Source organism: Ambystoma mexicanum, chromosome 10 (genome assembly GCF_040938575.1).
Source record: "Ambystoma mexicanum isolate Mex_15411 chromosome 10, UKY_AmexF1_1, whole genome shotgun sequence".
NCBI classification, from domain to species: Eukaryota; Metazoa; Chordata; class Amphibia; order Caudata; family Ambystomatidae; genus Ambystoma; species Ambystoma mexicanum.
The window spans coordinates 585545395-585617483 of NC_090932.1; positions in this window are offsets into that span (position 1 = coordinate 585545395).

Consider the following 72089-nt stretch of genomic DNA (forward strand, 5'->3'; position numbering starts at 1 on the left):
CCTCGCCACCTACGCCAGGAGCTCACGCCTCCTCACAGTCGAGAACCTAGCACCCTACCTCCTTAACCCAGCCCTTCAGGCACCTTCATCTAATAACCCTGACACCTTAGCTGACACCTTCAAGGATGTCATCACGTCAGCCGTGGACGCCATTGCTCCCCTGACTCTCAAAAAAGCTAAGAAAGCCAAACATGCTAACTCATGGTTCTCTAAAGAACTCCTTGACCAACGTGCGCAAAAGAGGATTGCACTATCCTCCTGGAAAGCAAACCCCTCTGAAGCCACTAAACAGAAGTTCAAAGCCATTTCCAAATCCTACAAGACTAACATCACACTGGCAAAGGCTGCCTCCTTCAACGCCAGGATCTCCGACGCCAAGTCAGGATCTAAGGAACTATTCACAATCTTCAGGGAACTTGAAAAACCATCTGCCCCCCCCCTCCTCAGTTATCAAAGATGACAAGTGGTGCAACAGCATTCAATCTGCCATGCTAGAGAAGCTCAACACCCTCCAAACAAAAATTTGTGGCCACCAAAAAGCCCTTTCCCATATCATAGCGAACATCCATGCCAAGCCACCCATCAAGTCCACGTCATCCCCGATGTTCGAATTCAAAGACATCACTGAGCAAGAGGTCATCATCCTCCTCAACTATATTAAACCCTCCAATTGTAAAGGCGATGCCTGCCCAGCCAGCCTCATCAAAGACTCCGCACATACTCTCGCCCCCTTCCTTACAGCCTTTATCAACTCCTCCTTCCAATCAGGCCATGTCCCATCAGGACTCAAGGAAGCGTGGGTACGCCCACTCCTCAAGAAACCCTCACTCGACCCAACCGTCCCGGGGAATTACAGGCCCATCACAACTGTACCATTCCTGCTCAAAATCTTGGACAAAGCAGCCTACCTGCAGGTCCAAAAGTTCTTAGAGGACAACCGTCTCCTCGGCCTGCGGCAATCTGGGTTCCGCCCCCGACATGGCACTGAAACGGCCCTCCTAGATCTAAAGAACCAAATGGATGACCTCAGAGATGCAGGCAAACCTGCCCTCCTACTGCTCCTGGATCTATCCGCAGCGTTCGATCTGGTTGACCACAACACCTTGTGTCACCACCTAGCCACCCAAGCCAACTTCTCCCCGAAAGCCTGCCAGTGGATCACCTCCTTTCTCCAAGAAAGGGCCATGAAAGTCTTTTCTGAAGCTGCCGCCGCCACCCCTAGCCTCCTCACCTGCGGTGTCCCTCAGGGATCCTGTATCGCCCCAACACTCTATAACCTCTTTACAAGGCCCCTGTTTAGCATCTTGGATTCCCTTGGTATTTCATATACCAACTATGCTGACGATACGCAGGTACTGATCCCACTCACGAGCGACTACCTAGCAGATTCCAACACCCTCACCTCTATCTACACTACCATCCAATCCTGGATGGCGGAGAATTGGCTGTGCCTCAACAGCGAAAAGACCAAACTCCTCTTCATTGGGTCACCCTTCACTCTGGGTAACCTCGGAGATCAGTACGCCTCCTTCTCACTTGATAACATTCCAATCAAGGTCTTGAACCATGTTAAGACACTCGGAGTCTACCTTGACTCCGACCTGTCCATGGATAAACAGGTCAATGCTATCGCTGCATCCTCAGCCTACTACTCCAAAGTCCTCAATGCAGCCAGGCCCTTCTTGGCCCGTCAAAATTGCCTCACGATTGCCAGGGCAATTATCGGGTCAAGACTTGACTACTGTAATGCCCTTCTCGTGGGGACATCCAGCAAAAACCTGGCCAAATTGCAGCTAGCCCAGAACAATGCGCTAAGGGCAGCCACTGGTACCTCAAGAAGAAACCATATCTCCGAAATCAGAAGGCAAGCACACTGGCTCCCTGTCAAAGAGAGAATTGTCTTTAAAACTCTTGCTCTCACACACAAATGCCTTCACGAACTTGCCCCTCCTTACCTGAAAAACAGAATTACTAGGCACACCGCCACGAGACCTCTCAGGTCCCCTTATGCCAACACAATTGTCACGCCTACTACTGGGAAAGTGCACGCTGGTGGCTCCAGCTTCCCCACCCTAGCAGCCACGCACTGGAACGCTCTGCCACCTCACCTAAGACTCATTCAATCCCACCTAGCCTTCCGTAAGGCTATCAAAACCAGACTCTTTGTTTAACCTGAACCTGTATCGTCCACTGCATATATGCCTACCAATCTGTAACTAAGAGCCCTCCTGGCACCTGTCTGTAATCCTAAGTTTGCGTATCCTCTGTAACAGCGCCTCAATGCCTTACGGGCTGCAAGCGCGCTTAACAAATGCAAATAAATAAAAAATAATATCTCAATGCTTCTAATACCAAACCTGAGACCCGTCCTAAAACATGAGATGTGAGATCCAAATCCTTCCCCTTCCAAACCTGAGACCCTTCCTATAGCTTGAGATGTGATATCAAACTCCTTCCCATTCCAATCCTGAGACCCTTCCGATAGCATGAGATGTGATATCTCAATGCTTCTAATATCAAAACTGAGACCCTCCCTATAGCATGAGATGTGATATCTAAGTCCTTCCCATTCCTATCCTGAGACCCTTCCGATAGCAGAGATGTGATATCTCAATGCTTATACCAAACCTGAGACCCTTCCTATAGCATGAGATGTGATATCTCAATGCTTCTATCAAATCTGAGACCCTTCCTTTAGCATGAGATGTGATATCCAACTCCTTCCCATTCCAATCCTGAGACCCTTCCTATAGCATGAGCTGTAATATCTCAATGCTTCTATCAAACCTGAGACCCTTCCTTTACCATGAGTTGTGATATCCAACTCCTTCCCCTTCCAAACCTGAGACCCTTCCTTGAGTATGAGATGTGATATCCAAATCCTTCCCATTCCAATCCTGAAACCCTTCCTATAGCATGAGATGTGATATCTCAATGTTTCTAATAAAAAACTGAGACCCTTCCTATAGCAAGAGATGTGATATCCAAATCCTTCCCATTCCAATCCTGAGACCCTACCTATAACATGAGATGTGATATCCAACTCCTTCCCATTCCAACCTGAGACCCTTCCTATAGCATGAGAAGGGATATCCAACTCCTTCCCAATCCAATCCTGAGACCCTTCCGATAGCAGAGATGTGATATCTCAATGCTTATACCAAACCTGAGACCCTTACTATGGCATGAGATGTGATATCCAAATCCTTCCCATTCCAATCCTGAGACCCTTCCTATAGCATGAGATGTGATATCTCAATGCTTCTGCCAAACCCGAGACCCTTCCTTTAGCATGAGATGTGATATCCAAATCCTTCACATTCCAATCCTGAGACCCTTCATATAGCATGAGATATGATATCTCAATGCCTCTAATACCAAACCTGAGATCCTTCCTATAACATGAGATGTGATATCCAACTCCTTCCCATTCCAAACCTGAGACCTTTCCGATAGCATGAGATGTGATATCTCAATGCTTCTAAAACCAAACATGAGAACCATCCTATAACATGAGATGTGCTATCCAAATCCTTCCCTTCCCAAACCTGAGACCCTTCCTATAGCTTGAGATGTGATATCAAACTCCTTCCCATTCCAATCCTGAGACCCTTATTATACCATGAGATGTGATATCTCAATGCTTCTAATACCAAACCTGAGACCCGTCCTAAAACATGAGATGTGAGATCCAAATCCTTCCCCTTCCAAACCTGAGACCCTTCCTATAGCTTGAGATGTGATATCAAACTCCTTCCCATTCCAATCCTGAGATAGCTTGAGATGTGATATCCAACTCCTTCCCATTCCAATCCTGAGACCCTTCCGATAGCATGAGATGTGATATCTCAATGCTTCTAATATCAAAACTGAGACCCTCCCTATAGCATGAGATGTGATATCTAAGTCCTTCCCATTCCTATCCTGAGACCCTTCCGATAGCAGAGATGTGATATCTCAATGCTTCTACCAAAACTGAGACCCTTCCTATAGCATGAGATGTGATATCTCAATGCTTCTACCAAAACTGAGACCCTTCCTTTAGCATGAGATGTGATATCCAACTCCTTCCCATTCCAATCCTGAGACCCTTCCTATAGCATGAGATGTGATATCTCAATGCCTCTAATACCAAACCTGAGATCCTTCCTATAACATGTGATGTGATATTCAAATCCTTCCCCTTCCAAACCTGAGACCCTCCCTTTAGCATGAGATGTGATATCCGACTCCTTCCCATTCCAATCCTGAGACCCTTCTGATAGCATGAGATGTGATATCTCAATGCTTCTAATACCAAACCTGAGATCCTTCCGATAGCATGAGATGTGATATCTCAATGCTTCTAATACCAAACCTGAGATCTTCCTATAACATGAGATGTGATATCCAAATCCTTCCACTTCCAAACCTGAAACCCTCCCTTTAGCATGAGATGTGATATCCGACTCCTTCCCATTCCAATCCTGAGACCCTTCTGGTAGCATGAGATGTGATATCTCAATGCTTCTAATAACAAACCTGAGATCCTTCCGATAGCATGAGATCTGATATCTCAATGCTTCTAATACCAAACCTGAGATCCTTCCTATAGCATGAGATGTGATATCCAACTCCTTCCCATTCCAAACCTGAGACCCTTCCTATAGCATGAGATGTGATATCTCAATGCTTCTAATACCAAACCCGAGATCCTTCCTATAACATGAGATGTGATATCTTAATGCTTCTAAAACCAAACATGAGAACTATCCTGTAACATGTGAAATCCAAATCATTCCCTTTCCAAACCTGAGACCCTTCCTATAGCTTGAGATGTGATATCAAACTCCTTCCCATTCCAATCCTGAGATAGCTTGAGATGTGCTATCCAACTCCTTCCCATTCCAATCCTGAGACCCTTCCTATACCATGAGATGTGATATCTCAATGCTTCTAATACCAAACCTGACACCCGTCCTAAAACATTTGTGAGATCCAAATCCTTCCCCTTCCAAACCTGAGACCTTTCCTTTAGCATGAGATGTGATATCCAACTCCTTCCCATTCCAATCCTGAGACCTTTCCTATAGCATGATATGTGATATCTCAATGCTTCTAATACCAAACCTGAGATCCTTCCTATAACATGAGATGTGTATCCAACTCCTTCCCATTCCAAACGTGAGACCCTTCCTATAGCATGAGATGTGATATCTTAATGCTTCTAAAACCAAATCTGAGAACCATCCTATAACATATGTGAAATCCAAATCCTTCCCTTTCCAAACCTGAGACCCTTCCGATAGCATGAGATGTGATATCTCAATGCTTCTAAAACCAAACATGAGAACCATCCTACAACATGAGATGTGAAATCCAAATCCTTCCCTTTCCAAACCTGAGACCCTTCCTATAGCTTGAGATGTGATATCAAACTCCTTCCCATTCCAATCCTGAGATAGCTTGAGATGTGATATCCAACTCCTTCCCATTCCAATCCTGGGACCCTTCCGATAGCATGAGATGTGATATCTCAATGCCTCTAATATCAAAACTGAGACCCTCCCTATAGCATGAGATGTGATATCTAAGTCCTTCCCATTCCTATCCTGAGACCCTTCGATAGCAGAGATGTTATATCTCAATGCTTATACCAAATCTGAGACCCTTCCTATGGCATGAGATGTGATATCCAACTCCTTCCCATTCCAATCCTGAGACCCTTCCTATAGCATGAGATGTGAAATCTCAATGCTTCTATCAAACCTGAGACCCTTCCTTTAGCATGACATGTGATATCCAAATCCTTCCCATTCCAATCCTGAGACCCTTCCTATAACATGAGATGTGTTATCCAAGTCCTTCCCATTCCAATCCTGAAACCCTTCCTATAGCATGAGTTGTGATATCTCAATGCTTCTAATACCAAACCTGGGACCCGTCCTATAACATGAGATGTGATATCCAAATCCTTCCCCTTCCAAACCTAAGACCCTTCCTTTAGCATGAGATGTGATATCCAAATCCTTCCCATTCCAATCCTGAAACCCTTCCTATAGCATGAGATGTGATAACTCAATGTTTCTAATAAAAAACCTGAGACCCTTCCTATAGCAAGAGATGTGATATCCAAATCCTTCCCATTCCAATCCTGAGACCCTTCCTATAACATGAGATGTGTTATCCAAGTCCTTCCCATTCCAACCTGAGACCCTTCCTATAGCATGAGAAGGGAAATCGAACTCCTTCCCATTCCAATCCTGAGACCCTTCCTATAGCAAGAGATGTGATATCCAAATCCTTCCCATTCCAATCCTGAGATCCTTCCTATAACATGAGATGTGATATCTCAATGCTTCTAATACCAAACCTGGGACCCGTCCTATAACATGAGATATGATATCCAAATCCTTCCCCTTCCAAACCTGATACCCTTCCTTTAGCATGAGATGTGATATCCAAATCCTTCCCATTCCAATCCTGAAACCCTTCCTATAGCATGAGATGTGATATCTCAATGTTTCTAATAAAAACCTGAGACCCTTCCTATAGCAAGAGATGTGATATCCAAATCCTTCCCATTCCAATCCTGAGACCCTACCTATAACATGAGATGTGATATCCAAATCCTTCCCATTCCAACCTGAGACCCTTCCTATAGCATGAGAAGGGATATCCAACTCCTTCCCAATCCAATCCTGAGACCCTTCCGATAGCAGAGATGTGATATCTCAATGCTTATACCAAACCTGAGACCCTTACTACGGCATGAGATGTGATATCCAAATCCTTCCCATTCCAATCCTGAGACCCTTCCTATAGCATGAGATGTGATATCTCAATGCTTCTGCCAAACCTGAGACCCTTCCATTAGCATGAGATGTGATATCCAAATCCTTCACATTCCAATCCTGAGACCCTTCCTATAGCATGAGATATGATATCTCAATGCTTCTAATACCAAACCTGAGATCCTTCCTATAACATGAGATGTGATATCCAACTCCTTCCCATTCCAAACCTGAGACCTTTCCGATAGCATGAGATATGATATCTCAATGCTTCTAAAACCAAACATGAGAACCATCCTATAACATGAGATGTGCTATCCAAATCCTTCCCTTCCCAAACCTGAGACCCTTCCTATAGCTTGAGATGTGATATCAAACTCCTTCCCATTCCAATCCTGAGACCCTTATTATACCTGACAAACGAGGTGCGCCACTGAAGGAAAAGGGGAAAAGAAGGAGAAAATAAAGAAAAAAGAAGAAATTGGAAGAGCACCGGACTTTGAAAAGCTCTGTAGCGGGGAAGTGCAGTTGCACATAAAAATCTCCTTGCGGAAGTTTGGCCCGACCTAACGGTCCCCGCCGCAACTACACAACGCGAGAGCTGCCTCCCAGTTTACAAGAGCAGAGGAGAGACGCGTGAAGCTCTTAAGGAGGGGGCCCCAAGGCGCCGCGGACACCTCGTGCAACAAGTAAGGTGGTCGCGGGCGCTCCGCACAGCGGAGAGCACCTGTAGATTCGGCGGCTGTGGGCCCCCTCCCCCACCCCCCCGCCCCCCCTGCGCAGGGGCTGTCATTGCACAGGAGACTCTTGAGCCTCGGTGTGTCCGCGGCACAGAGTTTTGGGGGTGTCAAGCCAGGCGTCCCGTTCCCCTCCCCCCCCCCCAGGGAAACCCGAATCACTCGACACCAAGGCCCGGCTGTTAACCCATCCACATAAGACTGCTGTATAACGGAGGCACGGGAAGCCCCGTCTCAGAAAACACCCCTATACAAACATACGCAAAGCGGGGGTCCGGCTTCCCAACGGTCCCAGGCACAAGAAGCACGACTCCACACGCTGCATCCAGAGCATATTGCAGCTCTAACCAAATATTAAACACCACGCGCCTCGCCATAAAATTCCCTCATGCTATGAGAGAGCTAAACGCGACACGCTGCACAATATATATTAACAGTTTCCCCTTCAGGGAATGAAGAATCTGCACTCTCTTGGTAGGAGTGGTGTCCCAGAAACTTAAGTTTCACCTCAGCCCAGACACCCAAGAACTGCCAGTTACTCCCCCAAGGCCGCATTTCTCTCTGCAGCTCTCCGCTGCTCGATGGCGCAGTTGGCGCCCCCACGCCTTGTTAAACCAGTACAAGGTAAGGCCATTAGCATTAATTCCCCCATGCTACAACCTTCATGTGCGCCTACCTTGCTAGCAAACACACGCCCTCTGCTGTACCACAGCAGGAATGCGCGACTATGGTCCCGCACTCAGCCCACCAACCCCATCAGTTCTACCCCTACCTTGGGTTACCGAAATGTTAGGTTGGGCATAAGAAGCCAGCGGCCAGCACACACATGCTCTGCCACGGCACGACAGTTCATCATCAAGGGTCTTGTCAACAAACAATACTTCACGATCACCAACCCTACTATGAACTTTAACTTTGCCCCACAACCTTCGCCCTTCAGTCCTACTGCACCCATGCCTGTAGCGCATACTGTTGCCGCCCCCATGACCACACTTGATTTTGTGCAGCGCAATGATGTTTCTGTGCCTATTCATCCTACTGTTGCCACACCCATGACCACACTTGATTTTGTGTAGCTCAATGATGTTTCTGTGCCTATTCATCCTACTGTTGCCACACCCATGACCACACTTGATTTTGTGCAGCTCAATGATGTTTCTGTGCCTATTCATCCTACTGTTGCCACACCCTCGACCACACCACCTAGTACTTCTGACACTCCATCCTCACCCACCAGCCCACCTATCCCCACGCCTCCCCATGCCTACATGCTAAGCTGCGCCCTGCTTAATGCCCGCTCCATACCAGCTCACGCCCTTGACATCAACGACCTGCTCATAAACAACAAGCTCGACCTCCTCATCCTTACTGAAACCTGGCTGAATGAAAGCTCAGGCCCAGTCTTATCATTCGCCATCCCACCTGGATATTCCATTTTTAGGAAAGACCGCACCTCTCAGAGAGGTGGAGGCGTTGCCCTCATCGCGAGGGACACCCTTACCATCAGAGAAGTTGAAGGCATCCTTGATAGCAATAGTGACTACCTCCCGCTAAAAATCAATGTCTCGCCCAACTGCACCATATCCATGCACATTGTATACAGACCCCCTGGCCCATGTACGGACTTCCATGACACCCTTATCCCTGCATTGTCTCACAACATCAAAAAGACCTCTCAGGTTCTACTCCTTGGTGACCTCAACCTAGGGCTGAATGACCCTAAAGACTCCCCAGCGAAACACCTCAAGAAGGCACTCTCCAACATCAGCTTTGTGCACTCCATTTCTGACACCACGCACATCAAAGGGCGCACCCTTGACTGGATCAGTCATCACAACTGCTCCCTTCTCATCACGGCCAATACCCCTATCCCCTGGTCTGACCATCACTACATCCAATTCAACCTCGGAACCAGAAAAGTGGCTCTCTCTCCGCCATCACCATGCCTCGCCACCTACGCCAGGAGCTCACGCCTCCTCACAGTCGAGAACCTAGCACCCTACCTCCTTAACCCAGCCCTTCAGGCACCTTCATCTAATAACCCTGACACCTTAGCTGACACCTTCAAGGATGTCATCACGTCAGCCGTGGACGCCATTGCTCCCCTGACTCTCAAAAAAGCTAAGAAAGCCAAACATGCTAACTCATGGTTCTCTAAAGAACTCCTTGACCAACGTGCGCAAAAGAGGATTGCACTATCCTCCTGGAAAGCAAACCCCTCTGAAGCCACTAAACAGAAGTTCAAAGCCATTTCCAAACCCTACAAGACTAACATCACACTGGCAAAGGCTGCCTCCTTCAACGCCAGGATCTCCGACGCCAAGTCAGGATCTAAGGAACTATTCACAATCTTCAGGGAACTTGAAAAACCATCTGCCCCCCCCTCCTCAGTTATCAAAGATGACAAGTGGTGCAACAGCATTCAATCTGCCATGCTAGAGAAGCTCAACACCCTCCAAACAAATATTTGTGGCCACCAAAAAGCCCTTTCCCATATCATAGCGAACATCCACGCCAAGCCACCCATCAAGTCCACGTCATCCCCGATGTTCGAATTCAAAGACATCACTGAGCAAGAGGTCATCATCTTCCTCAACTATATTAAACCCTCCAATTGTAAAGGCGATGCCTGCCCAGCCAGCCTCATCAAAGACTCCGCACATACTCTCGCCCCCTTCCTTACAGCCTTTATCAACTCCTCCTTCCAATCAGGCCATGTCCCATCAGGACTCAAGGAAGCGTGGGTACGCCCACTCCTCAAGAAACCCTCACTCGACCCAACCGTCCCGGGGAATTACAGGCCCATCACAACTGTACCATTCCTGCTCAAAATCTTGGCCAAAGCAGCCTACCTGCAGGTCCAAAAGTTCTTAGAGGACAACCGTCTCCTCGGCCTGCGGCAATCTGGGTTCCGCCCCCGACATGGCACTGAAACGGCCCTCCTAGATCTAAAGAACCAAATGGATGACCTCAGAGATGCAGGCAAACCTGCCCTCCTACTGCTCCTGGATCTATCCGCAGCGTTCGATCTGGTTGACCACAACACCTTGTGTCACCACCTAGCCACCCAAGCCAACTTCTCCCCGAAAGCCTGCCAGTGGATCACCTCCTTTCTCCAAGAAAGGGCCATGAAAGTCTTTTCTGAAGCTGCCGCCGCCACCCCTAGCCTCCTCACCTGCGGTGTCCCTCAGGGATCCTGTATCGCCCCAACACTCTATAACCTCTTTACAAGGCCCCTGTTTAGCATCTTGGATTCCCTTGGTATTTCATATACCAACTATGCTGACGATACGCAGGTACTGATCCCACTCACGAGCGACTACCTAGCAGATTCCAACACCCTCACCTCTATCTACACTACCATCCAATCCTGGATGGCAGAGAATTGGCTGTGCCTCAACAGCGAAAAGACCGAACTCCTCCTCATTGGGTCACCCTTCACTCTGGGTAACCTCGGAGATCAGTACGCCTCCTTCTCACTTGATAACATTCCAATCAAGGTCTCGAACCATGTTAAGACACTCGGAGTCTACCTTGACTCCGACCTGTCCATGGATAAACAGGTCAATGCTATCGCTGCATCCTCAGCCTACTACTCCAAAGTCCTCAATGCAGCCAGGCCCTTCTTGGCCCGTCAAAATTGCCTCACGATTGCCAGGGCAATTATCGGGTCAAGACTTGACTACTGTAATGCCCTTCTCGTGGGGACATCCAGCAAAAACCTGGCCAAATTGCAGCTAGCCCAGAACAATGCGCTAAGGGCAGCCACCGGTACCTCAAGAAGAAACCATATCTCCGAAATCAGAAGGCAAGCACACTGGCTCCCTGTCAAAGAGAGAATTGTCTTTAAAACTCTTGCTCTCACACACAAATGCCTTCACGAACTTGCCCCTCCTTACCTGACCAACAGAATTACTAGGCACACCGCCACGAGACCTCTCAGGTCCCCTTATGCCAACACAATTGTCACGCCTACTACTGGGAAAGTGCGCGCTGGTGGCTCCAGCTTCCCCACCCTAGCAGCCACGCACTGGAACGCTCTGCCACCTCACCTAAGACTCATTCAATCCCACCTAGCCTTCCGTAAGGCTATCAAAACCAGACTCTTTGTTTAACCTGAACCTGTATCGTCCACTGCATATATGCCTACCAATCTGTAACTAAGAGCCCTCCTGGCACCTGTCTGTAATCCTAAGTTTGCGTATCCTCTGTAACAGCGCCTCGATGCCTTACGGGCTGCAAGCGCGCTTAACAAATGCAAATAAATAAAAAATAAAAGAAAATATCTCAATGCTTCTAATACCAAACCTGAGACCCGTCCTAAAACATGAGATGTGAGATCCAAATCCTTCCCCTTCCAAACCTGAGACCCTTCCTATAGCTTGAGATGTGATATCAAACTCCTTCCCATTCCAATCCTGAGATAGCTTGAGATGTGATATCCAACTCCTTCCCATTCCAATCCTGAGACCCTTCCGATAGCATGAGATGTGATATCTCAATGCTTCTAATATCAAAACTGAGACCCTCCCTATAGCATGAGATGTGATATCTAAGTCCTTCCCATTCCTATCCTGAGACCCTTCCGATAGCAGAGATGTGATATCTCAATGCTTATACCAAACCTGAGACACTTCCTATAGCATGAGATGTGATATCTCAATGCTTCTATCAAACCTGAGACCCTTCCTTTAGCATGAGATGTGATATCCAACTCCTTCCCATTCCAATCCTGAGACCCTTCCTATAGCATGAGCTGTAATATCTCAATGCTTCTATCAAACCTGAGACCCTTCCTTTACCATGAGTTGTGATATCCAACTCCTTCCCCTTCCAAACCTGAGACCCTTCCTTTAGCATGAGATGTGATATCCAAATCCTTCCCATTCCAATCCTGAAACCCTTCCTATAGCATGAGATGTGATATCTCAATGTTTCTAATAAAAAACTGAGACCTTTCCTATAGCAAGAGATGTGATATCCAAATCCTTCCCATTCCAATCCTGAGACCCTACCTATAACATGAGATGTGATATCCAACTCCTTCCCATTCCAACCTGAGACCCTTCCTATAGCATGAGAAGGGATATCCAACTCCTTCCCAATCCAATCCTGAGACCCTTCCGATAGTAGAGATGTGATATCTCAATGCTTATACCAAACCTGAGACCCTTACTATGGCATGAGATGTGATATCCAAATCCTTCCCATTCCAATCCTGAGACCCTTCCTATAGCATGAGATGTGATATCTCAATGCTTCTGCCAAACCCGAGACCCTTCCTTTAGCATGAGATGTGATATCCAAATCCTTCACATTCCAATCCTGAGACCCTTCATATAGCATGAGATATGATATCTCAATGCCTCTAATACCAAACCTGAGATCCTTCCTATAACATGAGATGTGATATCCAACTCCTTCCCATTCCAAACCTGAGACCTTTCCGATAGCATGAGATGTGATATCTCAATGCTTCTAAAACCAAACATGAGAACCATCCTATAACATGAGATGTGCTATCCAAATCCTTCCCTTCCCAAACCTGAGACCCTTCCTATAGCTTGAGATGTGATATCAAACTCCTTCCCATTCCAATCCTGAGACCCTTATTATACCATGAGATGTGATATCTCAATGCTTCTAATACCAAACCTGAGACCCGTCCTAAAACATGAGATGTGAGATCCAAATCCTTCCCCTTCCAAACCTGAGACCCTTCCTATACCATGAGATGTGATATCTCAATGCTTCTCATACCAAACCTGGGACCCGTCCTATAACATGAGATATGATATCCAAATCCTTCCCCTTCCAAACCTGATACCCTTCCTTTAGCATGAGATGTGATATCCAAATCCTTCCCATTCCAATCCTGAAACCCTTCCTATAGCATGAGATGTGATATCTCAATGTTTCTAATAAAAACCTGAGACCCTTCCTATAGCAAGAGATGTGATATCCAAATCCTTCCCATTCCAATCCTGAGACCCTACCTATAACATGAGATGTGATATCCAAATCCTTCCCATTCCAACCTGAGACCCTTCCTATAGCATGAGAAGGGATATCCAACTCCTTCCCAATCCAATCCTGAGACCCTTCCGATAGCAGAGATGTGATATCTCAATGCTTATACCAAACCTGAGACCCTTACTATGGCTTGAGATGTGATATCAAACTCCTTCCCATTCCAATCCTGAGACCCTTATTATACCTGACAAACGAGGTGCGCCACTGAAGGAAAAGGGGAAAAGAAGGAGAAAATAAAGAAAAAAGAAGAAATTGGAAGAGCACCGGACTTTGAAAAGCTCTGTAGCGGGGAAGTGCAGTTGCACATAAAAATCTCCTCGTGGAAGTTTGGCCCGACCTAACGGTCCCCGCCGCAACTACACAACGCGAGAGCTGCCTCCCAGTTTACAAGAGCAGAGGAGAGACGCGTGAAGCTCTTAAGGAGGGGGCCCCAAGGCGCCGCGGACACCTCGTGCAACAAGTAAGGTGGTCGCGGGCGCTCCGCACAGCGGAGAGCACCTGTAGATTCGGCGGCTGTGGGCCCCCTCCCCCACCCCCCCGCCCCCCCTGCGCAGGGGCTGTCATTGCACAGGAGACTCTTGAGCCTCGGTGTGTCCGCGGCACAGAGTTTTGGGGGTGTCAAGCCAGGCGTCCCGTTCCCCTCCCTCCCCCCCCCCCCAGGGAAACCCGAATCACTCGACACCAAGGCCCGGCTGTTAACCCATCCACATAAGACTGCTGTATAACGGAGGCACGGGAAGCCCCGTCTCAGAAAACACCCCTATACAAACATACGCAAAGCGGGGGTCCAGCTTCCCAACGGTCCCAGGCACAAGAAGCACGACTCCACACGCTGCATCCAGAACATATTGCAGCTCTAACCAAATATTAAACACCACGCGCCTCGCCATAAAATTCCCTCATGCTATGAGAGAGCTAAACGCGACACGCTGCACAATATATATTAACAGTTTCCCCTTCAGGGAATGAAGAATCTGCACTCTCTTGGTAGGAGTGGTGTCCCAGAAACTTAAGTTTCACCTCAGCCCAGACACCCAAGAACTGCCAGTTACTCCCCCAAGGCCGCATTTCTCTCTGCAGCTCTCTGCTGCTCGATGGCGCAGTTGGCGCCCCCACGCCTTGTTAAACCAGTACAAGGTAAGGCCATTAGCATTAATGCCCCCATGCTACAACCTTCATGTGCGCCTACCTTGCTAGCAAACACACGCCCTCTGCTGTACCACAGCAGGAATGCGCGACTACGGTCCCGCACTCAGCCCACCAACCCCATCAGTTCTACCCCTACCTTGGGTTACCGAAATGTTAGGTTGGGCATAAGAAGCCAGCGGCCAGCACACACATGCTCTGCCACGGCACGACAGTTCATCATCAAGGGTCTTGTCAACAAACAATACTTCACGATCACCAACCCTACTATGAACTTTAACTTTGCCCCACAACCTTCGCCCTTCAGTCCTACTGCACCCATGCCTGTAGCGCATACTGTTGCCGCCCCCATGACCACACTTGATTTTGTGCAGCGCAATGATGTTTCTGTGCCTATTCATCCTACTGTTGCCACACCCATGACCACACTTGATTTTGTGCAGCTCAATGATGTTTCTGTGCCTATTCATCCTACTGTTGCCACACCCATGACCACACTTGATTTTGTGCAGCTCAATGATGTTTCTGTGCCTATTCATCCTACTGTTGCCACACCCATGACCACACTTGATTTTGTGCAGCTCAATGATGTTTCTGTGCCTATTCATCCTACTGTTGCCACACCCATGACCACACTTGATTTTGTGCAGCTCAATGATGTTTCTGTGCCTATTCATCCTACTGTTGCCACACCCTCGACCACACCACCTAGTACTTCTGACACTCCATCCTCACCCACCAGCCCACCTATCCCCACGCCTCCCCATGCCTACATGCTAAGATGCGCCCTGCTTAATGCCCGCTCCATACCAGCTCACGCCCTTGACATCAACGACCTGCTCATAAACAACAAGCTCGACCTCCTCATCCTTACTGAAACCTGGCTGAATGAAAGCTCAGGCCCAGTCTTATCACTCGCCATCCCATCTGGATATTCCATTTTTAGGAAAGACTGCACCTCTCAGAGAGGTGGAGGCGTTGCCCTCATCGCGAGGGACACCCTTACCATCAGAGAAGTTGAAGGCATCCTTGATAGCAATAGTGACTACCTCCCGCTAAAAATCAATGTCTCGCCCAACTGCACCATATCCATGCACATTGTATACAGACCCCCTGGCCCATGTACGGACTTCCATGACACCCTTATCCCTGCATTGTCTCACAACATCAAAAAGACCTCTCAGGTTCTACTCCTTGGTGACCTCAACCTAGGGCTGAATGACCCTAAAGACTCCCCAGCGAAACACCTCAAGAAGGCACTCTCCAACATCAGCTTTGTGCACTCCATTTCTGACACCACGCACATCAAAGGGCGCACCCTTGACTGGATCAGTCATCACAACTGCTCCCTTCTCATCACGGCCAATACCCCTATCCCCTGGTCTGACCATCACTACATCCAATTCAACCTCGGAACCAGAAAAGTGGCTCTCTCTCCGCCATCACCATGCCTCGCCACCTACGCCAGGAGCTCACGCCTCCTCACTGTCGAGAACCTAGCACCCTACCTCCTTAACCCAGCCCTTCAGGCACCTTCATCTAATAACCCTGACACCTTAGCTGACACCTTCAAGGATGTCATCACGTCAGCCGTGGACGCCATTGCTCCCCTGACTCTCAAAAAAGCTAAGAAAGCCAAACATGCTAACTCATGGTTCTCTAAAGAACTCCTTGACCAACGTGCGCAAAAGAGGATTGCACTATCCTCCTGGAAAGCAAACCCCTCTGAAGCCACTAAACAGAAGTTCAAAGCCATTTCCAAATCCTACAAGACTAACATCACACTGGCAAAGGCTGCCTCCTTCAACGCCAGGATCTCCGACGCCAAGTCAGGATCTAAGGAACTATTCACAATCTTCAGGGAACTTGAAAAACCATCTGCCCCCCCCTCCTCAGTTATCAAAGATGACAAGTGGTGCAACAGCATTCAATCTGCCATGCTAGAGAAGCTCAACACCCTCCAAACAAAAATTTGTGGCCACCAAAAAGCCCTTTCCCATATCATAGCGAACATCCACGCCAAGCCACCCATCAAGTCCACGTCATCGCCGATGTTCGAATTCAAAGACATCACTGAGCAAGAGGTCATCATCCTCCTCAACTATATTAAACCCTCCAATTGTAAAGGCGATGCCTGCCCAGCCAGCCTCATCAAAGACTCCGCACATACTCTCGCCCCCTTCCTTACAGCCTTTATCAACTCCTCCTTCCAATCAGGCCATGTCCCATCAGGACTCAAGGAAGCGTGGGTACGCCCACTCCTCAAGAAACCCTCACTCGACCCAACCGTCCCGGGGAATTACAGGCCCATCACAACTGTACCATTCCTGCTCAAAATCTTGGCCAAAGCAGCCTACCTGCAGGTCCAAAAGTTCTTAGAGGACAACCGTCTCCTCGGCCTGCGGCAATCTGGGTTCCGCCCCCGACATGGCACTGAAACGGCCCTCCTAGATCTAAAGAACCAAATGGATGACCTCAGAGATGCAGGCAAACCTGCCCTCCTACTGCTCCTGGATCTATCCGCAGCGTTCGATCTGGTTGACCACAACACCTTGTGTCACCACCTAGCCACCCAAGCCAACTTCTCCCCGAAAGCCTGCCAGTGGATCACCTCCTTTCTCCAAGAAAGGGCCATGAAAGTCTTTTCTGAAGCTGCCGCCGCCACCCCTAGCCTCCTCACCTGCGGTGTCCCTCAGGGATCCTGTATCGCCCCAACACTCTATAACCTCTTTACAAGGCCCCTGTTTAGCATCTTGGATTCCCTTGGTATTTCATATACCAACTATGCTGACGATACGCAGGTACTGATCCCACTCACGAGCGACTACCTAGCAGATTCCAACACCCTCACCTCTATCTACACTACCATCCAATCCTGGATGGCGGAGAATTGGCTGTGCCTCAACAGCGAAAAGACCGAACTCCTCCTCATTGGGTCACCCTTCACTCTGGGTAACCTCGGAGATCAGTACGCCTCCTTCTCACTTGATAACATTCCAATCAAGGTCTCGAACCATGTTAAGACACTCGGAGTCTACCTTGACTCCGACCTGTCCATGGATAAACAGGTCAATGCTATCGCTGCATCCTCAGCCTACTACTCCAAAGTCCTCAATGCAGCCAGGCCCTTCTTGGCCCGTCAAAATTGCCTCACGATTGCCAGGGCAATTATCGGGTAAAGACTTGACTACTGTAATGCCCTTCTCGTGGGGACATCCAGCAAAAACCTGGCCAAATTGCAGCTAGCCCAGAACAATGCGCTAAGGGCAGCCACCGGTACCTCAAGAAGAAACCATATCTCCGAAATCAGAAGGCAAGCACACTGGCTCCCTGTCAAAGAGAGAATTGTCTTTAAAACTCTTGCTCTCACACACAAATGCCTTCACGAACTTGCCCCTCCTTACCTGACCAACAGAATTACTAGGCACACCGCCACGAGACCTCTCAGGTCCCCTTATGCCAACACAATTGTCACGCCTACTACTGGGAAAGTGCGCGCTGGTGGCTCCAGCTTCCCCACCCTAGCAGCCATGCACTGGAACACTCTGCCACCTCACCTAAGACTCATTCAATCCCACCTAGCCTTCCGTAAGGCTATCAAAATCAGACTCTTTGTTTAACCTGAACCTGTATCGTCCACTGCATATATGCCTACCAATCTGTAACTAAGAGCCCTCCTGGCACCTGTCTGTAATACTAAGTTTGCGTATCCTCTGTAACAGCGCCTCGATGCCTTACGGGCTGCAAGCGCGCTTAACAAATGCAAATAAATAAAAAATAAAAGAAAATATCTCAATGCTTCTAATACCAAACCTGAGACCCGTCCTAAAACATGAGATGTGAGATCCAAATCCTTCCCCTTCCAAACCTGAGACCCTTCCTATAGCTTGAGATGTGATATCAAACTCCTTCCCATTCCAATCCTGAGACCCTTCCGATAGCATGAGATGTGATATCTCAATGCTTCTAATATCAAAACTGAGACCCTCCCTATAGCATGAGATGTGATATCTAAGTCCTTCCCATTCCTATCCTGAGACCCTTCCGATAGCAGAGATGTGATATCTCAATGCTTATACCAAACCTGAGACCCTTCCTATAGCAGGAGATGTGATATCTCAATGCTTCTATCAAACCTGAGACCCTTCCTTTAGCATGAGATGTGATATCCAACTCCTTCCCATTCCAATCCTGAGACCCTTCCTATAGCATGAGCTGTAATATCTCAATGCTTCTATCAAACCTGAGACCCTTCCTTTACCATGAGTTGTGATATCCAACTCCTTCCCCTTCCAAACCTGAGACCCTTCCTTTAGCATGAGATGTGATATCCAAATCCTTCCCATTCCAATCCTGAAACCCTTCCTATAGCATGAGATGTGATATCTCAATGTTTCTAATAAAAAACTGAGACCCTTCCTATAGCAAGAGATGTGATATCCAAATCCTTCCCATTCCAATCCTGAGACCCTACCTATAACATGAGATGTGATATCCAACTCCTTCCCATTCCAACCTGAGACCCTTCCTATAGCATGAGAAGGGATATCCAACTCCTTCCCAATCCAATCCTGAGACCCTTCCGATAGCAGAGATGTGATATCTCAATGCTTATACCAAACCTGAGACCCTTACTATGGCATGAGATGTGATATCCAAATCCTTCCCATTCCAATCCTGAGACCCTTCCTATAGCATGAGATGTGATATCTCAATGCTTCTGCCAAACCCGAGACCCTTCCTTTAGCATGAGATGTGATATCCAAATCCTTCACATTCCAATCCTGAGACCCTTCATATAGCATGAGATATGATATCTCAATGCCTCTAATACCAAACCTGAGATCCTTCCTACAACATGAGATGTGATATCCAACTCCTTCCCATTCCAAACCTGAGACCTTTCCGATAGCATGAGATGTGATATCTCAATGCTTCTAAAACCAAACATGAGAACCATCCTATAACATGAGATGTGCTATCCAAATCCTTCCCTTCCCAAACCTGAGACCCTTCCTATAGCTTGAGATGTGATATCAAACTCCTTCCCATTCCAATCCTGAGACCCTTATTATACCATGAGATGTGATATCTCAATGCTTCTAATACCAAACCTGAGACCCGTCCTAAAACATGAGATGTGAGATCCAAATCCTTCCCCTTCCAAACCTGAGACCCTTCCTATAGCTTGAGATGTGATATCAAACTCCTTCCCATTCCAATCCTGAGATAGCTTGAGATGTGATATCCAACTCCTTCCCATTCCAATCCTGAGACCCTTCCGATAGCATGAGATGTGATATCTCAATGCTTCTAATATCAAAACTGAGACCCTCCCTATAGCATGAGATGTGATATCCAAGTCCTTCCCATTCCTATCCTGAGACCCTTCCGATAGCAGAGATGTGATATCTCAATGCTTATACCAAACCTGAGACCCTTCCTATAGCATGAGATGTGATATCTCAATGTTTCTATCAAACCTGAGACCCTTCCTTTAGCATGAGATGTGATATCCAACTCCTTCCCATTCCAATCCTGAGACCCTTCCTATAGCATGAGCTGTAATATTTCAATGCTTCTATCAAACCTGAGACCCTTCCTTTAGCATGAGATGTGATATCCAACTCCTTCCCCTTCCAAACCTGAGACCCTTCCTTTAGCATGAGATGTGATATCCAAATCCTTCCCATTCCAATCCTGAAACCCTTCCTATACCATGAGATGTGATATTTCTGTTTCTAATAAAAAACATGAGACCCTTCCTATAGCAAGAGATATGATATCCAAATCCTTCCCATTCCAATCCCGAGACCCTTCCTATAACATGAGATGTGATATCCAACTCCTTCCCATTCTAACCTGAGACCCTTCCTATAGCATGAGAAGGGATATCCAACTCCTTCCCATTCCAATCCTGAGACCCTTCCTATACCATGAGATGTGATATCTCAGTGCTTCTAATACCAAACCTGGGACCCGTCCTATAACATGAGATATGATATCCAAATCCTTCCCATTCGAATCCTGAAACCCTTCCTTTAGCATGAGATGTGATATCTCAATGTGTCTAATAAAAAACCTGAGACCCTTCCTATAGCAAGAGATGTGATATCCAAATCCTTCGCATTCCAATCCTGAGACCCTTCCTATAACATGGATGTGATATCCAACTCCTTCCCATTCCAATTTTGAGACCCTTCCTATACCATGAGAATTGATATCTCAATGCTTCTAATACCAAACCTGAGACCCTTCCTATAGCATGAGATGTGATATCCTACTCCTTCCCATTCCAATCCTGAGACCCTTCCTATAGCACGAGATGTGATATCTCAATGCTTCTAATACCAAACCTGACACCCTTCATATAGCATGAGATGGGATATCCAACTCCTTCCCAATCCAATCCTGAGACCCTTCCGATAGCATGAGATGTCATTTCTCAATGCTTCTACCAAAACTGAGACCCTTCCTATGGCATGAGATGTGATATCAAACTCCTTCCCATTCCAATCCTGAGACCCTTCCTATAGCTTGAGATGTGATATCCAACTCCTTCCCATTCCAATCCTGAGACCCTTCCTATACCATGAGATGTGATATCTCAATGCTTGTAGTACCAAACCTGAGACCCGTCCTACAACATGAGATGTGATATCCAAATCCTTCCCCTTCCAAGCCTGAGACCCTTCCTATAACATGGATGTGATATCCAACTCCTTCCCATTCCAATCCTGAGACCCTTCCGATTGCATGAGATGTGATATCTCAATGCTTCTAATATCAAACCTGAGACCCTCCCTATAGCATGAGATGTGATATCCAAGTCCTTCCCATTCCAATCCTGAGATCCTTCCTATAGCATGAGATGTGATATCTCAATGCTTCTAATACCAAACATGATATCCTTCCTATAACATGAGATGTGATATATAAACTCCTTACCATTCCAATCCCGAGACCCTTCCGATAGCAGAGATGTGATATCTCAATGCTTATACCAAACCTGAGACCCTTCCTATGGCATGAGATGTCATATACTACTGCTTCCCATTCCAATCCTGAGACCCTTCCTATAGCATGAGATGTGATATCTCAATGCTTCTACCAAACTTGAGACCCTTCCTATAGCATGAGATGTGATATCCAACTCCTTCCCATTCCAATCCTGAGACCCTTCCTATAGCATGAGATGTGATATCTCAATGCTTCTACCAAACTTGAGACCCTTCCTATAACATGAGATGTGATATCCAACTCCTTTCCATTCCAATACTGAGATCCTTCTTATACCATGAGATGTGATATCTCAATGTTTCTCATACCAAACCTGAGGCCCTTCCTATAGCAAGAGATGTGATATACAAATCCTTCCCATTCCAAACCTGAGACCCTTCCTATAGCATGAGATGTGATATCCGACTCTTTCCCAATCCAATCCTGAGACCCTTCCTATAGCATGAGATGTAATATCACAATGCTTGTAATACCAAACCTGAGACCATTCCTATAGCATGAGATGTGATATCCAACTCCTTCCCATTCCAATCCTGAGACCCTTCCTATAGCATGAGATGTGATATCTCAATGCTTCTAATACCAAAACTGAGACCCTTCTTAAAGCATGAGATGTGATATCCAACTACTTCCCGTTCCAAACCTGAGACCCTTCCTATAGCATATGTGACATCCAACTCCTTCCCATTCCAAACCTGAGACCCTTCATATAGCAAGAATGTAATATCCAACTCCTTCCCATTCCAATCCTGAGACCATTCCTATAGCATGAGAAGTGATATCTCAATGCTTCTAATAGCAAACCTGAGATCTTTCCTATGACATGAGATGTGATATCCAATTCCTTCCCATTCCAAACCTGAGACCCTTCCTACAGCATGCGATGTGATATCTCAATCCTTCTAATACCACACCTGAGACCCGTCCTATAACATGAGATGAGATATCCAAGTCCTTCCCATCCCAATCCTGAGACCTTTCCTATAGCATGAGATGTGATATCTCAATGCTTCTAAAACCAAACATGAGAACCATCCTATAACATGAGATGTGCTATCCAAATCCTTCACTTCCCAAACCTGAGACCCTTCCTATAGCTTGAGATGTGATATCAAACTCCTTCCCATTCCAATCCTGAGACCCTTATTATACCATGAGATGTGATATCTCAATGCTTCTAATACCAAACCTGAGACCCGTCCTAAAACATGAGATGTGAGATCCAAATCCTTCCCCTTCCAAACCTGAGACCCTTCCTATAGCTTGAGATGTGATATCAAACTCCTTCCCATTCCAATCCTGAGATAGCTTGAGATGTGATATCCAACTCCTTCCCATTCCAATCCTGAGACCCTTCCGATAGCATGAGATGTGATATCTCAATGCTTCTAATATCAAAACTGAGACCCTCCCTATAGCATGAGATGTGATATCTAAGTCCTTCCCATTCCTATCCTGAGACCCTTCCGATAGCAGAGATGTGATATCTCAATGCTTATACCAAACCTGAGACCCTTCCTATAGCATGAGATGTGATATCTCAATGCTTCTATCAAACCTGAGACCCTTCCTTTAGCATGAGATGTGATATCCAACTCCTTCCCATTCCAATCCTGAGACCCTTCCTATAGCATGAGCTGTAATATTTCAATGCTTCTATCAAACCTGAGACCCTTCCTTTAGCATGAGATGTGATATCCTACTCCTTCCCCTTCCAAACCTGAGACCCTTCCTTTAGCATGAGATGTGATATCCAAATCCTTCCCATTCCAATCCTGAAACCCTTCCTATACCATGAGATGTGATATTTCTGTTTCTAATAAAAAACATGAGACCCTTCCTATAGCAAGAGATATGATATCCAAATCCTTCCCATTCCAATCCCGAGACCCTTCCTATAACATGAGATGTGATATCCAACTCCTTCCCATTCCAACCTGAGACCCTTCCTATAGCATGAGAAGGGATATCCAACTCCTTCCCATTCCAATCCTGAGACCCTTCCTATACCATGAGATGTGATATCTCAGTGCTTCTAATACCAAACCTGGGACTCGTCCTATAACATGAGATATGATATCCAAATCCTTCCCATTCGAATCCTGAAACCCTTCATTTAGCATGAGATGTGATATCTCAATGTGTCTAATAAAAAACCTGAGACCCTTCCTATAGCAAGAGATGTGATATCCAAATCCTTCGCATTCCAATCCTGAGACCCTTCCTATAACATGGATGTGATATCGAACTCCTTCCCATTCCAATTCTGAGACCCTTCCTATACCATGAGAATTGATATCTCAATGCTTCTAATACCAAACCTGAGACCCTTCCTATAGCATGAGATGTGATATCCTACTCCTTCCCATTCCAATCCTGAGACCCTTCCTATAGCACGAGATGTGATATCTCAATGCTTCTAATACCAAACCTGACACCCTTCATATAGCATGAGATGGGATATCCAACTCCTTCCCAATCCAATCCTGAGACCCTTCCGATAGCATGAGATGTCATTTCTCAATGCTTCTACCAAAACTGAGACCCTTCCTATGGCATGAGATGTGATATCTAACTCCTTCCCATTCCAATCCTGAGACCCTTCCTATAGCTTGAGATGTGATATCCAACTCCTTCCCATTCCAATCCTGAGACCCTTCCTATACCATGAGATGTGACATCTCAATGCTTGTAGTACCAAACCTGAGACCCGTCCTACAACATGAGATGTGATATCCAAATCCTTCCCCTTCCAAGCCTGAGACCCTTCCTTTAGCATGAGATGTGATATCCAACTCCTTCCCATTCCAATCCTGAGACCCTTCTGATAGCATGAGATGTGATATCTCAATGCTTCTACCAAACTTGAGACCCTTCCTATAGCATGAGATGTGATATCCAACTCCTTCCCATTCCAATCCTGAGACCCTTCCTATAGCATGAGATGTGATGTCTCAATGCTTCTAATACCAAACCTGATATCCTTCCTATAACATGAGATGTGATATCCAACTCCTTTCCATTCCAATACTGAGATCCTTCCTATACCATGAGATGTGATATCTCAATGTTTCTCATACCAAACCTGAGGCCCTTCCTATAGCAAGAGATGTGATATCCAAATCCTTCCCATTCCAAACCTGAGACCCTTCCTATAGCATGAGATGTGATATCCGACTCTTTCCCAATCCAATCCTGAGACCCTTCCTATAGCATGAGATGTAATATCACAATGCTTGTAATACCAAACCTGAGACCATTCCTATAGCATGAGATGTGATATCCAACTCCTTCCCATTCCAATCCTGAGACCCTTCCTATAGCATGAGATGTGATATCTCAATGCTTTTAATACCAAAACTGAGACCCTTCTTAAAGCATGAGATGTGATATCCAACTACTTCCCGTTCCAAACCTGAGACCCTTCCTATAGCATATGTGACATCCAACTCCTTCCCATTCCAAACCTGAGACGCTTCATATAGCAAGAATGTAATATCCAACTCCTTCCCATTCCAATCCTGAGACCATTCCTATAGCATGAGAAGTGATATCTCAATGCTTCTAATAGCAAACCTGAGATCCTTCCTATGACATGAGATGTGATATCTAATGCCTTCCCATTCCAAACCTGAGACCCTTCCTACAGCATGCGATGTGATATCTCAATCCTTCTAATACCACACCTGAGACCCGTCCTATAACATGAGATGAGATATCCAAGTCCTTCCCATCCCAATCCTGAGACCTTTCCTATAGCATGAGATGTGATATCTCAATGCTTCTAATACCAAACCTGAGACCCTTCCTATAACATGAGATGGGATATCCAACTCCTTCCCATTCCAATCCTGAGACCCTTCCGATAGCAGAGATGTGATATCTCAATGCTTATACCAAACCTGAGACCCTTCCTATGGCATGAGATGTAATATACAACTACTACCCATTCCAATCCGGAGACCCTTCCTATAGCATGAGATGTGATATCTCAATGCTTCTACCAAACCTGAGACCCTTCCTATAGCATGAGATGTGATATCCAACTCCTTCCCACTCCAAACCTGAGACCCTTCCTATGGCATGAGATGTGATATCACAATGCTTCTAATACCAGACCTGAGATCCTTCCTATAACATGAGATGTGATATCCAATTCCTTCCCATTCCAAACCTGAGACCTTTCCTGTAGCATGAGATGTGATATCCAACTCCTTCCCATTCCAATACTGAGACCCTTCCTATAGCATGAGATGTCATATCTCAATGCTTCTAATACCAAACCTGAGAACCTTCCTATAGCATGAGACGTGATATCCAACTCCTTCCCTTTCCAAACCTGAGACCCTTCCGATAGCAGAGATGTGATATCTCAATGCTTGTACCAAACCTGAGACCCTTCCTATGGCATGAGAGGTCATATACTACTCCTTCCCATTCCAATCCTGAGACCCTTCCTATAGCATGAGATGTGATATCTCAATGCTTCTACCAAACCTGAGACCCTTCCTATAGCATGAGATGTGATATCTCAATGCTTCTAATACCAAACTTGATATCCTTCCTATAACACGAGATGTGATATCCAACTCCTTCACATTCCAATCCTGAGATCCTTCCTATACCATGAGATGTGATATTTCAATGTTTCTCATACCAAACCTGAGGCCCTTCCTATAGCAAGAGATGTGATGTACAAATCCTTCCCATTCCAAACCTGAGACCTTTCCTATAGCATCAGATGTGATATCCAACTCCTTCCCAATCCAATCCTGAGACCCTTCCTATAGCATGAGATGTAATATCACAATGCTTGTAATACCAAACCTGAGACCCTTCCTATAGCATGTGTGATATCCAACTCCTTCCCATTCCAATCCTTAGACCCTTCCTATAGCATGAGATGTGATATCTCAATGCTTCTAATACCAAACCTGAGACCCTTCTTAAAGCATGAGATGGGATATCCAACTCCTTCCTATTCCAATCCTGAGACCCTTACGATAGCATGAGATGTGATATCCAACTCCTTCCCATTTCAATCCTGAGACCCTTCCTATAGCATGAGATGTGTTATCTCAATGTTTCTAATACCAAACCTGAGATCCTTCCTATAACATGAGATGTGATATCCAACTCCTTCCCATTCCAAACCGGAGACCCTTCCTTTAGCATGAGATGTGATATCAAACTCCTTCCCATGCCAATCCTGAGACCCTTACTATAGCATGAGATGTGATATCTCAATGCTTCTAATACCAAACCTGAGAGCCTTCATATACATGATATGTGATATCCAACTCCTTCCCATTCCAAACCTGAGACCCTTCCTATAGCATGAGATGTGATATCTCAATGCTTCTAATACCAAACCTGAGACCCTTGTTATAGCATGAGATGTGATATCCAACTCCTTCCCATCCCAAACCAGAGACCCTTCCTATAGTATGAAATGTGATATCTCAAAGCTTCTAATACCAAACCTGAGACCCTTCATATAGCATGAGATGTTATCTCCAACTCCTTCCCATCCCAAAACAGAGACCCTTCCTATAGCATGAGATGTGATATCTCAATGCTTCTAATACCAAACCTGATATCCTTCCTATAACATGAGATGTGATATCCAACTCCTTCCCATTCCAATCCTGAGATCCTTCCTATACCATGAGATGTGATATCTCAATGTTTCTCATACCAAACCTGAGGCCCTTCCTATAGCAAGAGATGTGATATACAAATCCTCCCCATTCCAAACCTGAGACCATTCCTATAGCATGAGATGTGATATCCAACTCCTTCCCATTCCAATCCTGAGACCCTTCCTAGAGCATGAGATGTGATATCCAACTCCTTCCCATTCCAATCCTGAGACCCTTCCTAGAGCATGAGATGTGATATCTCAATGCTTCTAATACCAAATCTGAGACCCTTCTTAAAGCATGAGATGTGATATCCAACTCCTTCCCGTTCCAAACCTGAGACCCTTCCTATAGCAAGAATGTAATATCCAACTCCTTCCCATTCCAATCCTGAGACCATTCCTATAGCATGAGATGTGATATCTCAGTGCTTCTAATAGCAAACCTGAGATCCTTCCTATGACATGAGATGGGATATCCAACTCCTTCCCGTTCCAAACCTGAGACCCCTCCTATAGCAAGAATGTAATATCCAACTCCTTCCCATTCCAATCCCAAGACCCTTCCGATAGCAGAGATGTGATATCTCAATGCTTATACCAAACCTGAGACCCTTCCTATGGCATGAGATGTCATATACTACTCCTTCCCATTCCAATCCTGAGACCCTTACTATAGCATGAGATGTGATATCTTAATGCTTCTACCAAACCTGAGACCCTTCCTATAGCATGAGATGTGATATCCAACTCCTTCCCATTGCAATCCTGAGACCCTTCCTATAGCATGAGATGTGATATCTCAATGCTTCTAATACCAAACCTGATATCCTTCCTATAACATGAGATGTGATATCCAACCCCTTTCCATTCCAATACTGAGATTCTTCCTATACCATGAGATGTGATATCTCAATGTTTCTGATACCAAACCTGAGGCCCTTCCTATAGCAAGAGATGTGAAATACAAATCATTCCCATTCCAAACCTGAGACCTTTCCTATAGCATGGGATGTGATATCCGACTCCTTCCCAATCCAATCCTGAGACCCTTCCTATAGCATGAGATGTGATATCCAACTCGTTCCCATTCCAATCCTGAGACCCTTCCTATAGCATGAGATGTGATATCTCAATGCTTCTAATACCAAAACTGAGACCCTTCTTAAAGCATGAGATGTGATATCCAACTCCTTCCCGTGTTCCAAACCTGAGACCCTTCCTATAGCATATGTGCTACCCTTCCTATGGCATGAGATGTCATATACAACTACTTCCCATTCCAATCCGGAGACCCTTCCTATAGCATGAGATGTGATATCTCAATGCTTCTACCAAACCTGAGACCCTTCCTATAGCATGAGATGTGATATCCAACTCCTTCCCATTCCAATCCTGAGACCCTTCCTATATCATGAGATGTGATATCTCAATGCTTCTAATACCAAACCTGATATCCTTCCTATAACATGAGATGTGATATCTCAATGTTTCTCATACCAAACCTGAGGCCCTTCCTATAGCAAGAGATGTGATGTACAAACCCTTCCCATTCCAAACCTGAGACCCTTCCTATAGCATGAGATGTGATATCCAACTCCTTCCCAATCCAATCCTGAGACCCTTCCTATAGCATGAGATATAATATCACAATGCTTGTAATTCCAAACCTGAGACCCTTCCTATAGCATAAGATGTGATATCCAACTCCTTCCCATTCCAATCTTTAGACCCTTCCTATAGCATGAGATGTGATATCTCAATGCTTCTAATACCAAACCTGAGACCCTTCTTAAAGCATGAGATGGGATATCCAACTCCTTCCTATTCCAATCCTGAGACCCTTACGATAGCAGAGATGTGATATCTCAATGCTTATACCAAACCTGAGACTCTTCCTATGGCATGAGATGTGATATCCAACTCCTTCCCATTCCAATCCTATGACCCTTCCTATAGCATGAGATGTGATATCTCAATGCTTCTATCAAACCTGAGACCCTTCCTATTGCATGAGATGTGATATCCAACTTCTTCCCATTCCAATCCTGAAACCCTTCCTATACCATGAGATGTGATATCTCAATGTTTCTAATACCAAACCTGAGACCCGTCCTAAAACATGAGATGTGAAATCCAAATCCTTCCCCTTCCAAACTTGAGACCCTTCCTATAGCTTGAGATGTGATATCAAACTCCTTCCCATTCCAATCCTGAGATAGCTTGAGATGTGATATCCAACTCCTTCCCATTCCAATCCTGAGACCCTTCCGATAGCATGAGATGTGATATCTTAATGTTTCTCTTACCAAACCGGAGGCCCTTCCTATAGCAAGAGATGTGATGTACAAATCCTTCCCATTCCAAACCTGAGACCCTTCCTATAGCATTAGATGTGATATCCAACTCCTTCCCAATCCAATCCTGAAACCCTTCCTATAGCATGAGATGTAATATCACAATGTTTGTAATACCAAACCTGAGACCCTTCCTATAGCATGATATGTGATATCCAACTCCTTCCCATTCCAATCCTGAGACCCTTCCTATAGCATGAGATGTGATATCTCAATGCTTCTAATACCAAACCTGAGATCCTTCCGATAGCATGAGATGTGATATCTCAATGCTTCTAATACCAAACCTGAGATCTTCCTATAACATGAGATGTGATATCCAAATCCTTCCACTTCCAAACCTGAAACCCTCCCTTTAGCATGAGATGTGATATCCGACTCCTTCCCATTCCAATCCTGAGACCCTTCTGGTAGCATGAGAAGTGATATCTCAATGCTTCTAATACCAAACCTGAGATCCTTCCGATAGCATGAGATCTGATATCTCAATGCTTCTAACACCAAACCTGAGATCCTTCCTATAGCATGAGATGTGATATCCAACTCCTTCCCATTCCAAACCTGAGACCCTTCCTATAGCATGAGATGTGATATCTCAATGCTTCTAATACCAAACCTGAGATCCTTCCTATAACATGAGATGTGATATCTCAATGCTTCTAAAACCAAACATGAGAACTATCCTGTAACATGTGAAATCCAAATCATTCCCTTTCCAAACCTGAGACCCTTCCTATAGCTTGAGATGTGATATCAAACTCCTTCCCATTCCAATCCTGAGATAGCTTGAGATGTGCTATCCAACTCCTTCCCATTCCAATCCTGAGACCCTTCCTATACCATGAGATGTGATATCTCAATGCTTCTAATACCAAACCTGACACCCGTCCTAAAACATATGTGAGATCCAAATCCTTCCCCTTCCAAACCTGAGACCTTTCCTTTAGCATGTGATGTGATATCCAACTCCTTCCCATTCCAATCCTGAGACCTTTCCTATAGCATGATATGTGATATCTCAATGCTTCTAATACCAAACCTGACATCCTTCCTATAACATGAGATTTGTATCCAACTCCTTCCCATTCCAAACCTGAGACCCTTCCTATAGCATGAGATGTGATATCTTACTGCTTCTAAAACCAAACCTGAGAACCATCCTATAACATATGTGAAATCCAAATCCTTCCCTTTCCAAACCTGAGACCCTTCCGATAGCATGAGATGTGATATCTCAATGCTTCTAAAATCAAACATGAGAACCATCCTACAACATGAGATGTGAAATCCAAATCCTTCCCTTTCCAAACCTGAGACCCTTCCTATAGCTTGAGAAGTAATATCTCAATGCTTCTAATAGCAAACCTGAGATCCTTCCTATGACATGAGATGTGATATCCAATTCCTTCCCATTCCAAACCTGAGACCCTTCCTACAGCATGCAATGTGATATCTCAATCCTTCTAATACCACACCTGAGACCCGTCCTATAACATGAGATGAGATATCCAAGTCCTTCCCATCCCAATCCTGAGACCTTTCCTATAGCATGAGATGTGATATCTCAATGCTTCTAATACCAAACCTGAGACCCTTCCTATAACATGAGATGGGATATCCAACTCCTTCCCATTCCAATCCTGAGACCCTTCCGATAGCAGAGATGTGATATCTCAATGCTTATACCAAACCTGAGACCCTTCCTATGGCATGAGATGTAATATACAACTACTACCCATTCCAATCCGGACACCCTTCCTATAGCATGATATGTGATATCTCAATGCTTCTACCAAACCTGAGACCCTTCCTATAGCATGAGATGTGATATCCAACTCCTTCCCACTCCAAACCTGAGACCCTTCCTATGGCATGAGATGTGATATCACAATGCTTCTAATACCAGACCTGAGATCCTTCCTATAACATGAGATGTGATATCCAATTCCTTCCCATTCCAAACCTGAGACCCTTCCTGTAGCATGAGATGTGATATCCAACTCCTTCCCATTCCAATACTGAGACCCTTCCTATAGCATGAGATGTGATATCTCAATGCTTCTAATACCAAACCTGAGAACCTTCCTATAGCATGAGACGTGATATCCAACTCCTTCCCTTTCCAAACCTGAGACCCTTCCGATAGCAGAGATGTGATATCTCAATGCTTGTACCAAACCTGAGACCATTCCTATGGCATGAGAGGTCATATACTACTCCTTCCCATTCCAATCCTGAGACCCTTCCTATAGCATGAGATGTGATATCTCAATGCTTCTACCAAACCTGAGACCCTTCCTATAGCATGAGATGTGATATCTCAATGCTTCTACCAAACCTGAGACCCTTCCTGTAGCATGAGATGTGATATCCAACTCCTTCCCATCCCAATCCTGAGACCTTTCCTATAGCATGAGATGTGATATCTCAATGCTTCTAATACCAAACCTGAGACCCTTCCTATAACATGAGATGGGATATCCAACTCCTTCCCATTCCAATCCTGAGACCCTTCCGATAGCAGAGATGTGATATCTCAATGCTTATACCAAACCTGAGACCCTTCCTATGGCATGAGATGTAATATACAACTACTACCCATTCCAATCCGGACACCCTTCCTATAGCATGATATGTGATATCTCAATGCTTCTACCAAACCTGAGACCCTTCCTATAGCATGAGATGTGATATCCAACTCCTTCCCACTCCAAACCTGAGACCCTTCCTATGGCATGAGATGTGATATCACAATGCTTCTAATACCAGACCTGAGATCCTTCCTATAACATGAGATGTGATATCCAATTCCTTCCCATTCCAAACCTGAGACCCTTCCTGTAGCATGAGATGTGATATCCAACTCCTTCCCATTCCAATACTGAGACCCTTCCTATAGCATGAGATGTGATATCTCAATGCTTCTAATACCAAACCTGAGAACCTTCCTATAGCATGAGACGTGATATCCAACTCCTTCCCTTTCCAAACCTGAGACCCTTCCGATAGCAGAGATGTGATATCTCAATGCTTGTACCAAACCTGAGACCATTCCTATGGCATGAGAGGTCATATACTACTCCTTCCCATTCCAATCCTGAGACCCTTCCTATAGCATGAGATGTGATATCTCAATGCTTCTACCAAACCTGAGACCCTTCCTATAGCATGAGATGTGATATCCAACTCCTTCACATTCCAATCCTGAGATCCTTCCTATACCATGAGATGTGATATTTCAATGTTTCTCATACCAAACCTGAGGCCCTTCCTATAGCAAGAGATGTGATGTACAAATCCTTCCCATTCCAAACCTGAGACCCTTCCTATAGCATCAGATGTGATATCCAACTCCTTCCCAATCCAATCCTGAGACCCTTCCTATAGCATGAGATGTAATATCACAATGCTTGTAATACCAAACCTGAGACCCTTCCTATAGCATGTGTGATATCCAACTCCTTCCCATTCCAATCCTTAGACCCTTCCTATAGCATGAGATGTGATATCTCAATGCTTCTAATACCAAACCTGAGACCCTTCTTAAAGCATGAGATGGGATATCCAACTCCTTCCTATTCCAATCCTGAGACCCTTACGATAGCATGAGATGTGATATCCAACTCCTTCCCATTTCAATCCTGAGACCCTTCCTATAGCATGAGATGTGTTATCTCAATGTTTCTAATACCAAACCTGAGATCCTTCCTATAACATGAGATGTGATATCCAACTCCTTCCCATTCCAAACCGGAGACCCTTCCTTTAGCATGAGATATGATATCAAACTCCTTCCCATGCCAATCCTGAGACCCTTACTATAGCATGAGATGTGATATCTCAATGCTTCTAATACCAAACCTGAGAGCCTTCATATAACATGAAATGTGATATCCAACTCCTTCTCATTCCAAAACTGAGATCCTTCCTATAGCCTGAGATGTGATATCCAACTCCTTCCCATTCCAAACCTGAGACCCTTCCTATAGCATGAGATGTGATATCTCAATGCTTCTAATACCAAACCTGAGACCCTTGTTATAGCATGAGATGTGATATCCAACTCCTTCCCATCCCAAACCAGAGACCCTTCCTATAGTATGAAATGTGATATCTCAAAGCTTCTAATACCAAACCTGAGACCCTTCATATAGCATGAGATGTTATCTCCAACTCCTTCCCATCCCAAAACAGAGACCCTTCCTATAGCATGAGATGTGATATCTCAATGCTTCTAATACCAAACCTGATATCCTTCCTATACCATGAGATGTGATATCCAACTCCTTCCCATTCCAATCCTGAGATCCTTCCTATACCATGAGATGTGATATCTCAATGTTTCTCATACCAAACCTGAGGCCCTTCCTATAGCAAGAGATGTGATATACAAATCCTCCCCATTCCAAACCTGAGACCCTTCCTATAGCATGAGATGTAATATCGCAATGCTTGTAATACCAAACCTGAGACCCTTCCTATAGCATGAGATGTGATATCCAACTCCTTCCCATTCCAATCCTGAGACCCTTCCTATAGCATGAGATGTGATATCTCAATGCTTCTAATACCAAAACTGAGACCCTTCTTAAAGCATGAGATGTGATATCCAACTCCTTCCCGATCCAAATCTGAGACCCTTCCTGTAGCCAGAATGTAATATCTAACTCCTTCCCATTCCAATCCTGAGACCATTCCTATAGCATGAGATGTGATATCTCAGTGCTTCTAATAGCAAACCTGAGATCCTTCCTATGACATGAGATGGGATATCCAACTCCTTCCCGTTCCAAACCTGAGACCCTTCCTATAGCAAGAATGTAATATCCAACTCCTTCCCATTCCAATCCCGAGACCCTTCCGATAGCAGAGATGTGATATCTCAATGCTTATACCAAACCTGAGACCCTTCCTATGGCATGAGATGTCATATACTACTCCTTCCCATTCCAATCCTGAGACCCTTCCTATAGCATGAGATGTGATATCTCAATGCTTCTACCAAACCTGAGACCCTTCCTATAGCATGAGATGTGATATCCAACTCCTTCCCATTCCAATCCTGAGACCCTTCCTATAGCATGAGATGTGATATCTCAATGCTTCTAATACCAAACCTGATATCCTTCCTATAACATGAGATGTGATATCCAACCCCTTTCCATTCCAATACTGAGATCCTTCCTATACCATGAGATGTGATATCTCAATGTTTCTGATACCAAACCTGAGGGCCTTCCTATAGCAAGAGATGTGATATACAAATCATTCCCAATCCAATCCTGAGACCCTTCCTATAGCATGAGATGTGATTTCCAACTCGTTCCCATTCCAATCCTGAGACCCTTCCTATAGCATGAGATGTGATATCTCAATGCTTCTAATACCAAAACTGAGACCCTTCTTAAAGCATGAGATGTGATATCCAACTCCTTCCCGTGTTCCAAACCTGAGACCCTTCCTATAGCATATGTGCTACCCTTCCTATGGCATGAGATGTCATATACAACTACTTCCCATTCCAATCCGGAGACCCTTCCTATAGCATGAGATGTGATATCTCAATGCTTCTACCAAACATGAGACCCTTCCTTTAGCATGAGATGTGATATCCATCTCCTTCCCATTCCAATCCTGAGACCCTTCCTATAGCATGAGATGTGATATCTCAATGCTTCTAATACCAAACCTGAGATCCTTCCGATAACATGAGATGTGATATCCAAATCCTTCCCCTTCCAAACCTGAGACCCTCCCTTTAGCATGAGATGTGATATCCAACTCCTTCCCATTCCAATCCTGAGACCCTTCTGATAGCATGAGATGTGATATCTCAGTGCTTCTAATACCAAACCTGGGACCCGTCCTATAACATGAGATATGATATCCAAATCCTTCCCATTCGAATCCTGAAACCCTTCCTTTAGCATGAGATGTGATATCTCAATGTGTCTAATAAAAAACCTGAGACCCTTCCTATAGCAAGAGATGTGATATCCAAATCCTTCGCATTCCAATCCTGAGACCCTTCCTATAGCATGCGATGTGATATCCTACTCCTTCCCATTCCAATCCTGAGACCCTTCCTATAGCACGAGATGTGATATCTCAATGCTTCTAATACCAAACCTGACACCCTTCATATAGCATGAGATGGGATATCCAACTCCTTCCCAATCCAATCCTGAGACCCTTCCGATAGCATGAGATGTCATTTCTCAATGCTTCTACCAAAACTGAGACCCTTCCTATGGCATGAGATGTGATATCAAACTCCTTCCCATTGCAATCCTGAGACCCTTCCTATAGCTTGAGATGTGATATCCAACTCCTTCCCATTCCAATCCTGGAACCCTTCCTATACCATGAGATGTGATATCTCAATGCTTGTAGTACCAAACCTGAGACCCGTCCTACAACATGAGATGTGATATCCAAATCCTTCCCCTTCCAAGCCTGAGACCCTTCCTTTAGCATGAGATGTGATATCCAACTCCTTCCCATTCCAATCCTGAGACCCTTCCGATAGCTTGAGAAGTAATATCTCAATGCTTCTAATAGCAAACCTGAGATCCTTCCTATGACATGAGATGTGATATCCAATTTCTTCCCATTCCAAACCTGGGACCCTTCCTACAGCATGCAATGTGATATCTCAATCCTTCTAATACCACACCTGAGACCCGTCCTATAACATGAGATGAGATATCCAAGTCCTTCCCATCCCAATCCTGAGACCTTTCCTATAGCATGAGATGTGATATCTCAATGCTTCTAATACCAAACCTGAGACCCTTCCTATAACATGAGATGGGATATCCAACTCCTTCCCATTCCAATCCTGAGACCCTTCCGATAGCAGAGATGTGATATCTCAATGCTTATACCAAACCTGAGACCCTTCCTATGGCATGAGATGTAATATACAACTACTACCCATTCCAATCCGGACACCCTTCCTATAGCATGATATGTGATATCTCAATGCTTCTACCAAACCTGAGACCCTTCCTATAGCATGAGATGTGATATCCAACTCCTTCCCACTCCAAACCTGAGACCCTTCCTATGGCATGAGATGTGATATCACAATGCTTCTAATACCAGACCTGAGATCCTTCCTATAACATGAGATGTGATATCCAATTCCTTCCCATTCCAAACCTGAGACCCTTCCTGTAGCATGAGATGTGATATCCAACTCCTTCCCATTCCAATACTGAGACCCTTCCTATAGCATGAGATGTGATATCTCAATGCTTCTAATACCAAACCTGAGAACCTTCCTATAGCATGAGACGTGATATCCAACTCCTTCCCTTTCCAAACCTGAGACCCTTCCGATAGCAGAGATGTGATATCTCAATGCTTGTACCAAACCTGAGACCATTCCTATGGCATGAGAGGTCATATACTACTCCTTCCCATTCCAATCCTGAGACCCTTCCTATAGCATAAGATGTGATATCTCAATGCTTCTACCAAACCTGAGACCCTTCCTATAGCATGAGATGTGATATCTCAATGCTTCTACCAAACCGGAGACCCTTCCTGTAGCATGAGATGTGATATCCAACTCCTTCCCATCCCAATCCTGAGACCTTTCCTATAGCATGAGATGTGATATCTCAATGCTTCTAATACCAAACCTGAGACCCTTCCTATAACATGAGATGGGATATCCAACTCCTTCCCATTCCAATCCTGAGACCCTTCCGATAGCAGAGATGTGATATCTCAATGCTTATACCAAACCTGAGACCCTTCCTATGGCATGAGATGTAATATACAACTACTACCCATTCCAATCCGGACACCCTTCCTATAGCGTGATATGTGATATCTCAATGCTTCTACCAAACCTGAGACCCTTCCTATAGCATGAGATGTGATATCCAACTCCTTCCCACTCCAAACCTGAGACCCTTCCTATGGCATGAGATGTGATATCACAATGCTTCTAATACTAGACCTGAGATCCTTCCTATAACATGAGATGTGATATCCAATTCCTTCCCATTCCAAACCTGAGACCCTTCCTGTAGCATGAGATGTGATATCCAACTCCTTCCCATTCCAATACTGAGACCCTTCCTATAGCATGAGATGTGATATCTCAATGCTTCTAATACCAAACCTGAGAACCTTCCTATAGCATGAGACGTGATATCCAACTCCTTCCCTTTCCAAACCTGAGACCCTTCCGATAGCAGAGATGTGATATCTCAATGCTTGTACCAAACCTGAGACCATTCCTATGGCATGAGAGGTCATATACTACTCCTTCCCATTCCAATCCTGAGACCCTTCCTATAGCATGAGATGTGATATCTCAATGCTTCTACCAAACCTGAGACCCTTCCTATAGCATGAGATGTGATATCTCAATGCTTCTAATACCAAACTTGATATCCTTCCTATAACACGAGATGTGATATCCAACTCCTTCACATTCCAATCCTGAGATCCTTCCTATACCATGAGATGTGATATTTCAATGTTTCTCATACCAAACCTGAGGCCCTTCCTATAGCAAGAGATGTGATGTACAAATCCTTCCCATTCCAAACCTGAGACCCTTCCTATAGCATCAGATGTGATATCCAACTCCTTCCCAATCCAATCCTGAGACCCTTCCTATAGCATGAGATGTAATATCACAATGCTTGTAATACCAAACCTGAGAACCTTCCTATAGCATGAGACGTGATATCCAACTCCTTCCCTTTCCAAACCTGAGACCCTTCCGATAGCAGAGATGTGATATCTCAATGCTTGTACCAAACCTGAGACCCTTCCTATGGCATGAGAGGTCATATACTACTCCTTCCCATTCCAATCCTGAGACCCTTCCTATAGCATGAGATGTGATATCTCAATGCTTCTACCAAACCTGAGACCCTTCCTATAGCATGAGATGTGATATCTCAATGCTTCTAATACCAAACTTGATATCCTTCCTATAACACGAGATGTGATATCCAACTCCTTCACATTCCAATCCTGAGATCCTTCCTATACCATGAGATGTGATATTTCAATGTTTCTCATACCAAACCTGAGGCCCTTCCTATAGCAAGAGATGTGATGTACAAATCCTTCCCATTCCAAACCTGAGACCTTTCCTATAGCATCAGATGTGATATCCAACTCCTTCCCAATCCAATCCTGAGACCCTTCCTATAGCATGAGATGTAATATCACAATGCTTGTAATACCAAACCTGAGACCCTTCCTATAGCATGTGTGATATCCAACTCCTTCCCATTCCAATCCTTAGACCCTTCCTATAGCATGAGATGTGATATCTCAATGCTTCTAATACCAAACCTGAGACCCTTCTTAAAGCATGAGATGGGATATCCAACTCCTTCCTATTCCAATCCTGAGACCCTTACGATAGCATGAGATGTGATATCCAACTCCTTCCCATTTCAATCCTGAGACCCTTCCTATAGCATGAGATGTGTTATCTCAATGTTTCTAATACCAAACCTGAGATCCTTCCTATAACATGAGATGTGATATCCAACTCCTTCCCATTCCAAACCGGAGACCCTTCCTTTAGCATGAGATGTGATATCAAACTCCTTCCCATGCCAATCCTGAGACCCTTACTATAGCATGAGATGTGATATCTCAATGCTTCTAATACCAAACCTGAGAGCCTTCATATACATGATATGTGATATCCAACTCCTTCCCATTCCAAACCTGAGACCCTTCCTATAGCATGAGATGTGATATCTCAATGCTTCTAATACCAAACCTGAGACCCTTGTTATAGCATGAGATGTGATATCCAACTCCTTCCCATCCCAAACCAGAGACCCTTCCTATAGTATGAAATGTGATATCTCAAAGCTTCTAATACCAAACCTGAGACCCTTCATATAGCATGAGATGTTATCTCCAACTCTTTCCCATCCCAAAACAGAGACCCTTCCTATAGCATGAGATGTGATATCTCAATGCTTCTAATACCAAACCTGATATCCTTCCTATAACATGAGATGTGATATCCAACTCCTTCCCATTCCAATCCTGAGATCCTTCCTATACCATGAGATGTGATATCTCAATGTTTCTCATACCAAACCTGAGGCCCTTCCTATAGCAAGAGATGTGATATACAAATCCTCCCCATTCCAAACCTGAGACCATTCCTATAGCATGAGATGTGATATCCAACTCCTTCCCATTCCAATCCTGAGACCCTTCCTAGAGCATGAGATGTGATATCCAACTCCTTCCCATTCCAATCCTGAGACCCTTCCTAGAGCATGAGATGTGATATCTCAATGCTTCTAATACCAAATCTGAGACCCTTCTTAAAGCATGAGATGTGATATCCAACTCCTTCCCGTTCCAAACCTGAGACCCTTCCTATTGCAAGAATGTAATATCCAACTCCTTCCCATTCCAATCCTGAGACCATTCCTATAGCATGGAATGTGATATCTCAGTGCTTCTAATAGCAAACCTGAGATCCTTCCTATGACATGAGATGGGATATCCAACTCCTTCCCGTTCCAAACCTGAGACCCCTCCTATAGCAAGAATGTAATATCCAACTCCTTCCCATTCCAATCCCAAGACCCTTCCGATAGCAGAGATGTGATATCTCAATGCTTATACCAAACCTGAGACCCTTCCTATGGCATGAGATGTCATATACTACTCCTTCCCATTCCAATCCTGAGACCCTTACTATAGCATGAGATGTGATATCTTAATGCTTCTACCAAACCTGAGACCCTTCCTATAGCATGAGATGTGATATCCAACTCCTTCCCATTGCAATCCTGAGACCCTTCCTATAGCATGAGATGTGATATCTCAATGCTTCTAATACCAAACCTGATATCCTTCCTATAACATGAGATGTGTTATCCAACCCCTTTCCATTCCAATACTGAGATCCTTCCTATACCATGAGATGTGATATCTCAATGTTTCTGATACCAAACCTGAGGCCCTTCCTATAGCAAGAGATGTGAAATACAAATCATTCCCATTCCAAACCTGAGACCTTTCCTATAGCATGGGATGTGATATCCGACTCCTTCCCAATCCAATCCTGAGACCCTTCCTATAGCATGAGATGTGATATCCAACTCGTTCCCATTCCAATCCTGAGACCCTTCCTATAGCATGAGATGTGATATCTCAATGCTTCTAATACCAAAACTGAGACCCTTCTTAAAGCATGAGATGTGATATCCAACTCCTTCCCGTGTTCCAAACCTGAGACCCTTCCTATAGCATATGTGCTACCCTTCCTATGGCATGAGATGTCATATACAACTACTTCCCATTCCAATCCGGAGACCCTTCCTATAGCATGAGATGTGATATCTCAATGCTTCTACCAAACCTGAGACCCTTCCTATAGCATGAGATGTGATATCCAACTCCTTCCCATTCCAATCCTGAGACCCTTCCTATATCATGAGATGTGATATCTCAATGCTTCTAATACCAAACCTGATATCCTTCCTATAACATGAGATGTGATATCTCAATGTTTCTCATACCAAACCTGAGGCCCTTCCTATAGCAAGAGATGTGATGTACAAACCCTTCCCATTCCAAACCTGAGACCCTTCCTATAGCATGAGATGTGATATCCAACTCCTTCCCAATCCAATCCTGAGACCCTTCCTATAGCATGAGATATAATATCACAATGCTTGTAATTCCAAACCTGAGACCCTTCCTATAGCATAAGATGTGATATCCAACTCCTTCCCATTCCAATCTTTAGACCCTTCCTATAGCATGAGATGTGATATCTCAATGCTTCTAATACCAAACCTGAGACCCTTCTTAAAGCATGAGATGGGATATCCAACTCCTTCCTATTCCAATCCTGAGACCCTTACGATAGCAGAGATGTGATATCTCAATGCTTATACCAAACCTGAGACTCTTCCTATGGCATGAGATGTGATATCCAACTCCTTCCCATTCCAATCCTATGACCCTTCCTATAGCATGAGATGTGATATCTCAATGCTTCTATCAAACCTGAGACCCTTCCTATTGCATGAGATGTGATATCCAACTTCTTCCCATTCCAATCCTGAAACCCTTCCTATACCATGAGATGTGATATCTCAATGTTTCTAATACCAAACCTGAGACCCGTCCTAAAACATGAGATGTGAAATCCAAATCCTTCCCCTTCCAAACTTGAGACCCTTCCTATAGCTTGAGATGTGATATCAAACTCCTTCCCATTCCAATCCTGAGATAGCTTGAGATGTGATATCCAACTCCTTCCCATTCCAATCCTGAGACCCTTCCGATAGCATGAGATGTGATATCTTAATGTTTCTCTTACCAAACCTGAGGCCCTTCCTATAGCAAGAGATGTGATGTACAAATCCTTCCCATTCCAAACCTGAGACCCTTCCTATAGCATTAGATGTGATATCCAACTCCTTCCCAATCCAATCCTGAAACCCTTCCTATAGCATGAGATGTAATATCACAATGTTTGTAATACCAAACCTGAGACCCTTCCTATAGCATGAGATGTGATATCCAACTCCTTCCCATTCCAATCCTGAGACCCTTCCTATAGCATGAGATGTGATATCTCAATGCTTCTAATACCAAACCTGAGATCCTTCCGATAGCATGAGATGTGATATCTCAATGCTTCTAATACCAAACCTGAGATCTTCCTATAACATGAGATGTGATATCCAAATCCTTCCACTTCCAAACCTGAAACCCTCCCTTTAGCATGAGATGTGATATCCGACTCCTTCCCATTCCAATCCTGAGACCCTTCTGGTAGCATGAGAAGTGATATCTCAATGCTTCTAATACCAAACCTGAGATCCTTCCGATAGCATGAGATCTGATATCTCAATGCTTCTAACACCAAACCTGAGATCCTTCCTATAGCATGAGATGTGATATCCAACTCCTTCCCATTCCAAACCTGAGACCCTTCCTATAGCATGAGATGTGATATCTCAATGCTTCTAATACCAAACCTGAGATCCTTCCTATAACATGAGATGTGATATCTCAATGCTTCTAAAACCAAACATGAGAACTATCCTGTAACATGTGAAATCCAAATCATTCCCTTTCCAAACCTGAGACCCTTCCTATAGCTTGAGATGTGATATCAAACTCCTTCCCATTCCAATCCTGAGATAGCTTGAGATGTGCTATCCAACTCCTTCCCATTCCAATCCTGAGACCCTTCCTATACCATGAGATGTGATATCTCAATGCTTCTAATACCAAACCTGACACCCGTCCTAAAACATATGTGAGATCCAAATCCTTCCCCTTCCAAACCTGAGACCTTTCCTTTAGCATGTGATGTGATATCCAACTCCTTCCCATTCCAATCCTGAGACCTTTCCTATAGCATGATATGTGATATCTCAATGCTTCTAATACCAAACCTGACATCCTTCCTATAACATGAGATTTGTATCCAACTCCTTCCCATTCCAAACCTGAGACCCTTCCTATAGCATGAGATGTGATATCTTACTGCTTCTAAAACCAAACCTGAGAACCATCCTATAACATATGTGAAATCCAAATCCTTCCCTTTCCAAACCTGAGACCCTTCCGATAGCATGAGATGTGATATCTCAATGCTTCTAAAATCAAACATGAGAACCATCCTACAACATGAGATGTGAAATCCAAATCCTTCCCTTTCCAAACCTGAGACCCTTCCTATAGCTTGAGAAGTAATATCTCAATGCTTCTAATAGCAAACCTGAGATCCTTCCTATGACATGAGATGTGATATCCAATTCCTTCCCATTCCAAACCTGAGACCCTTCCTACAGCATGCAATGTGATATCTCAATCCTTCTAATACCACACCTGAGACCCGTCCTATAACATGAGATGAGATATCCAAGTCCTTCCCATCCCAATCCTGAGACCTTTCCTATAGCATGAGATGTGATATCTCAATGCTTCTAATACCAAACCTGAGACCCTTCCTATAACATGAGATGGGATATCCAACTCCTTCCCATTCCAATCCTGAGACCCTTCCGATAGCAGAGATGTGATATCTCAATGCTTATACCAAACCTGAGACCCTTCCTATGGCATGAGATGTAATATACAACTACTACCCATTCCAATCCGGACACCCTTCCTATAGCATGATATGTGATATCTCAATGCTTCTACCAAACCTGAGACCCTTCCTATAGCATGAGATGTGATATCCAACTCCTTCCCACTCCAAACCTGAGACCCTTCCTATGGCATGAGATGTGATATCACAATGCTTCTAATACCAGACCTGAGATCCTTCCTATAACATGAGATGTGATATCCAATTCCTTCCCATTCCAAACCTGAGACCCTTCCTGTAGCATGAGATGTGATATCCAACTCCTTCCCATTCCAATACTGAGACCCTTCCTATAGCATGAGATGTGATATCTCAATGCTTCTAATACCAAACCTGAGAACCTTCCTATAGCATGAGACGTGATATCCAACTCCTTCCCTTTCCAAACCTGAGACCCTTCCGATAGCAGAGATGTGATATCTCAATGCTTGTACCAAACCTGAGACCATTCCTATGGCATGAGAGGTCATATACTACTCCTTCCCATTCCAATCCTGAGACCCTTCCTATAGCATGAGATGTGATATCTCAATGCTTCTACCAAACCTGAGACCCTTCCTATAGCATGAGATGTGATATCTCAATGCTTCTACCAAACCTGAGACCCTTCCTGTAGCATGAGATGTGATATCCAACTCCTTCCCATCCCAATCCTGAGACCTTTCCTATAGCATGAGATGTGATATCTCAATGCTTCTAATACCAAACCTGAGACCCTTCCTATAACATGAGATGGGATATCCAACTCCTTCCCATTCCAATCCTGAGACCCTTCCGATAGCAGAGATGTGATATCTCAATGCTTATACCAAACCTGAGACCCTTCCTATGGCATGAGATGTAATATACAACTACTACCCATTCCAATCCGGACACCCTTCCTATAGCATGATATGTGATATCTCAATGCTTCTACCAAACCTGAGACCCTTCCTATAGCATGAGATGTGATATCCAACTCCTTCCCACTCCAAACCTGAGACCCTTCCTATGGCATGAGATGTGATATCACAATGCTTCTAATACCAGACCTGAGATCCTTCCTATAACATGAGATGTGATATCCAATTCCTTCCCATTCCAAACCTGAGACCCTTCCTGTAGCATGAGATGTGATATCCAACTCCTTCCCATTCCAATACTGAGACCCTTCCTATAGCATGAGATGTGATATCTCAATGCTTCTAATACCAAACCTGAGAACCTTCCTATAGCATGAGACGTGATATCCAACTCCTTCCCTTTCCAAACCTGAGACCCTTCCGATAGCAGAGATGTGATATCTCAATGCTTGTACCAAACCTGAGACCATTCCTATGGCATGAGAGGTCATATACTACTCCTTCCCATTCCAATCCTGAGACCCTTCCTATAGCATGAGATGTGATATCTCAATGCTTCTACCAAACCTGAGACCCTTCCTATAGCATGAGATGTGATATCCAACTCCTTCACATTCCAATCCTGAGATCCTTCCTATACCATGAGATGTGATATTTCAATGTTTCTCATACCAAACCTGAGGCCCTTCCTATAGCAAGAGATGTGATGTACAAATCCTTCCCATTCCAAACCTGAGACCCTTCCTATAGCATCAGATGTGATATCCAACTCCTTCCCAATCCAATCCTGAGACCCTTCCTATAGCATGAGATGTAATATCACAATGCTTGTAATACCAAACCTGAGACCCTTCCTATAGCATGTGTGATATCCAACTCCTTCCCATTCCAATCCTTAGACCCTTCCTATAGCATGAGATGTGATATCTCAATGCTTCTAATACCAAACCTGAGACCCTTCTTAAAGCATGAGATGGGATATCCAACTCCTTCCTATTCCAATCCTGAGACCCTTACGATAGCATGAGATGTGATATCCAACTCCTTCCCATTTCAATCCTGAGACCCTTCCTATAGCATGAGATGTGTTATCTCAATGTTTCTAATACCAAACCTGAGATCCTTCCTATAACATGAGATGTGATATCCAACTCCTTCCCATTCCAAACCGGAGACCCTTCCTTTAGCATGAGATATGATATCAAACTCCTTCCCATGCCAATCCTGAGACCCTTACTATAGCATGAGATGTGATATCTCAATGCTTCTAATACCAAACCTGAGAGCCTTCATATAACATGAAATGTGATATCCAACTCCTTCTCATTCCAAAACTGAGATCCTTCCTATAGCCTGAGATGTGATATCCAACTCCTTCCCATTCCAAACCTGAGACCCTTCCTATAGCATGAGATGTGATATCTCAATGCTTCTAATACCAAACCTGAGACCCTTGTTATAGCATGAGATGTGATATCCAACTCCTTCCCATCCCAAACCAGAGACCCTTCCTATAGTATGAAATGTGATATCTCAAAGCTTCTAATACCAAACCTGAGACCCTTCATATAGCATGAGATGTTATCTCCAACTCCTTCCCATCCCAAAACAGAGACCCTTCCTATAGCATGAGATGTGATATCTCAATGCTTCTAATACCAAACCTGATATCCTTCCTATAACATGAGATGTGATATCCAACTCCTTCCCATTCCAATCCTGAGATCCTTCCTATACCATGAGATGTGATATCTCAATGTTTCTCATACCAAACCTGAGGCCCTTCCTATAGCAAGAGATGTGATATACAAATCCTCCCCATTCCAAACCTGAGACCCTTCCTATAGCATGAGATGTAATATCGCAATGCTTGTAATACCAAACCTGAGACCCTTCCTATAGCATGAGATGTGATATCCAACTCCTTCCCATTCCAATCCTGAGACCCTTCCTATAGCATGAGATGTGATATCTCAATGCTTCTAATACCAAAACTGAGACCCTTCTTAAAGCATGAGATGTGATATCCAACTCCTTCCCGATCCAAATCTGAGACCCTTCCTGTAGCCAGAATGTAATATCTAACTCCTTCCCATTCCAATCCTGAGACCATTCCTATAGCATGAGATGTGATATCTCAGTGCTTCTAATAGCAAACCTGAGATCCTTCCTATGACATGAGATGGGATATCCAACTCCTTCCCGTTCCAAACCTGAGACCCTTCCTATAGCAAGAATGTAATATCCAACTCCTTCCCATTCCAATCCCGAGACCCTTCCGATAGCAGAGATGTGATATCTCAATGCTTATACCAAACCTGAGACCCTTCCTATGGCATGAGATGTCATATACTACTCCTTCCCATTCCAATCCTGAGACCCTTCCTATAGCATGAGATGTGATATCTCAATGCTTCTACCAAACCTGAGACCCTTCCTATAGCATGAGATGTGATATCCAACTCCTTCCCATTCCAATCCTGAGACCCTTCCTATAGCATGAGATGTGATATCTCAATGCTTCTAATACCAAACCTGATATCCTTCCTATAACATGAGATGTGATATCCAACCCCTTTCCATTCCAATACTGAGATCCTTCCTATACCATGAGATGTGATATCTCAATGTTTCTGATACCAAACCTGAGGGCCTTCCTATAGCAAGAGATGTGATATACAAATCATTCCCAATCCAATCCTGAGACCCTTCCTATAGCATGAGATGTGATTTCCAACTCGTTCCCATTCCAATCCTGAGACCCTTCCTATAGCATGAGATGTGATATCTCAATGCTTCTAATACCAAAACTGAGACCCTTCTTAAAGCATGAGATGTGATATCCAACTCCTTCCCGTGTTCCAAACCTGAGACCCTTCCTATAGCATATGTGCTACCCTTCCTATGGCATGAGATGTCATATACAACTACTTCCCATTCCAATCCGGAGACCCTTCCTATAGCATGAGATGTGATATCTCAATGCTTCTACCAAACATGAGACCCTTCCTTTAGCATGAGATGTGATATCCATCTCCTTCCCATTCCAATCCTGAGACCCTTCCTATAGCATGAGATGTGATATCTCAATGCTTCTAATACCAAACCTGAGATCCTTCCGATAACATGAGATGTGATATCCAAATCCTTCCCCTTCCAAACCTGAGACCCTCCCTTTAGCATGAGATGTGATATCCAACTCCTTCCCATTCCAATCCTGAGACCCTTCTGATAGCATGAGATGTGATATCTCAGTGCTTCTAATACCAAACCTGGGACCCGTCCTATAACATGAGATATGATATCCAAATCCTTCCCATTCGAATCCTGAAACCCTTCCTTTAGCATGAGATGTGATATCTCAATGTGTCTAATAAAAAACCTGAGACCCTTCCTATAGCAAGAGATGTGATATCCAAATCCTTCGCATTCCAATCCTGAGACCCTTCCTATAGCATGCGATGTGATATCCTACTCCTTCCCATTCCAATCCTGAGACCCTTCCTATAGCACGAGATGTGATATCTCAATGCTTCTAATACCAAACCTGACACCCTTCATATAGCATGAGATGGGATATCCAACTCCTTCCCAATCCAATCCTGAGACCCTTCCGATAGCATGAGATGTCATTTCTCAATGCTTCTACCAAAACTGAGACCCTTCCTATGGCATGAGATGTGATATCAAACTCCTTCCCATTGCAATCCTGAGACCCTTCCGATAGCTTGAGAAGTAATATCTCAATGCTTCTAATAGCAAACCTGAGATCCTTCCTATGACATGAGATGTGATATCCAATTTCTTCCCATTCCAAACCTGGGACCCTTCCTACAGCATGCAATGTGATATCTCAATCCTTCTAATACCACACCTGAGACCCGTCCTATAACATGAGATGAGATATCCAAGTCCTTCCCATCCCAATCCTGAGACCTTTCCTATAGCATGAGATGTGATATCTCAATGCTTCTAATACCAAACCTGAGACCCTTCCTATAACATGAGATGGGATATCCAACTCCTTCCCATTCCAATCCTGAGACCCTTCCGATAGCAGAGATGTGATATCTCAATGCTTATACCAAACCTGAGACCCTTCCTATGGCATGAGATGTAATATACAACTACTACCCATTCCAATCCGGACACCCTTCCTATAGCATGATATGTGATATCTCAATGCTTCTACCAAACCTGAGACCCTTCCTATAGCATGAGATGTGATATCCAACTCCTTCCCACTCCAAACCTGAGACCCTTCCTATGGCATGAGATGTGATATCACAATGCTTCTAATACCAGACCTGAGATCCTTCCTATAACATGAGATGTGATATCCAATTCCTTCCCATTCCAAACCTGAGACCCTTCCTGTAGCATGAGATGTGATATCCAACTCCTTCCCATTCCAATACTGAGACCCTTCCTATAGCATGAGATGTGATATCTCAATGCTTCTAATACCAAACCTGAGAACCTTCCTATAGCATGAGACGTGATATCCAACTCCTTCCCTTTCCAAACCTGAGACCCTTCCGATAGCAGAGATGTGATATCTCAATGCTTGTACCAAACCTGAGACCATTCCTATGGCATGAGAGGTCATATACTACTCCTTCCCATTCCAATCCTGAGACCCTTCCTATAGCATGAGATGTGATATCTCAATGCTTCTACCAAACCTGAGACCCTTCCTATAGCATGAGATGTGATATCTCAATGCTTCTACCAAACCGGAGACCCTTCCTGTAGCATGAGATGTGATATCCAACTCCTTCCCATCCCAATCCTGAGACCTTTCCTATAGCATGAGATGTGATATCTCAATGCTTCTAATACCAAACCTGAGACCCTTCCTATAACATGAGATGGGATATCCAACTCCTTCCCATTCCAATCCTGAGACCCTTCCGATAGCAGAGATGTGATATCTCAATGCTTATACCAAACCTGAGACCCTTCCTATGGCATGAGATGTAATATACAACTACTACCCATTCCAATCCGGACACCCTTCCTATAGCGTGATATGTGATATCTCAATGCTTCTACCAAACCTGAGACCCTTCCTATAGCATGAGATGTGATATCCAACTCCTTCCCACTCCAAACCTGAGACCCTTCCTATGGCATGAGATGTGATATCACAATGCTTCTAATACCAGACCTGAGATCCTTCCTATAACATGAGATGTGATATCCAATTCCTTCCCATTCCAAACCTGAGACCCTTCCTGTAGCATGAGATGTGATATCCAACTCCTTCCCATTCCAATACTGAGACCCTTCCTATAGCATGAGATGTGATATCTCAATGCTTCTAATACCAAACCTGAGAACCTTCCTATAGCATGAGACGTGATATCCAACTCCTTCCCTTTCCAAACCTGAGACCCTTCCGATAGCAGAGATGTGATATCTCAATGCTTGTACCAAACCTGAGACCATTCCTATGGCATGAGAGGTCATATACTACTCCTTCCCATTCCAATCCTGAGACCCTTCCTATAGCATGAGATGTGATATCTCAATGCTTCTACCAAACCTGAGACCCTTCCTATAGCATGAGATGTGATATCTCAATGCTTCTAATACCAAACTTGATATCCTTCCTATAACACGAGATGTGATATCCAACTCCTTCACATTCCAATCCTGAGATCCTTCCTATACCATGAGATGTGATATTTCAATGTTTCTCATACCAAACCTGAGGCCCTTCCTATAGCAAGAGATGTGATGTACAAATCCTTCCCATTCCAAACCTGAGACCCTTCCTATAGCATCAGATGTGATATCCAACTCCTTCCCAATCCAATCCTGAGACCCTTCCTATAGCATGAGATGTAATATCACAATGCTTGTAATACCAAACCTGAGACCCTTCCTATAGCATGTGTGATATCCAACTCCTTCCCATTCCAATCCTTAGACCCTTCCTATAGCATGAGATGTGATATCTCAATGCTTCTAATACCAAACCTGAGACCCTTCTTAAAGCATGAGATGGGATATCCAACTCCTTCCTATTCCAATCCTGAGACCCTTACGATAGCATGAGATGTGATATCCAACTCCTTCCCATTTCAATCCTGAGACCCTTCCTATAGCATGAGATGTGTTATCTCAATGTTTCTAATACCAAACCTGAGATCCTTCCTATAACATGAGATGTGATATCCAACTCCTTCCCACTCCAAACCGGAGACCCTTCCTTTAGCATGAGATATGATATCAAACTCCTTCCCATGCCAATCCTGAGACCCTTACTATAGCATGAGATGTGATATCTCAATGCTTCTAATACCAAACCTGAGAGCCTTCATATAACATGAAATGTGATATCCAACTCCTTCTCATTCCAAAACTGAGATCCTTCCTATAGCCTGAGATGTGATATCCAACTCCTTCCCATTCCAAACCTGAGACCCTTCCTATAGCATGAGATGTGATATCTCAATGCTTCTAATACCAAACCTGAGACCCTTGTTATAGCATGAGATGTGATATCCAACTCCTTCCCATCCCAAACCAGAGACCCTTCCTATAGTATGAAATGTGATATCTCAAAGCTTCTAATACCAAACCTGAGACCCTTCATATAGCATGAGATGTTATCTCCAACTCCTTCCCATCCCAAAACAGAGACCCTTCCTATAGCATGAGATGTGATATCTCAATGCTTCTAATACCAAACCTGATATCCTTCCTATAACATGAGATGTGATATCCAACTCCTTCCCATTCCAATCCTGAGATCCTTCCTATACCATGAGATGTGATATCTCAATGTTTCTCATACCAAACCTGAGGCCCTTCCTATAGCAAGAGATGTGATATACAAATCCTCCCCATTCCAAACCTGAGACCCTTCCTATAGCATGAGATGTAATATCGCAATGCTTGTAATACCAAACCTGAGACCCTTCCTATAGCATGAGATGTGATATCCAACTCCTTCCCATTCCAATCCTGAGACCCTTCCTATAGCATGAGATGTGATATCTCAATGCTTCTAATACCAAAACTGAGACCCTTCTTAAAGCATGAGATGTGATATCCAACTCCTTCCCGTTCCAAACCTGAGACCCTTCCTATAGCAAGAATGTAATATCCAACTCCTTCCCATTCCAATCCTGAGACCATTCCTATAGCATGAGATGTGATATCTCAGTGCTTCTAATAGCAAACCTGAGATCCTTCCTATGACATGAGATGGGATATCCAACTCCTTCCCGTTCCAAACCTGAGACCCTTCCTATAGCAAGAATGTAATATCCAACTCCTTCCCATTCCAATCCCGAGACCCTTCCGATAGCAGAGATGTGATATCTCAATGCTTATACCAAACCTGAGACCCTTCCTATGGCATGAGATGTCATATACTACTCCTTCCCATTCCAATCCTGAGACCCTTCCTATAGCATGAGATGTGATATCTCAATGCTTCTACCAAACCTGAGACCCTTCCTATAGCATGAGATGTGATATCCAACTCCTTCCCATTCCAATCCTGAGACCCTTCCTATAGCATGAGATGTGATATCTCAATGCTTCTAATACCAAACCTGATATCCTTCCTATAACATGAGATGTGATATCCAACCGCTTTCCATTCCAATACTGAGATCCTTCCTATACCATGAGATGTGATATCTCAATGTTTCTGATACCAAACCTGAGGGCCTTCCTATAGCAAGAGATGTGATATACAAATCATTCCCAATCCAATCCTGAGACCCTTCCTATAGCATGAGATGTGATTTCCAACTCGTTCCCATTCCAATCCTGAGACCCTTCCTATAGCATGAGATGTGATATCTCAATGCTTCTAATACCAAAACTGAGACCCTTCTTAAAGCATGAGATGTGATATCCAACTCCTTCCCGTGTTCCAAACCTGAGACCCTTCCTATAGCATATGTGCTACCCTTCCTATGGCATGAGATGTCATATACAACTACTTCCCATTCCAATCCGGAGACCCTTCCTATAGCATGAGATGTGATATCTCAATGCTTCTACCAAACATGAGACTCTTCCTTTAGCATGAGATGTGATATCCATCTCCTTCCCATTCCAATCCTGAGACCCTTCCTATAGCATGAGATGTGATATCTCAATGCTTCTAATACCAAACCTGAGATCCTTCCGATAACATGAGATGTGATATCCAAATCCTTCCCCTTCCAAACCTGAGACCCTCCCTTTAGCATGAGATGTGATATCCAACTCCTTCCCATTCCAATCCTGAGACCCTTCTGATAGCATGAGATGTGATATCTCAGTGCTTCTAATACCAAACCTGGGACCCGTCCTATAACATGAGATATGATATCCAAATCCTTCCCATTCGAATCCTGAAACCCTTCCTTTAGCATGAGATGTGATATCTCAATGTGTCTAATAAAAAACCTGAGACCCTTCCTATAGCAAGAGATGTGATATCCAAATCCTTCGCATTCCAATCCTGAGACCCTTCCTATAGCATGAGATGTGATATCCTACTCCTTCCCATTCCAATCCTGAGACCCTTCCTATAGCACGAGATGTGATATCTCAATGCTTCTAATACCAAACCTGACACCCTTCATATAGCATGAGATGGGATATCCAACTCCTTCCCAATCCAATCCTGAGACCCTTCCGATAGCATGAGGTGTCATTTCTCAATGCTTCTACCAAAACTGAGACCCTTCCTATGGCATGAGATGTGATATCAAACTCCTTCCCATTGCAATCCTGAGACCCTTCCTATAGCTTGAGATGTGATATCCAACTCCTTCCCATTCCAATCCTGAAACCCTTCCTATACCATGAGATGTGATATCTCAATGCTTGTAGTACCAAACCTGAGACCCGTCCTACAGCATGAGATGTGATATCCAAATCCTTCCCCTTCCAAGCCTGAGACCCTTCCTTTAGCATGAGATGTGATATCCAACTCCTTCCCATTCCAATCCTGAGACCCTTCCGATAGCATGAGATGTGATATCTCAATGCTTCTAATATCAAACCTGAGACCCTCCCTATAGCATGAGATGTGATATCCAAGTCCTTCCCATTCCAATCCTGAGATCCTTCCTATAGCATGAGATGTGATATCTCAATGCTTCTAATACCAAACATGATATCCTTCCTATAACATGAGATGTGATATATAAACTCCTTACCATTCCAATCCCGAGACCCTTCCGATAGCAGAGATGTGATATCTCAATGCTTATACCAAACCTGAGACCCTTCCTACGGCATGAGATGTCATATACTACTGCTTCCCATTCCAATCCTGGGACCCTTCCTATAGCATGAGATGTGATATCTCAATGCTTCTACCAAACTTGAGACCCTTCCTATAGCATGAGATGTGATATCCAACTCCTTCCCATTCCAATCCTGAGACCCTTCCTATAGCATGAGATGTGATGTCTCAATGCTTCTAATACCAAACCTGATATCCTTCCTATAACATGAGATGTGATATCCAACTCCTTTCCATTCCAATACTGAGATCCTTCCTATACCATGAGATGTGATATCTCAATGTTTCTCATACCAAACCTGAGGCCCTTCCTATAGCATGAGATGTAATATCCGACTCTTTCCCAATCCAATCCTGAGACCCTTCCTATAGCATGAGATGTAATATCACAATGCTTGTAATACCAAACCTGAGACCATTCCTATAGCATGAGATGTGATATCCAACTCCTTCCCATTCCAATCCTGAGACCCTTCCTATAGCATGAGATGTGATATCTCAATGCTTTTAATACCAAAACTGAGACCCTTCTTAAAGCATGAGATGTGATATCCAACTACTTCCCGTTCCAAACCTGAGACCCTTCCTATAGCATATGTGACATCCAACTCCTTCCCATTCCAAACCTGAGACCCTTCATATAGCAAGAATGTAATATCCAACTCCTTCCCATTCCAATCCTGAGACCATTCCTATAGCATGAGAAGTGATATCTCAATGCTTCTAATAGCAAACCTGAGATCCTTCCTATGACATGAGATGTGATATCCAATTCCTTCCCATTCCAAACCTGAGACCCTTCCTACAGCATGCGATGTGATATCTCAATCCTTCTAATACCACACCTGAGACCCGTCCTATAACATGAGATGAGATATCCAACTCCTTCCCATTCCAATCCTGAGACCCTTCCGATAGCAGAGATGTGATATCTCAATGCTTATACCAAACCTGAGACCCTTCCTATGGCATGAGATGTAATATACAACTACTACCCATTCCAATCCGGAGACCCTTCCTATAGCATGAGATGTGATATCTCAATGCTTCTACCAAACCTGAGACCCTTCCTATAGCATGAGATGTGATATCCAACTCCTTCCCACTCCAAACCTGAGACCCTTCCTATGGCATGAGATGTGATATCACAATGCTTCTAATACCAGACCTGAGATCCTTCCTATAACATGAGATGTGATATCCAATTCCTTCCCATTCCAAACCTGAGACCCTTCCTGTAGCATGAGATGTGATATCCAACTCCTTCCCATTCCAATACTGAGACCCTTCCTATAGCATGAGATGTGATATCTCAATGCTTCTAATACCAAACCTGATATCCTTCCTATAACATGAGATGTGATATCCAACTCCTTCCCATTCCAATCCTGAGATCCTTCCTATACCATGAGATGTGATATCTCAATGTTTCTCATACCAAACCTGAGGCCCTTCCTATAGCAAGAGATGTGATATACAAATCCTCCCCATTCCAAACCGGAGACCATTCCTATAGCATGAGATGTAATATCGCAATGCTTGTAATACCAAACCTGAGACCCTTCCTATAGCATGAGATGTGATATCCAACTCCTTCCCATTCCAATCCTGAGACCCTTCTTAGAGCATGAGATGTGATATCTCAATGCTTCTAATACCAAAACTGAGACCCTTCTTAAAGCATGAGATGTGATATCCAACTCCTTCCCGTTCCAAACCTGAGACCCTTCCTATAGCAAGAATGTAATATCCAACTCCTTCCCATTCCAATCCTGAGACCATTCCTATAGCATGAGATGTGATATCTCAGTGCTTCTAATAGCAAACCTGAGATCCTTCCTATGACATGAGATGGGATATCCAACTCCTTCCCGTTCCAAACCTGAGACCCCTCCTATAGCAAGAATGTAATATCCAACTCCTTCCCATTCCAATCCCGAGACCCTTCCGATAGCAGAGATGTGATATCTCAATGCTTATACCAAACCTGAGACCCTTCCTATGGCATGAGATGTCATATACTACTCCTTCCCATTCCAATCCTGAGACCCTTACTATAGCATGAGATGTGATATCTTAATGCTTCTACCAAACCTGAGACCCTTCCTATAGCATGAGATGTGATATCCAACTCCTTCCCATTCCAATCCTGAGACCCTTCCTATAGCATGAGATGTGATATCTCAATGCTTCTAATACCAAACCTGATATCCTTCCTATAACATGAGATGTGATATCCAACCCCTTTCCATTCCAATACTGAGATCCTTCCTATACCATGAGATGTGATATCTCAATGTTTCTGATACCAAACCTGAGGCCCTTCCTATAGCAAGAGATGTGAAATACAAATCATTCCCATTCCAAACCTGAGACCTTTCCTATAGCATGGGATGTGATATCCGACTCCTTCCCAATCCAATCCTGAGACCCTTCCTATAGCATGAGATGTGATATCCAACTCGTTCCCATTCCAATCCTGAGACCCTTCCTATAGCATGAGATGTGATATCTCAATGCTTCTAATACCAAAACTGAGACCCTTCTTAAAGCATGAGATGTGATATCCAACTCCTTCCCGTGTTCCAAACCTGAGACCCTTCCTATAGCATATGTGCTACCCTTCCTATGGCATGAGATGTCATATACAACTACTTCCCATTCCAATCCGGAGACCCTTCCTATAGCATGAGATGTGATATCTCAATGCTTCTACCAAACCTGAGACCCTTCCTATAGCATGAGATGTGATATCCAACTCCTTCCCATTCCAATCCTGAGACCCTTCCTATATCATGAGATGTGATATCTTAATGCTTCTAATACCAAACCTGATATCCTTCCTATAACATGAGATGTGATATCTCAATGTTTCTCATACCAAACCTGAGGCCCTTCCTATAGCAAGAGATGTGATGTACAAACCCTTCCCATTCCAAACCTGAGACCCTTCCTATAGCATGAGATGTGATATCCAACTCCTTCCCAATCCAATCCTGAGACCCTTCCTATAGCATGAGATATAATATCACAATGCTTGTAATTCCAAACCTGAGACCCTTCCTATAGCATAAGATGTGATATCCAACTCCTTCCCATTCCAATCCTTAGACCCTTCCTATGGCATGAGATGTGATATCTCAATGCTTCTAATACCAAACCTGAGACCCTTCTTAAAGCATGAGATGGGATATCCAACTCCTTCCTATTCCAATCCTGAGACCCTTACGATAGCAGAGATGTGATATCTCAATGCTTATACCAAACCTGAGACTCTTCCTATGGCATGAGATGTGATATCCAACTCCTTCCCATTCCAATCCTATGACCCTTCCTATAGCATGAGATGTGATATCTCAATGCTTCTATCAAACCTGAGACCCTTCCTATTGCATGAGATGTGATATCCAACTCCTTCCCATTCCAATCCTGAAACCCTTCCTATACCATGAGATGTGATATCTCAATGTTTCTAATACCAAACCTGAGACCCGTCCTAAAACATGAGATGTGAAATCCAAATCCTTCCCCTTCCAAACTTGAGACCCTTCCTATAGCTTGAGATGTGATATCAAACTCCTTCCCATTCCAATCCTGAGATAGCTTGAGATGTGATATCCAACTCCTTCCCATTCCAATCCTGAGACCCTTCCGATAGCATGAGATGTGATATCTTAATGTTTCTCTTACCAAACCTGAGGCCCTTCCTATAGCAAGAGATGTGATGTACAAATCCTTCCCATTCCAAACCTGAGACCCTTCCTATAGCATGAGATGTGATATCCAACTCCTTCCCAATCCAATCCTGAAACCCTTCCTATAGCATGAGATGTAATATCACAATGTTTGTAATACCAAACCTGAGACCCTTCCTATAGCATGAGATGTGATATCCAACTCCTTCCCATTCCAATCCTGAGACCCTTCCTATAGCATGAGATGTGATATCTCAATGCTTCTAATACCAAACCTGAGATCCTTCTGATAGCATGAGGTGTGATATCTCAATGCTTCTAATACCAAACCTGAGATCTTCCTATAACATGAGATGTGATATCCAAATCCTTCCACTTCCAAACCTGAAACCCTCCCTTTAGCATGAGATGTGATATCCGACTCCTTCCCATTCCAATCCTGAGACCCTTCTGGTAGCATGAGATGTGATATCTCAATGCTTCTAATACCAAACCTGAGATCCTTCCGATAGCATGAGATCTGATATCTCAATGCTTCTAACACCAAACCTGAGATCCTTCCTATAGCATGAGATGTGATATCCAACTCCTTCCCATTCCAAACCTGAGACCCTTCCTATAGCATGAGATGTGATATCTCAATGCTTCTAATACCAAACCTGAGATCCTTCCTATAACATGAGATGTGATATCTCAATGCTTCTAAAACCAAACATGAGAACTATCCTGTAACATGTGAAATCCAAATCATTCCCTTTCCAAACCTGAGACCCTTCCTATAGCTTGAGATGTGATATCAAACTCCTTCCCATTCCAATCCTGAGATAGCTTGAGATGTGCTATCCAACTCCTTCCCATTCCAATCCTGAGACCCTTCCTATACCATGAGATGTGATATCTCAATGCTTCTAATACCAAACCTGACACCCGTCCTAAAACATATGTGAGATCCAAATCCTTCCCCTTCCAAACCTGAGACCTTTCCTTTAGCATGTGATGTGATATCCAACTCCTTCCCATTCCAATCCTGAGACCTTTCCTATAGCATGATATGTGATATCTCAATGCTTCTAATACCAAACCTGACATCCTTCCTATAACATGAGATTTGTATCCAACTCCTTCCCATTCCAAACCTGAGACCCTTCCTATAGCATGAGATGTGATATCTTACTGCTTCTAAAACCAAACCTGAGAACCATCCTATAACATATGTGAAATCCAAATCCTTCCCTTTCCAAACCTGAGACCCTTCCGATAGCATGAGATGTGATATCTCAATGCTTCTAAAACCAAACATGAGAACCATCCTACAACATGAGATGTGAAATCCAAATCCTTCCCTTTCCAAACCTGAGACCCTTCCGATAGCAGAGATGTGATATCTCAATGCTTGTACCAAACCTGAGACCATTCCTATGGCATGAGAGGTCATATACTACTCCTTCCCATTCCAATCCTGAGACCCTTCCTATAGCATGAGATGTGATATCTCAATGCTTCTACCAAACCTGAGACCCTTCCTATAGCATGAGATGTGATATCTCAATGCTTCTACCAAACCTGAGACCCTTCCTGTAGCATGAGATGTGATATCCAACTCCTTCCCATCCCAATCCTGAGACCTTTCCTATAGCATGAGATGTGATATCTCAATGCTTCTAATACCAAACCTGAGACCCTTCCTATAACATGAGATGGGATATCCAACTCCTTCCCATTCCAATCCTGAGACCCTTCCGATAGCAGAGATGTGATATCTCAATGCTTATACCAAACCTGAGACCCTTCCTATGGCATGAGATGTAATATACAACTACTACCCATTCCAATCCGGACACCCTTCCTATAGCATGATATGTGATATCTCAATGCTTCTACCAAACCTGAGACCCTTCCTATAGCATGAGATGTGATATCCAACTCCTTCCCACTCCAAACCTGAGACCCTTCCTATGGCATGAGATGTGATATCACAATGCTTCTAATACCAGACCTGAGATCCTTCCTATAACATGAGATGTGATATCCAATTCCTTCCCATTCCAAACCTGAGACCCTTCCTGTAGCATGAGATGTGATATCCAACTCCTTCCCATTCCAATACTGAGACCCTTCCTATAGCATGAGATGTGATATCTCAATGCTTCTAATACCAAACCTGAGAACCTTCCTATAGCATGAGACGTGATATCCAACTCCTTCCCTTTCCAAACCTGAGACCCTTCCGATAGCAGAGATGTGATATCTCAATGCTTGTACCAAACCTGAGACCATTCCTATGGCATGAGAGGTCATATACTACTCCTTCCCATTCCAATCCTGAGACCCTTCCTATAGCATGAGATGTGATATCTCAATGCTTCTACCAAACCTGAGACCCTTCCTATAGCATGAGATGTGATATCTCAATGCTTCTAATACCAAACTTGATATCCTTCCTATAATACGAGATGTGATATCCAACTCCTTCACATTCCAATCCTGAGATCCTTCCTATACCATGAGATGTGATATTTCAATGTTTCTCATACCAAACCTGAGGCCCTTCCTATAGCAAGAGATGTGATGTACAAATCCTTCCCATTCCAAACCTGAGACCCTTCCTATAGCATCAGATGTGATATCCAACTCCTTCCCAATCCAATCCTGAGACCCTTCCTATAGCATGAGATGTAATATCACAATGCTTGTAATACCAAACCTGAGACCCTTCCTATAGCATGTGTGATATCCAACTCCTTCCCATTCCAAACCTTAGACCCTTCCTATAGCATGAGATGTGATATCTCAATGCTTCTAATACCAAACCTGAGACCCTTCTTAAAGCATGAGATGGGATATCCAACTCCTTCCTATTCCAATCCTGAGACCCTTACGATAGCATGAGATGTGATATCCAACTCCTTCCCATTTCAATCCTGAGACCCTTCCTATAGCATGAGATGTGTTATCTCAATGTTTCTAATACCAAACCTGAGATCCTTCCTATAACATGAGATGTGATATCCAACTCCTTCCCATTCCAAACCGGAGACCCTTCCTTTAGCATGAGATATGATATCAAACTCCTTCCCATGCCAATCCTGAGACCCTTACTATAGCATGAGATGTGATATCTCAATGCTTCTAATACCAAACCTGAGAGCCTTCATATAACATGAAATGTGATATCCAACTCCTTCTCATTCCAAAACTGAGATCCTTCCTATAGCCTGAGATGTGATATCCAACTCCTTCCCATTCCAAACCTGAGACCCTTCCTATAGCATGAGATGTGATATCTCAATGCTTCTAATACCAAACCTGAGACCCTTGTTATAGCATGAGATGTTATCTCCAACTCCTTCCCATCCCAAAACAGAGACCCTTCCTATAGCATGAGATGTGATATCTCAATGCTTCTAATACCAAACCTGATATCCTTCCTATAACATGAGATGTGATATCCAACTCCTTCCCATTCCAATCCTGAGATCCTTCCTATACCATGAGATGTGATATCTCAATGTTTCTCATACCAAACCTGAGGCCCTTCCTATAGCAAGAGATGTGATATACAAATCCTCCCCATTCCAAACCTGAGACCCTTCCTATAGCATGAGATGTAATATCGCAATGCTTGTAATACCAAACCTGAGACCCTTCCTATAGCATGAGATGTGATATCCAACTCCTTCCCATTCCAATCCTGAGACCCTTCCTATAGCATGAGATGTGATATCTCAATGCTTCTAATACCAAAACTGAGACCCTTCTTAAAGCATGAGATGTGATATCCAACTCCTTCCCGTTCCAAACCTGAGACCCTTCCTATAGCAAGAATGTAATATCCAACTCCTTCCCATTCCAATCCTGAGACCATTCCTATAGCATGAGATGTGATATCTCAGTGCTTCTAATAGCAAACCTGAGATCCTTCCTATGACATGAGATGGGATATCCAACTCCTTCCCGTTCCAAACCTGAGACCCTTCCTATAGCAAGAATGTAATATCCAACTCCTTCCCATTCCAATCCCGAGACCCTTCCGATAGCAGAGATGTGATATCTCAATGCTTATACCAAACCTGAGACCCTTCCTATGGCATGAGATGTCATATACTACTCCTTCCCATTCCAATCCTGAGACCCTTCCTATAGCATGAGATGTGATATCTCAATGCTTCTACCAAACCTGAGACCCTTCCTATAGCATGAGATGTGATATACAACTCCTTCCCATTCCAATCCTGAGACCCTTCCTATAGCATGAGATGTGATATCTCAATGCTTCTAATACCAAACCTGATATCCTTCCTATAACATGAGATGTGATATCCAACCCCTTTCCATTCCAATACTGAGATCCTTCCTATACCATGAGATGTGATATCTCAATGTTTCTGATACCAAACCTGAGGGCCTTCCTATAGCAAGAGATGTGATATACAAATCATTCCCAATCCAATCCTGAGACCCTTCCTATAGCATGAGATGTGATTTCCAACTCGTTCCCATTCCAATCCTGAGACCCTTCCTATAGCATGAGATGTGATATCTCAATGCTTCTAATACCAAAACTGAGACCCTTCTTAAAGCATGAGATGTGATATCCAACTCCTTCCCGTGTTCCAAACCTGAGACCCTTCCTATAGCATATGTGCTACCCTTCCTATGGCATGAGATGTCATATACAACTACTTCCTATTCCAATCCGGAGACCCTTCCTATAGCATGAGATGTGATATCTCAATGCTTCTACCAAACATGAGACCCTTCCTTTAGCATGAGATGTGATATCCATCTCCTTCCCATTCCAATCCTGAGACCCTTCCTATAGCATGAGATGTGATATCTCAATGCTTCTAATACCAAACCTGAGATCCTTCCGATAACATGAGATGTGATATCCAAATCCTTCCCCTTCCAAACCTGAGACCCTCCCTTTAGCATGAGATGTGATATCCAACTCCTTCCCATTCCAATCCTGAGACCCTTCTGATAGCATGAGATGTGATATCTCAGTGCTTCTAATACCAAACCTGGGACCCGTCCTATAACATGAGATATGATATCCAAATCCTTCCCATTCGAATCCTGAAACCCTTCCTTTAGCATGAGATGTGATATCTCAATGTGTCTAATAAAAAACCTGAGACCCTTCCTATAGCAAGAGATGTGATATCCAAATCCTTCGCATTCCAATCCTGAGACCCTTCCTATAGCATGAGATGTGATATCCTACTCCTTCCCATTCCAATCCTGAGACCCTTCCTATAGCACGAGATGTGATATCTCAATGCTTCTAATACCAAACCTGACACCCTTCATATAGCATGAGATGGGATATCCAACTCCTTCCCAATCCAATCCTGAGACCCTTCCGATAGCATGAGATGTCATTTCTCAATGCTTCTACCAAAACTGAGACCCTTCCTATGGCATGAGATGTGATATCAAACTCCTTCCCATTGCAATCCTGAGACCCTTCCTATAGCTTGAGATGTGATATCCAACTCCTTCCCATTCCAATCCTGAAACCCTTCCTATACCATGAGATGTGATATCTCAATGCTTGTAGTACCAAACCTGAGACCCGTCCTACAACATGAGATGTGATATCCAAATCCTTCCCCTTCCAAGCCTGAGACCCTTCCTTTAGCATGAGATGTGATATCCAACTCCTTCCCATTCCAATCCTGAGACCCTTCCGATAGCATGAGATGTGATATCTCAATGCTTCTAATATCAAACCTGAGACCCTCCCTATAGCATGAGATGTGATATCCAAGTCCTTCCCATTCCAATCCTGAGATCCTTCCTATAGCATGAGATGTGATATCTCAATGCTTCTAATACCAAACATGATATCCTTCCTATAACATGAGATGTGATATATAAACTCCTTACCATTCCAATCCCGAGACCCTTCCGATAGCAGAGATGTGATATCTCAATGCTTATACCAAACCTGAGACCCTTCCTATGGCATGAGATGTCATATACTACTGATTCCCATTCCAATCCTGGGACCCTTCCTATAGCATGAGATGTGATATCTCAATGCTTCTACCAAACTTGAGACCCTTCCTATAGCATGAGATGTGATATCCAACTCCTTCCCATTCCAATCCTGAGACCCTTCCTATAGCATGAGATGTGATGTCTCAATGCTTCTAATACCAAACCTGATATCCTTCCTATAACATGAGATGTGATATCCAACTCCTTTCCATTCCAATACTGAGATCCTTCCTATACCATGAGATGTGATATCTCAATGTTTCTCATACCAAACCTGAGGCCCTTCCTATAGCAAGAGATGTGATATACAAATCCTTCCCATTCCAAACCTGAGACCCTTCCTATAGCATGAGATGTGATATCCGACTCTTTCCCAATCCAATCCTGAGACCCTTCCTATAGCATGAGATGTAATATCACAATGCTTGTAATACCAAACCTGAGACCATTCCTATAGCATGAGATGTGATATCCAACTCCTTCCCATTCCAATCCTGAGACCCTTCCTATAGCATGAGATGTGATATCTCAATGCTTTTAATACCAAAACTGAGACCCTTCTTAAAGCATGAGATGTGATATCCAACTACTTCCCGTTCCAAACCTGAGACCCTTCCTATAGCATATGTGACATCCAACTCCTTCCCATTCCAAACCTGAGACCCTTCATATAGCAAGAATGTAATATCCAACTCCTTCCCATTCCAATCCTGAGACCATTCCTATAGCATGAGAAGTGATATCTCAATGCTTCTAATAGCAAACCTGAGATCCTTCCTATGACATGAGATGTGATATCCAATTCCTTCCCATTCCAAACCTGAGACCCTTCCTACAGCATGCCATGTGATATCTCAATCCTTCTAATACCACACCTGAGACCCGTCCTATAACATGAGATGAGATATCCAACTCCTTCCCATTCCAATCCTGAGACCCTTCCGATAGCAGAGATGTGATATCTCAATGCTTATACCAAACCTGAGACCCTTCCTATGGCATGAGATGTAATATACAACTACTACCCATTCCAATCCGGAGACCCTTCCTATAGCATGAGATGTGATATCTCAATGCTTCTACCAAACCTGAGACCCTTCCTATAGCATGAGATGTGATATCCAACTCCTTCCCACTCCAAACCTGAGAACCTTCCTATGGCATGAGATGTGATATCACAATGCTTCTAATACCAGACCTGAGATCCTTCCTATAACATGAGATGTGATATCCAATTCCTTCCCATTCCAAACCTGAGACCCTTCCTGTAGCATGAGATGTGATATCCAACTCCTTCCCATTCCAATACTGAGACCCTTCCTATAGCATGAGATGTGATATCTCAATGCTTCTAATACCAAACCTGAGAACCTTCCTATAGCATGAGACGTGATATCCAACTCCTTCCCTTTCCAAACCTGAGACCCTTCCGATAGCAGAGATGTGATATCTCAATGCTTGTACCAAACCTGAGACCCTTCCTATGGCATGAGAGGTCATATACTACTCCTTCCCATTCCAATCTTGAGACCCTTCCTATAGCATGAGATGTGATATCTCAATGCTTCTACCAAACCTGAGACCCTTCCTATAGCATGAGATGTGATATCTCAATGCTTCTAATACCAAACTTGATATCCTTCCTATAACACGAGATGTGATATCCAACTCCTTCACATTCCAATCCTGAGATCCTTCCTATACCATGAGATGTGATATTTCAATGTTTCTCATACCAAACCTGAGGCCCTTCCTATAGCAAGAGATGTGATGTACAAATCCTTCCCATTCCAAACCTGAGACCTTTCCTATAGCATCAGATGTGATATCCAACTCCTTCCCAATCCAATCCTGAGACCCTTCCTATAGCATGAGATGTAATATCACAATGCTTGTAATACCAAACCTGAGACCCTTCCTATAGCATGTGTGATATCCAACTCCTTCCCATTCCAATCCTTAGACCCTTCCTATAGCATGAGATGTGATATCTCAATGCTTCTAATACCAAACCTGAGACCCTTCTTAAAGCATGAGATGGGATATCCAACTCCTTCCTATTCCAATCCTGAGACCCTTACGATAGCATGAGATGTGATATCCAACTCCTTCCCATTTCAATCCTGAGACCCTTCCTATAGCATGAGATGTGTTATCTCAATGTTTCTAATACCAAACCTGAGATCCTTCCTATAACATGAGATGTGATATCCAACTCCTTCCCATTCCAAACCGGAGACCCTTCCTTTAGCATGAGATGTGATATCAAACTCCTTCCCATGCCAATCCTGAGACCCTTACTATAGCATGAGATGTGATATCTCAATGCTTCTAATACCAAACCTGAGAGCCTTCATATAACATGATATGTGATATCCAACTCCTTCTCATTCCAAACCTGAGATCCTTCCTATAGCCTGAGATGTGATATCCAACTCCTTCCCATTCCAAACCTGAGACCCTTCCTATAGCATGAGATGTGATATCTCAATGCTTCTAATACCAAACCTGAGACCCTTGTTATAGCATGAGATGAGATATCCAACTCCTTCCCATCCCAAACCAGAGACCCTTCCTATAGTATGAAATGTGATATCTCAAAGCTTCTAATACCAAACCTGAGACCCTTCATATAGCATGAGATGTTATCTCCAACTCCTTCCCATCCCAAAACAGAGACCCTTCCTATAGCATGAGATATGATATCTCAATGCTTCTAATACCAAACCTGATATCCTTCCTATAACATGAGATGTGATATCCAACTCCTTCCCATTCCAATCCTGAGATCCTTCCTATACCATGAGATGTGATATCTCAATGTTTCTCATACCAAACCTGAGGCCCTTCCTATAGCAAGAGATGTGATATACAAATCCTCCCCATTCCAAACCTGAGACCCTTCCTATAGCATGAGATGTGATGTCTCAATGCTTCTAATACCAAACCTGATATCCTTCCTATAACATGAGATGTGATATCCAACTCCTTTCCATTCCAATACTGAGATCCTTCCTATACCATGAGATGTGATATCTCAATGTTTCTCATACCAAACCTGAGGCCCTTCCTATAGCAAGAGATGTGATATACAAATCCTTCCCATTCCAAACCTGAGACCCTTCCTATAGCATGAGATGTGATATCCGACTCTTTCCCAATCCAATCCTGAGACCCTTCCTATAGCATGAGATGTAATATCACAATGCTTGTAATACCAAACCTGAGACCATTCCTATAGCATGAGATGTGATATCCAACTCCTTCCCATTCCAATCCTGAGACCCTTCCTATAGCATGAGATGTGATATCTCAATGCTTTTAATACCAAAACTGAGACCCTTCTTAAAGCATGAGATGTGATATCCAACTACTTCCCGTTCCAAACCTGAGACCCTTCCTATAGCATATGTAACATCCAACTTCTTCCCATTCCAAACCTGAGACCCTTCATATAGCAAGAATGTAATATCCAACTCCTTCCCATTCCAATCCTGAGACCATTCCTATAGCATGAGAAGTGATATCTCAATGCTTCTAATAGCAAACCTGAGATCCTTCCTATGACATGAGATGTGATATCCAATTCCTTCCCATTCCAAACCTGAGACCCTTCCTACAGCATGCGATGTGATATCTCAATCCTTCTAATACCACACCTGAGACCCGTCCTATAACATGAGATGAGATATCCAACTCCTTCCCATTCCAATCCTGAGACCCTTCCGATAGCAGAGATGTGATATCTCAATGCTTATACCAAACCTGAGACCCTTCCTATGGCATGAGATGTAATATACAACTACTACCCATTCCAATCCGGAGACCCTTCCTATAGCATGAGATGTGATATCTCAATGCTTCTACCAAACCTGAGACCCTTCCTATAGCATGAGATGTGATATCCAACTCCTTCCCACTCCAAACCTGAGACCCTTCCTATGGCATGAGATGTGATATCACAATGCTTCTAATACCAGACCTGAGATCCTTCCTATAACATGAGATGTGATATCCAATTCCTTCCCATTCCAAACCTGAGACCCTTCCTGTAGCATGAGATGTGATATCCAACTCCTTCCCATTCCAATACTGAGACCCTTCCTATAGCATGAGATGTGATATCTCAATGCTTCTAATACCAAACCTGAGAACCTTCCTATAGCATGAGACGTGATATCCAACTCCTTCCCTTTCCAAACCTGAGACCCTTCCGATAGCAGAGATGTGATATCTCAATGCTTGTACCAAACCTGAGACCCTTCCTCTGGCATGAGAGGTCATATACTACTCCTTCCCATTCCAATCCTGAGACCCTTCCTATAGCATGAGATGTGATATCTCAATGCTTCTACCAAACCTGAGACCCTTCCTATAGCATGAGATGTGATATCTCAATGCTTCTAATACCAAACTTGATATCCTTCCTATAACACGAGATGTGATATCCAACTCCTTCACATTCCAATCCTGAGATCCTTCCTATACCATGAGATGTGATATTTCAATGTTTCTCATACCAAACCTGAGGCCCTTCCTATAGCAAGAGATGTGATGTACAAATCCTTCCCATTCCAAACCTGAGACCTTTCCTATAGCATCAGATGTGATATCCAACTCCTTCCCAATCCAATCCTGAGACCCTTCCTATAGCATGAGATGTAATATCACAATGCTTGTAATACCAAACCTGAGACCCTTCCTATAGCATGTGTGATATCCAACTCCTTCCCATTCCCATTCCAATCCTTAGACCCTTCCTATAGCATGAGATGTGATATCTCAATGCTTCTAATACCAAACCTGAGACCCTTCTTAAAGCATGAGATGGGATATCCAACTCCTTCCTATTCCAATCCTGAGACCCTTACGATAGCATGAGATGTGATATCCAACTCCTTCCCATTTCAATCCTGAGACCCTTCCTATAGCATGAGATGTGTTATCTCAATGTTTCTAATACCAAACCTGAGATCCTTCCTATAACATGAGATGTGATATCCAACTCCTTCCCATTCCAAACCGGAGACCCTTCCTTTAGCATGAGATGTGATATCAAACTCCTTCCCATGCCAATCCTGAGACCCTTACTATAGCATGAGATGTGATATCTCAATGCTTCTAATACCAAACCTGAGAGCCTTCATATAACATGATATGTGATATCCAACTCCTTCTCATTCCAAACCTGAGATCCTTCCTATAGCCTGAGATGTGATATCCAACTCCTTCCCATTCCAAACCTGAGACCCTTCGTATAGCATGAGATGTGATATCTCAATGCTTCTAATACCAAACCTGAGACCCTTGTTATAGCATGAGATGTGATATCCAACTCCTTCCCATCCCAAACCAGAGACCCTTCCTATAGTATGAAATGTGATATCTCAAAGCTTCTAATACCAAACCTGAGACCCTTCATATAGCATGAGATGTTATCTCCAACTCCTTCCCATCCCAAAACAGAGACCCTTCCTATAGCATGAGATATGATATCTCAATGCTTCTAATACCAAACCTGATATCCTTCCTATAACATGAGATGTGATATCCAACTCCTTCCCATTCCAATCCTGAGATCCTTCCTATACCATGAGATGTGATATCTCAATGTTTCTCATACCAAACCTGAGGCCCTTCCTATAGCAAGAGATGTGATATACAAATCCTCCCCATTCCAAACCTGAGACCCTTCCTATAGCATGAGATGTAATATCGCAATGCTTGTAATACCAAACCTGAGACCCTTCCTATAGCATGAGATGTGATATCCAACTCCTTCCCATTCCAATCCTGAGACCCTTCCTAGAGCATGAGATGTGATATCTCAATGCTTCTAATACCAAAACTGAGACCCTTCTTAAAGCATGAGATGTGATATCCAACTCCTTCCCGTTCCAAACCTGAGACCCTTCCTATAGCAAGAATGTAATATCCAACTCCTTCCCATTCCAATCCTGAGACCATTCCTATAGCATGAGATGTGATATCTCAGTGCTTCTAATAGCAAACCTGAGATCCTTCCTATGACATGAGATGGGATATCCAACTCCTTCCCGTTCCAAACCTGAGACCCTTCCTATAGCAAGAATGTAATATCCAACTCCTTCCCATTCCAATCCCGAGACCCTTCCGATAGCAGAGATGTGATATCTCAATGCTTATACCAAACCTGAGACCCTTCCTATGGCATGAGATGTCATATACTACTCCTTCCCATTCCAATCCTGAGACCCTTCCTATAGCATGAGATGTGATATCTTAATGCTTCTACCAAACCTGAGACCCTTCCTATAGCATGAGATCTGATATCCAACTCCTTCCCATTCCAATCCTGAGACCCTTCCTATAGCATGAGATGTGATATCTCAATGCTTCTAATACCAAACCTGATATCCTTCCTATAACATGAGATGTGATATCCAACCCCTTTCCATTCCAATACTGAGATCCTTCCTATACCATGAGATGTGATATCTCAATGTTTCTGATACCAAACCTGAGGCCCTTCCTATAGCAAGAGATGTGATATACAAATCATTCCCATTCCAAACCTGAGACCTCTCCTATAGCATGGGATGTGATATCCGACTCCTTCCCAATCCAATCCTGAGACCTTTCCTATAGCATGAGATGTGATATCCAACTCGTTCCCATTCCAATCCTGAGACCCTTCCTATAGCATGAGATGTGATATCTCAATGCTTCTAATACCAAAACTGAGACCCTTCTTAAAGCATGAGATGTGATATCCAACTCCTTCCCGTGTTCCAAACCTGAGACCCTTCCTATAGCATATGTGCTACCCTTCCTATGGCATGAGATGTCATATACAACTACTTCCCATTCCAATCCAGAGACCCTTCCTATAGCATGAGATGTAATATCTCAATGCTTCTACCAAACCTGAGACCCTTCCTATAGCATGAGATGTGATATCCAACTCCTTCCCATTCCAATCCTGAGACCCTTCCTATATCATGAGATGTGATATCTCAATGCTTCTAATACCAAACCTGATATCCTTCCTATAACATGAGATGTGATATCTCAATGTTTCTCATACCAAACCTGAGGCCCTTCCTATAGCAAGAGATGTGATGTACAAACCCTTCCCATTCCAAACCTGAGACCCTTCCTATAGCATGAGATGTGATATCCAACTCCTTCCCAATCCAATCCTGAGACCCTTCCTATAGCATGAGATATAATATCACAATGCTTGTAATACAAAACCTGAGACCCTTCCTATAGCATAAGATGTGATATCCAACTCCTTCCCATTCCAATCCTTAGACCCTTCCTATAGCATGAGATGTGATATCTCAATGCTTCTAATACCAAACCTGAGACCCTTCTTAAAGCATGAGATGGGATATCCAACTCCTTCCTATTCCAATCCTGAGACCCTTACGATAGCAGAGATGTGATATCTCAATGCTTATACCAAACCTGAGACTCTTCCTATGGCATGAGATGTGATATCCAACTCCTTCCCATTCCAATCCTGAGACCCTTCCTATAGCATGAGATGTGATATCTCAATGCTTCTATCAAACCTGAGACCCTTCCTATTGCATGAGATGTGATATCCAACTCCTTCCCATTCCAATCCTGAAACCCTTCCTATACCATGAGATGTGATATCTCAATGTTTCTAATACCAAACCTGAGACCCGTCCTAAAACATGAGATGTGAAATCCAAATCCTTCCCCTTCCAAACTTGAGACCCTTCCTATAGCTTGAGATGTGATATCAAACTCCTTCCCATTGCAATCCTGAGATAGCTTGAGATGTGATATCCAACTCCTTCCCATTCCAATCCTGAGACCCTTCCGATAGCATGAGATGTGATATCTTAATGTTTCTCTTACCAAACCTGAGGCCCTTCCTATAGCAAGAGATGTGATGTACAAATCCTTCCCATTCCAAACCTGAGACCCTTCCTATAGCATGAGATGTGATATCCAACTCCTTCCCAATCCAATCCTGAAACCCTTCCTATAGCATGAGATGTAATATCACAATGTTTGTAATACCAAACCTGAGACCCTTCCTATAGCATGAGATGTGATATCCAACTCCTTCCCATTCCAATCCTGAGACCCTTCCTATAGCATGAGATGTGATATCCAAATCCTTCCACTTCCAAACCTGAAACCCTCCCTTTAGCATGAGATGTGATATCCGACTCCTTCCCATTCCAATCCTGAGACCCTTCCTATAGCAAGAGATGTGATATACAAATCCTCCCCATTCCAAACCTGAGACCCTTCCTATAGCATGAGATGTAATATCGCAATGCTTGTAATACCAAACCTGAGACCCTTCCTATAGCATGAGATGTGATATCCAACTCCTTCCCATTCCAATCCTGAGACCCTTCCTATAGCATGAGATGTGATATCTCAATGCTTCTAATACCAAAACTGAGACCCT